The 71,861-nt window shown below is 45.1% G+C and overlaps 4 protein-coding genes across 4 annotated transcripts in view; 2 read left to right on the top strand and 2 right to left on the bottom strand.

The window, feature by feature from the left end:
• Positions 1–13,794: 13,794 nt before the first annotated feature.
• On the bottom strand, positions 13,795–20,399 carry LOC142197019 (ornithine decarboxylase-like). Its single transcript, XM_075267069.1, has 8 exons — positions 20,282–20,399; positions 18,988–19,161; positions 18,129–18,301; positions 17,675–17,809; positions 17,077–17,242; positions 15,576–15,723; positions 14,719–14,825; positions 13,795–14,052 (listed from the first exon to the last, which is right to left on the bottom strand). The coding sequence occupies exons 1-8, from the start codon at positions 20,369–20,371 to the stop codon at positions 13,795–13,797; spliced, it is 1,251 nt and encodes a 416-aa protein (XP_075123170.1). The 5' UTR covers positions 20,372–20,399.
• A 9,246-nt stretch (positions 20,400–29,645) lies between these two features.
• On the bottom strand, positions 29,646–36,479 carry LOC142189553 (ornithine decarboxylase 1-like). Its single transcript, XM_075262165.1, has 11 exons — positions 36,369–36,479; positions 36,130–36,148; positions 35,940–36,014; positions 33,425–33,570; positions 32,780–32,953; positions 32,281–32,453; positions 31,606–31,740; positions 31,273–31,435; positions 30,215–30,359; positions 29,999–30,099; positions 29,646–29,900 (listed from the first exon to the last, which is right to left on the bottom strand). The coding sequence occupies exons 1-11, from the start codon at positions 36,477–36,479 to the stop codon at positions 29,646–29,648; spliced, it is 1,497 nt and encodes a 498-aa protein (XP_075118266.1).
• Positions 36,480–38,109: 1,630 nt separating this feature from the next.
• On the top strand, positions 38,110–66,211 carry LMAN1 (lectin, mannose binding 1). Its single transcript, XM_075268754.1, has 13 exons — positions 38,110–38,332; positions 43,505–43,659; positions 45,809–45,916; positions 47,808–47,869; positions 48,419–48,518; positions 48,605–48,728; positions 48,825–48,883; positions 49,829–49,961; positions 50,557–50,747; positions 50,851–50,921; positions 60,023–60,167; positions 62,114–62,229; positions 63,256–66,211. Exons 1-13 carry the CDS (start codon positions 38,125–38,127, stop codon positions 63,290–63,292), a joined length of 1,509 nt encoding a protein of 502 aa, XP_075124855.1. The 5' UTR covers positions 38,110–38,124; the 3' UTR covers positions 63,293–66,211.
• Positions 66,212–71,185: 4,974 nt separating this feature from the next.
• CPLX4 (complexin 4) overlaps positions 71,186–71,861 on the top strand; it is a 10,174-nt gene continuing 9,498 nt past the window's right edge. Inside the window, exon 1 of the mRNA XM_075268799.1 lies at positions 71,186–71,469. Coding sequence (XP_075124900.1) covers positions 71,303–71,469 — 167 coding nt within the window. The 5' untranslated portion in view covers positions 71,186–71,302. The remainder of the gene's footprint in view (positions 71,470–71,861) is intronic.

The following is a 71,861-nucleotide window of genomic DNA, read 5'->3' as shown; positions in this document are numbered from 1 at the left end:
ATGGACGTTAGGATGACATCCCATAGAGCACGGCTCATTAACGATTCACAATGAGAAGCAGCTAACCCTAAATAGACAATAGATTAATCCCTGACAATATCATTAGAGACAAGGGAGATAAACCAGTAGTGCGGGTATTTACTGAAGTTCCAAGAGGCCACATATTACTGCCCTGTTGGTTTTATGGTCCATTACTTCAGAAATCCCATTGACTACAGATCCAATTATCTGGTATCAGTCCGGATCTGTAAGGTTTTCTTATATATTGCAGCTAGAAATGAGCAAAAATGTTATTTCTAGGTCTTTTAGGGCTCGCATAATGTATTGGCGAGACCATCATGTAAACCATGTAACCAACACAGCAAAAAACAAAAATAGGACAATACCTATTCCTACGTGGGGTACGTTACTGTACTATAACTCTTGACGGTTGAGTCAGAAAGCACTTAAAAGTAACAAATACAGTAACTGGTTCACTTGTCTGGAATACTGTGACTTTGGTGGTGTTCCAGCGGGGAGGGAGCCTCCCTCTCCTCTCATATGTATGTATTCATAAACATGTGCAAGGGTTATAGGTAGGTGTGAAAAATGCTACAAAGGGAAATGCTTCAAAAAAATGTGAAGCAAATGAAGAAAAGAAATTCCATCAGTTTCATCAGTTCTTCTCAATACTTGAGGACAGTTTTTGGCAGAACTGGGCAGGAAGGTTGTTCCCGCCATATTGGATAATTAAGCACAGATCTTCTGTGGATGTAGGCTTGCTCCAATCCGTCTGTCTCTTCATGTCATCCTAGATAGACCGGATGGTGTTGCGAGCAGGGCTATATCTGTGGGGGCCATATTATCATTTCCAGGACTCCTCCTCCAAAGGGCAAAGGTCACACTAAATATTGATGGGATTTACACTTCTTTTTTGGGGAGCTTGACAACTCTGCTCCTCTCCTTCTCCACTAGAACCAAACTGGAGTCCTTTTTTTCCTTTTGTAGGTACCTCAGAGCTCCCTGGAGCCAATAGACCAGCTCCCCCTAATGGATTGGGGGAGTAACTGCCATACAATACTCTAATAAGAATTCACAGGACAGGCCTGGATCTTACTGTTATTTCTATGGGTAGTTGGACCTAGATGTAGTAGAGTATTTGATAAGTTTAGTAAGGGAACAGGTTAGAAAGGGTGTGGGGCATTCAGCAAAATAACATCCTGGCTCTTGACAAGTCCTGCAATATTTTCAATCCCAAAGGATACTGACTAGAGATGAGCGAACAGTAAAATGTTCGAGTTTCGATATTCGTTTTGAGTAGCCCCTCAATATTCGACTACTCGAATCGAATATTGAACCCTATTATAGTCTATGGGGGGAAAATGCTCATTTCAGGGGTAGGCAACGTTCGATCAAATTACACTTACCAAGTCCACGAGTGAGGGTCGGGCTCGATCCTCCGAGCAGTCTTCTCCATGCAGCGTCCCCGCGGCATCTTCCGGCTCTGAATTCAGTCTGCCAGGCATCGGGCCTGGCCAGAGCCGACTGCGCATGCCCGCACTACAAGCGGACATGCGCAGTCGGCTCTGCCCAGGCCCGATGCCTGGCAGAGTGAATTCAGAGCCGGAAGACGCCGCGGGGATGCTGCACGGAGAAGACTTCTAAAGGTAGGAGAAGAACGAGTGATTATGAAGATAATCTTGTTTCCCTTAGTCCCAACAGTGGCACAATGTGGGGTATTTCTGCCCCTGTGTGCTGGTAGGACAGGCGGATATTTAATTAGCCAATAAGATGCGTGGCAGGCCCTATAAGAGGGCACAAGAACCTCCCCTCTGCGTGTAAATACAAAAGTACCTCCAAAATATTTATATACAGCCTTTAGACATAAGATATGATTCCCAGGGTGGGAAATCTTGTGCCGCTGTTGGGACTAAGGGAAACAAGATTATCTTCATAATCACTCGTTCCCTATCGTCCTCAACAGCGGCACAATGTGGGGATATAGCAAGCAGGTCCCCAAGATGAGTGGGATTAACCCATAACCGAACTTAAAACGGTATGGGCAAAGGCAGTGGAGTCTGCCACCTGGTCCTTCAGGCGATAATGCCGGATGAAGGTAGATTCCGACGCCCAGGAGGCCGCTGCACATATTTGATCCACCGGCAAGGCACTTTTTTCTGCCCGAGAGGTGGACACTGCCCTGGTTGAGTGGGCATGAAGAAATGCTGGAGCCGACAAACCTTGGGTGGTATAGGCGATTTTAATAGTCTCGGTAACCCACCGGGATATTGTGGCTTTAGCGGCTTTGGCGCCCTTGTTTCTCCCAGTGTAGCTGACCAACAGGTTTTCAGTTCGCCTAAAAGGGCGAGTGCGCTGTAAGTAAATCTGTAGGCATCTGACCACATCCAGTTTGTGCCATCTTTCTTCTTCAGCAGAAGAAGGGAAAAAATACCAGAAGGGAGATTATCTGGTTTCTGTTTACAGCGGATGGAACCTTGGGACGAAAACCCGGGAGGAACCTAAGCTGCACATGGTCAGAAAAAAAGGTGGTATATGGCTCCTCAGCGGACAAGGCTTGCAGTTCACCAACCCGTTTGGCAGTTGTTACTGCCAATAGTAGCGCCATCTTGCCGGTTAGAGACTTGAGGGAGATTTCCTCCAAAGGTTCAAATGGATCAACACATAGAGCGTTTAGGACCGGAATAAGGTCCCATTGGTGGACAGGGGTGTTTACCACCGGTCTCAGCCTAGTTGCCCCTTTAATAAAAGTGCTCACTAAGGAATCTTGAGACAAACGCCTCCCCAGATAGGCGGACAGGGCCGCTACGTGTACTTTGAGTGTGGCCACAGCAAGACCTCTGTCTAGTCCGTCTTGAAGGAAGTCCAGGATCGCCTCCGTAGGGGGATCGGTGGAGTCCACTTGATGCTGCAGACACCAGGCATTAAAGATGTTACTTATTCGACGGTAGTTCTTGTTAGTCGAATCTGCTCTGGCGCTGGATAGGGTCTTCAAGACGGCTTGTGACAGTCCTCTAATTCTCAATAAGGACTGGTCAACCTCCAGGCTGTCAGGTTGAGTCTCCTCAGATCCTGGCATCTCAGCTCTCCTTGGGTTACCAGGTCTGGGAGAGGGGGAAGCCTCCAATATATGCCCTGACTCATTTGTATGAGCTGAGCAAACCAAGCCCTTTTTGGCCAGAACGGGATTATGGCTATTCCCGTGGCTTGGTCCTGTCTTATTTTTATCAATACCTTCGGTATGATTGGAATTGGAGGGAATATGTAAAACAGCCTGAACCTCCATGGGATGGACAGGGCATCCACTGCCAAGGGATTGTCCTCCTGGTACAGGGAGCAGAAGGTCCCTACCTTGGCGTTGAGTCGGGTAGCCATAAGATCGACCTCCGGGAGACCCCATCTCAGGACGATCTGTTGAAATATGTCTGGATTGAGAGACCATTCTCCTGATACGGTAATACCCCGACTCAGCTGATCCGCTACTATGTTCAGGGAGCCCTTTATGTGAACAGCGGATAACTGGACCAGATTCTTCTCCGCCCAGGTGAATATGAGATTCGTCTCTCTCAGCAAGGTTGGTGACCTGGTGCCCCCTTGTTTGTTTATATAAACAACTACCGTCGTATTGTCTGACTGGATCTTGACTGACTTGCCTTTCAATTCCGGGGCAAAGTGTACTAGGGCCAGGTACACTGCTCTGAGTTCCTTGAGATTGGATGACCCCAGCTCCGGACATCTCCATCGTCCTTGTACAGTTTTGTCTTGACAATGGGCTCCCCATCCCCACTGGGATGCATCTGTTGTCAACAGGGTCCACATTGTCGGGACCGTGGACCTTCCGTCTTTCAGGTGTATCCACCATCTGAGGGAAAGACGGGTAGCGGGAGAAAGGCAGATCTTCTTGTGCAATCCCCGTGGAGACCTGTTCCAGGTTCTCAACACTTCCATCTGTAGGGGACGCAAATGCCATAAAGCCCAAGGGACCGCCCTGGCCGAGGATGACATCAGGCCCAGAACTCTCATGGCGGTGCGGATGGTTACCTGCCGAGTGCGCAATAGGAATCGTGCACTGGCTTGGATTCTTTCTTTTCTTGGACTGGAGAGGAAGATCTGCATCGCTTCTGAATCCACTAGAAAGCCGAGGAATTTCCTTCGGGTGGATGGAACGACTTCGGACTTCTCCCAATTGATAATCCATCCTAATTCTTGTAGGAAGTTGGTGGCAAGGTTGAGCTGCTGGAGGAGAGCAGCAGGAGACTGAGCTTTCAGTAGCCAGTCATCTAGATAAGGGACGATGAAAAGACCCTGAAGTCTGAGGGTCGCAGCGACCGGAGCGATCACCTTGGTGAATACCAATGGGGCGGATGTGATGCCGAAAGGCAGAGCTGTGAATTGATAGTGCTCCCTGTGGCCTGCCATAGAGACGGCAATCCTGAGAAACTTCCTGTGGGAACGAGCAATAGGGACATGTAGGTAAGCGTCCTTCAAGTCGAGGGTAACCATCACCTGGTTGAAGAAAAACAGCCACGGAATCCACGGTCTCCATTCGAAATGACCTCTTTCTGATAAACTGGTTGAGGTACCTCAGGTCTATTATCATCCTCCAGCCCCCGGTGGCTTTGGGGACCAGAAAGACGGGGGAGTAAACTCCCAGACCGTGATCCAAGGCTGGTACCTTCTCCAGGGCACCCTTGGTAACATAATCGGTGACCGAGGCTTCCAGACTGGACTGCTGAGAAGGTGGAAGGATTCGGGTGGTGACGAACCGATCTGGAGGTGGAAGGTGAAAATCGATATGATACCCGTGCTGTATAATCTTCAACACCCATGGGTCTTGAATGTGGGTGAACCATGCTTTGAAAAAGGAGGAGAGACGTCCTCCCACAGGAAGAGGGGCCACAGGGAGCTGCCCCACGTCAAAACTCAGGCTACCTCTTGGTGTCCTCCTTGGAAGCGCCACGGCCGGCACCCCTAGGGCGGTATCTAGAATGCCGCTGCTGAGCTGGGCGTCTATAATTAGAGGAAGAACCTCTGCCTCTAGAGGGAGCATGTCTGCCCCTGGATGCTTGAGGTAGGGACTTTCCTCTACCTTCAGCTAAACCCTCCATAATGGCATCCAAACTTTGGCCAAACACTCTTCCCGGTTCAAAAGGGAGAGCACAGAGAGCTGCCTTAGATGCAAAATCTGCACGCCAAGGCTTTAGCCACAGGGGTCTACGGGCAGCGGTAGACAGCGCCATAGATTTGGCGGAGATCTTCAATTGATGGCGGGAAGCTTCCGCCAGATAATCTGCAGCCCTATGAACTCTCTTCATAGAGGTCAGAATTTCGTCTCTATCCACGCCCGCATCTATATCCCGCTCCAAGGCGGCTAAACGGTTGCGCAGAAAGTCGCCAACCGTGGAGGAGGCTATGGCCACAGAGGCTTGTGCAGAGGAAGCGGAGTAGATCTTTTTTAGAACGGAGTCCGCCCTACGATCCAGAGGGTCTTGAAGATTTGAACCATCTTCTAAGGGCACCAGGGTTCTGCGGGACAGCTTGGCTACGGCCAAATCCACCTTCGGGGGAGGCCCCCAGGAATCCCACTGGGCAGTGTCAACAGGAAACAGAGTCTTGAAAATCCTGGAGAGAGTGTGTCCCTTCTCTGGCTGTTTCCACTGCTGCGCCATAAGGTCGGACAGCGTGGCGTCCGCATGGAAGGCAATAAGTCCCCCAGAGGCAGACGTGGAGGCTTCCCCGTCAACATCTCGGCCCACTGTAGACCGGATAGACCTCAGCAGCCTGCCTGTTTGTTCATAGTGGAACACAGGTCTGCCGGAAATCACTGAGTCGTCCTCGGAGGAATCATCCTCTGCCACCCGCAGCTGTTCCAAAGGGGGCAGGGAGGAGGAACGGTGCTCAGGGCATGGTCTCTTGGTGAGCTGAGACAAGGTGAAATGGATTCCTTTGAGGGAATCATCCTGCAAAACAAAAGGAGAGTACAAGCAAGGGAAAAACTATTTACCCAAGCGATGCCCAAAACTCACCATCTCCTTGACCCAAGCCATCATATCTCTGGGGGAGGGCTCCTCAGGTGGAGGGCCTCTACACCCGCGACAACGGGCCCATTCGTAGCCTAAAAATAATAGGCAAGTTATAGGACCACAATATATCAAAGGGAACAACCCCTTAAGCCGCTACCTACCATCAGGGAGCGGTGTGTCGCAATTAAAACAGGAAAGGTGTTTCCTCTTGGCAGAGGATTTCCTCCTACCATCCCCAGGAGGGGTAGTAGAGGATGACATATCCTGCAATAAAGAGATAATAGACCATGCAATACTGTCACCATGCATCATACCATTGATTTTAAAAAAGGGTAGATCTTACCAGGTTCAGAAGACCGGATCAGTAAAGGTGACAGACCAGTAACCACCAAGGTTAACAAAAGCAATCAAGCTAGTACAACAAAGCAATCAAGCTAGTACTGCAATAGCACAGCCTTCCAAGTACTGCAGGAAGGTACTAGTGACACGGCCGGCCTGACCTTTAACCTGGCCGGCCGGAAATGGGAGGAGCCAACCGCTCCCATCACTACCCCAGACAGGGGTTAATCAGAGGAATTTATCTCCCCTCCCCAGCAATCCCCTGCCAGGGGAACACTCACCCCCTCCTCCGCTAGGGCTCTGAGTATAGCAGTGGAGCCTGGAGGAACATAGAGCCGGCCGCGGCCGCCACGCCGCGAACTTCCGGTCAAAACCGGAAGTGAGCGCAAGCAAAATGCGGCCACCGCGAATGCAGCCGTACACAGTAGTTCCGGCTGCCGCGCGGACCCGCCGTAACCATGGACGCAATGGCGTGGTGAAGGGACGGCCCTGAAGATCAGCGCTCACCGCAGCAAGGGTAAGAAGGAGGGGGGAGGGAGGGAGGGGGAGAGGAGAAGGAGGATTAGAGGATAAATGAGCCAACGCAGGCTAACCAGCACCCTCTTTCCCTAGGAAAGAGGGTGACTTTTGAACAAAAACATCAAGCTCAGCTGGCTGAGCCCTGTAAGAGGACACAAGTCCTCTCACCTGTCCTCTGTCCACACAGGACAGAAAAAAACACGCAGAGGGGAGGTTCTTGTGCCCTCTTATAGGGCCTGCCACGCATCTTATTGGCTAATTAAATATCCGCCTGTCCTACCAGCACACAGGGGCAGAAATACCCCACATTGTGCCGCTGTTGAGGACGATAGGGAACCAGCGTTGGTTGGCCGACTGTATAGCATTCGGCCAATCAATGCTGGTTCTGCATCGAACTTTTCCATTCGAATAGCGAGTGGTACTCGATCGAGTACGAGTATTTCGAATACCGTAGTATTCGATCGAATACCTACTCGATCGAATACTACTCGCTCATCTCTAATACTGACCTAACCTGTCAAGGTGACTCCTAGCGGTTCTCTCATAGTCACATGGGATTATGGCGATTCATTGCTGTCTGTCTTCCAGGGCAACCAGCAGAATTTTGAAAGTGTCTATGAAAATCAATAGAGAAAAAGTCTTAAAATAATTCAGAATCAACACAACAATGAAGGCAAAATATTTTTTCTATTCCCCAATTTTTTTTTTTTATTTTCCAAAATAATAATTAACAAAATATAATTCCTATAAAGGATTTTTTATAAGTCAATAATGGGAAATATCCCCAGTTATAATGACGTACATATTGCTTGTTTTAATAGGGTACAGTGTCCCCCCTCCCCCTATGGGCGTCAGACCTACACTCCAGACGTAATAGGATCCGACAATGAGGTGTTCAGTGCGAGGAAGTGATCATGTGTGAAATGAAATGATTCACAATAACACCTCCACGAACCCCCATTATCTCCCCATGGATATATCTGGCACACGGACAACAGCGCAGGTCGTGACTGACAGCGCCGACGACTGATGTATTCCCATGGATAAAACCAAGAAAGACTAGAACATTGGGATAAAATGGTTTCCCATCCTCCGGTATTGTCTGCTGCTTGTGACACATGAACGGTCACATTGAAAATTGTACAAAAGCAGATTTCTTGGGGGTGGGGTGGAGGTCGGGGGACAGAATGCAGCCTATGTAATAAGGATACCGCTATGATATGTGGATTATTCTGTACACTCTTACAGCGCTGTTTCCCAAACTGTGGGTCGTAGAGACCTACAGGAGTCAGAACAGGTGAGGATAGAGGACCACCAAGGGCACCATCACACCATCTGTCCATGATGGAGTCATGGGTCAGGGAGTGAGCGGTGAGTACGGCTCTTAGGTCCTAGGCCCCTCTCTACGTCAGCGCTGGCATTCCAATAGAATTGTATTATGGTCATATCTTGTTGTAAGATACATTGGTGTCTTATGTAATAATAGACTTTTATTAGGGTCATATTCAATGGTTGGTTCATATTGGGGGTTATAGTGTTCTATATATAAAGTCATATAGAATTTCAAAGTGATCATGTCTCCGGTTGGATATGTTGGGAGTTGTAGCGTTCTCCATATAGAGTAGACTAGAGTTCTCTAAACTAGTTGGAATCTGAATATTTCATCTGACACTGTGACATGCCATTGCTGATACTGTATATATGATCCCATGTAATTGTAGTCTACAAAGAGATGAATTAATATCCTTATCTTCAGTTCCCATCTACCCTTGTACCCTCAAGACGGCCACTTACATGAAAGGCTCCAGTGTCAACTTTCAGGATAATTATCCATAACCCAATCTCGGTAAAATGGCCGATCAAAGACATTTCTAGCAGAAGTTTGGATTCTCACCATGTTATGCTCCAGACAGGGAATACTGTAATTTGTGAAGCTTTCAGAAGAATACAATCCTATTGTAGGAGATTTACAGTCTGTGAACACGTTCTATAGAGAAGGCTTCCTGCGTAGTACAGGCTATCCCACAGCGAGGCAGAAAAGCTACACAAAGCCTCATGTAATAATAGAAGTTATAGGGGATTCCCATGAACAGAAACAGATTTATATCTGTAGACAATGAAAAGCTAAACATTGTTTCAAATATAAATAACTGTACATTTTTGCAGTTTTAATGATTTTCTCCGACCATCTTAGTTTTGACTTGATTGTTGGACATGACCATGAATGCAGGAACTTTCTATGGTTTGGGCCATGATTTCCTTATTGTGGACAGGTTATCAGGAGGACACTACATGTATGAGAAGATAACCTGACCACAATAAGGACATCATGGCTGGTTATCAGGAGGACACTACATGTATGAGAAGATAACCTGACCACAGTAAGGACAGTATGGCTGGTTATCAGGAGGACACTACATGTATGAGAAGATAACCTGACCACAGTAAGGACAGTATGGCTGGTTATCAGGAGGACATTACATGTATGAGAAGATAACCTGACCACAGTAAGGACAGTATGGCTGGTTATCAGGAGGACACTACATGTATGAGAAGATAACCTGACCACAATAAGGACATCATGGCTGGTTATCAGGAGCACACTACATGTATGAGAAGATAACCTGACCACAATAAGGACAGTATGGCTGGTTATCAGGAGGACACTACATGTATGAGAAGATAACCTGACCACAATAAGGACATCATGGCTGGTTATCAGGAGGACACTACATGTATGAGAAGATAACCCGACCACAATAAAGACATCATGGCTGGTTATCAGGAGCACACTACATGTATGAGAAGATAACCTGACCACAATAAGGACATCATGGCTGGTTATCAGGAGCACACTACATGTATGAGAAGATAACTCGGACACAATAAGGACATCATGGCTGGTTATCAGGAGCACACTACATGTATGAGAAGATAACCCGACCACAATAAGGACATCATGGCTGGTTATCAGGAGGACACTACATGTATGAGAAGATAACCTGACCACAATAAGGACATCATGGCTGGTTATCAGGAGGAACATTACATGTATGAGAAGATAACCTGACCACAATAAGGACATCATGGCTGGGTGTCTGACAAGTCCCAAATAATAGAAAGTTCTGGCATTCATGGTCGCATCCATTGGCAACCAATCAAGACAAAAGACATCACCACTTAGATAATCATAGGACATCTATAAAGCTCTATGTATATTTGCTGGCAGACACGTGGGCTGGGTGTATCTGGCCACAAGAGCAGAAGCTGTAACATGACATCCCACAGCCACAACGTCAGGGTGCAGGAAAACTAATTAGGACGATGGTGTTCATGCCTTATGGGAGTAATGATGAATTGTAGGGTCTGATATGGCTGCATGGAGTAAACCAGCCAGCATTGGAGAGGAGTTGGGCCTAGCAGTGAGCTGTAGATTTTGAGCTCCTGATATTAGAGACTGTAACTATCATGTTCTATTCCCAGTAGAGACTATGGCCAATCCACTCAATGCCCACTAAGAGACTATAACCATTGCGCCCATTAAATGACAATTACCAATAACCTTTGTGCCTACTCTACCCAAAAGCAGATTTTTTTTTTCCATTCCACAGATCAAGTCCTAAACCAACCAATAAAATCCTAATAGTCAGCATCTACACCCCGCAGCCTTGACTGTACAGGTAACCCGCGGACTATTGTTCTAGGACCCATTGTCGTAACTTTTCCCCCAAGTCATTAAGTAGTTAATTGGTGCCACAATAAACATTTCCTCAACTTTCCATTTCTTTAGCTCCAGCAGGTTTCGGAGTCACTGACCATTCCCAGTTCATTAACTGATTGACCTCGGCGTTAGCACCCCCTCAGCCGGGGTTGTCTTGGAAACAAAGCTTCCTGTGCGTAATCCAAGATTATCCGGGCCTTTATCCCGCATGTGACCCTTAATTACTTGCTAAATTAGAATGGTTTGCTGAAAATCACAAGAGGAGGTTAATGTGTTCTTCCAGATCTGGTCAAGCTAAGATGACACGGAGTTTGCTGGGAATTGAAATTACGTGATCCCTGAAGGCGTCTCTTTTCAGCGAGAAGACGGCGAGGACCAGTAGGAGACAGTAGGTCCTCGTGAAAGGCCTGTCACTTACTCTCTTGTGGCCATTATCCTTCTATTAACTAATCTCATCTACACCATTTACTCAGGTAAATAGAAGCAGTCAGTAATGAAGAGCGAATAAGAATCAATTGTGGAACCCGGGGAGGCGAATGGTGGTCATGGAGTCAAAGCAACTCCTTCCAAAACTGGTTGTGAGAAGACGTCTGGTCCCGGGAGGAAAAATAAGCAGCAAAAAACAACTATTGGGGATCTCCTTAGAATTCATTTTGGATCTGTATTAAATTTTTAGATCTACGGCCAGGATCAAATTGGGGTCTGCACTATGAACATTTTAGGTCTGGTTTCTAGTTTATTTTTCGGGTCAGAATACATTTTTTGGGTCCATTACGTACTGTTGGGGTATAACATCTGGCATCTGAATTAAAGGGTTTTTGGGGGATTTTTAGCCCCCTTCCCGCTCTACGCCATACTATTACATCACGTTCAGCGTATACTTAACACTTCTGTGCCCGCGACATTATTTCCAGCCGAGGGCACAGGTACTCCGACTCTGACCTATTAACACCCTGGATGCCGCGATCAATAACGATCATGGCATCCAGGCAGTCAGCGCCGCACCTCCCATGAGGCGACCTGAAGCGACCGCTTCAGGCGGCGCTATGCGAGGGCCCCGGGGAGGGCGGCATTTGTGCTTACCTAAGCCAGTCCAGGACAAACTGTCCTGGACTGGCTTAGCGTCACTGAGCGGTGGATTGGGGAGGCCGCTGGAGCAGTGCTGCTCCAGCAGCCTCCCCTCACGCTCAGGCAGAGAACAGGTCCTCTCCGTGCCTGCTAACGACACTCTGCCCTGCCCCCTTCGCTCCACCCCACCCCCTCCTCCCGGGGTGGGGGAGGCGGCTTTCTGTCGTCCGCCTCGGGCGGCGAAAAAGGCAGGTTCACCCCTGCAGGCGGTGAGGGGGCAAGATTGCCCACCCCCCCCACCAATCTCAGACCCCCTCCGATAAGATCACCAGGTCTGAGGGGTTGCCTTGGCACCCAGGAGGCCAAGCAACGGCCTCCTGACTGGCTGTGCACAGTTCCCATAGGGAACCTATGTGCGATGTTCTGCAATACCCATCGTTCGAGTTCCCTTGTGGGAAAGGGAAAAATTTAAAATTAAAAAAATAATAATAATTTTAAATAAAAAATAGACATATAATAAAATGTTAAAAACAACAACAACTTTATAACATATAATGTAAACAAAAAAACAAACAAAGATGTTAGGTATCCCCATGTGCATGTAAGTAGAGATGAGCGAGTAGTTAAATACTCGATATTCGTTTCGAGTAGCCCCTCAATATTCAATTACTCGAATCGAGTATCGAACCCTATTATAGTCTATGGGGGAAAAATGCTCGTTTCAGGGGTAGGCAACGTTCGATCAAATTGAACTTACCAAGTCCACGAGTGAGGGTCGGGCTGGATCCTCCGAGAAGTCTTCTCCGTGCAGCGTCCCCGCGGCGTCTTCCGACTCTGAATTCACTCTGCCAGGCATCGGGCCTGGGCAGAGCCGACTGCGCATGCCCGCACTACAAGAAAATGGCCGCTTACAGTCAAAGCGGCCATTTTCTTCTAGAGCGGGCATGCGCAGTCGGCTCTGCCCAGGCCCGATGCCTGGCAGAGTGAATTCAGAGCCGGAAGATGCCACGAGGACGTTGCACGGAGAAGTCTTCTAAAAGTAGGAGAAGAACCAGCCTTGATTGACCGACTGTATAGCATTCTGCCAATCAACGCTGGTTCTGCATCAAATTTTTCCATTCGAATAGCGAGTGGTACTCGATCGAGTACGAGTATTTCGAATACCGTAGTATTTGATCGAATACCTACGTATTTGATCGAATACGACTCGCTCATCTCTACATGTAAGTCCCCATTATTCAAAAATAGCATTATTTATCCTGTACGGTGAACGCAACACCAATATATAGTTCAAAATTTAGGAAAAAAATTGAGGTGTGAAGGTTTTAATTAAATGGGTTATACCATAGGATAGGGGATAAATATGTGATCCTGGGGGATCTGACCACAGAGACGGGGGGGGGGGGGGGGGGTTATACCTTTAACCCTGACCCAGGCAAGAACCAAGACAAAGATAAAAATAAGATGTGATGGGGGAAAGGAAAGGATAAAGGAATGGTCACCCAAAGGGGTCTGAAACTTCTTGAGAAGGGACAAATTGGGAAAATAAGGATGCAATGAAATTGACGGCCCTAGAATTATTTGCCCTTTATATTTTTAATATACTGCATATATCTATCCTGGAAAATTATTTGTCCAATTTTTTGATTCTGACCGTTGTATAGTGGTTCAGTGACCAAGGACAACATCTACATGGAGTTTGTATGTTCTCCATGTGCTTGCATGGGTTTCCCCCAACACACCAAAAATATACTGAGGGTTAAATAGGTGTCCTATGAAACTGATCCTAATGGGTTTTGACTGCGGTTCCCTACATGGAGCTTTAACCTACAAATGGTTCCCGTGATCCTTAGATGTTTTAACATGGTGTCCTCCAGAATTTCCAGCACTTTGCATAGTCTGTAAATCCTATGGGGTCCAGAGGGTGAGTGATGGGCCCACAGAGATGCACATGTCCGTACTTCGATTTACAATTGCAGATCAGACGTACGGTCCTGTGAAGGAAAATTAAGTATAGAAAGGGGGATGGAGACAATAAACAGTATATGTAACCAGGGAGAGATTTTGGTTTTATCAGAACTTGACGTCCATTTTGATTCTACTAGTCATGTAACAATAGTAATCGTATCAGTCTGTTGGGTAATGACTATTGTGTCTCTGGATTTTCTTGAATTTGTCTCTACTCATTGTATAGTAGACGGTTGGTGGAAGGAATCCATTGAATGTGGATGGCTTTGATATGCTGTAGGCTCCCATGTTCTGGAAGATAATCCAGTCCCCCATTTCCAGTTCTGGAAGACTGACCTCTTCCAAAATAAGGTCACGGTCTGTGCAGCAGGGTCCCCAAAGTCTACTGGAGAAGTATTTTTGTGAATGGTGGTAGTCCTATTAGCAGAAACAAAATATATATAGGTAAATATACTGTATATGTTTCAGTGTAGTATAAAATTCTATGCTATATATCTAACTAATATAAATATGAGGCTATGGAAACATTGAGGACCTCTCTTTATCTTATTTTATTGCATGTGTTTTGGACTAAAACATATTTTTTATACTTAGTTTTTATTATAAGTTCTATACCATTTTCACTCTGCAGCCTACATGTATTCCAATACATTGCAGGCTGCAGAATGCCGTTCAGTGATAAATCCATCAGTCAGATTCTCTAATGGTTTGATCTCAGCTGCTCCTCTGATCTCCTGAATGCTGATCTTTGATTTGGTATAATTCAGGGAATTCGGGATCACAGGAGCCAGACGGCCCGACTGATGGATTTTACGGTGAACGGCATCCTGCAGCCTGCTGTGTATTGGAATACATGTAGGCTGCAGAGTGAAAATGGTATAGAATTTTTAATAGAAAGTAACACATACAGGTTGTAGAACAAACACGTTGCAAAATTAAAAAAAAAAAAAATACTATTGGAAAAAAAAAACATTTACAAAATGTATTCTTACCCCAAAATACATGCAATAAAGTAAAACAAACTGTTCCCCTGTTCATGCTTTGATTCTAGATATCTACCATTATTGGATTAGAGGTTTTTACCTTCAGTAGCTTCGGTTTTACATATTTCAATTCATAGGGCCAAAATGTTCCAAATATTCCATCGTTCAGATAATAAGAAATTTTCCTGTCCTGTTTCCCAAGTATGTCTGTAAGAGGGATAAAATGTGCAGACCGCTATTAGCATGATCTCCTTAAAGGGGTTGTCCCATAGCTAGGATCCTATCTATACTGCTAGTTTATGTGGATTTAGGACTTTTCCTAAATACATTGCTTTATCAAAACTGCTTTGTTTGGCCGCTATCTTAATTTATTTACTTCATTGTTTACACTGCGTTTCTATGACCACGGCCCCGGACCATGGGCTTATCTACTCAGTCTCTCAATGATTAGCTGCCTGCTCTCAGGGGGGAAAGAGGGGCTGAGTGCTGGAAGCAGCTCTGAGCTGCTTATGTCTGACAAGTAGCGGAGCTCCTCAGATAGGGGAGGGGGGAGGTGAGAGCTCTGAGATTTTTGAACTCTTTTTCTCCTGCTCTTCCAATTATCAGCTGGTTTAATTGAATTTAGCTGATAAGGGCTGAGATAAGGAGTCAGTACCTCTGTATGTAATGCGAGCTGACTCAAATCCAGCTCTGTTACATCAGATTCTACATCAGCTTCATACTGTGGTAATGCATTTACAACCAATCCCTCATTACTGACTGCAAACATGGCAGATAGCAGAGCAAGTGAAACCCCGCCCATCAATGCGCCGAGAAAACCAGGAAGTGAAGAGAGCACAGAGCCTACAGGTTGGTGAACAAGAGTTATGGGAATACCCCTTTAACCTACGTAGATAGCTATGCTTCAATATCGTACATAAAACACCCACCGTATTTGTAAGAAATGGATGTACTGACCTGTTACATTCTCGTCTTTCTTGCCGATGATATTGAGAGCAGCTGTAAAAGCCGAGGCTACAAAATATCTTCCAGGCTCTGAGATTATTTCCACTCCTTCCTTGCTGGGGAAATACTGATCCAAAGCTTCATTAATTGCAATAGCGAACTAAAAGGAAAGGAGGAGATCCGGTATTTTATGAGAGATCCTGATGTTAGAATATCCATGTAAGGCCCTGTTCACATTTGTTTTGGAACTTACATTGTAGATTCTGTCACATTTGCCAGAAAAATAGCGCAGCACACAGCACAATTTTTTCAGCAGAATTTAGGACAGTGAATTAATGGGATCCATCCGGCACAATTGTTGTCCTTCCTATGAATTCTAAGTTCTATGGAAATTTGGAGCATGTAAATTCCAACCATTTGTTTTGGGTTTGAGAGCTTCAATGCCTAGTATGCAGGGTCCTGAGAAAAGATGTCAATTATTGGAGATAGGTCCTATGGTCAGGTGCCTTATGGCTGAGAGCAATATGTGTAGACCTATTATTGCTTATTGGGGTTGAGTTGTTATGGACACTTATTCCCTATCCGATAACGGAACTGCAAATGCTTTCAAAAAGATCTGACCAATCCCTCTAAAATCATCAGGTTCCATTTGTTTGTGGAAATATATCAGTTTGGCATCTAGCCCAATTGGTAATAGAGATGGGCAAACCTCTCAGGATTCATATCATTTTGGTTTCTTAGGGCTTCTAGCAACCTATCTATAAAACATAGAGTATAACACTGTCAGGGCTCCTAGGAACCTATCTATAATACATAGTGTATAACACTGTCAGGGCTCCTAGGAACCTATCTATAAAACAGTGTATGACACTGTCAGGACTCCTAGGAACCTATCTATAAAACATAATGTAGAACACTGTCACGGCTCCTAGGAACCTATCTATAAAACATAGTGTATAACATTGTCAGGGCTCCTAGGAACCTATCTATAAAACATAGTGTATAACACTGTCAGGGCTCCTAGGAACCTATCTATAAAACATAGTGTATGACACTGTCAGGGCTCCTAGGAACCTATCTATAAAACATAGTGTATAACACTGTCAGGGCTCCTAGGAACCTATCTATAAAACATAGTGTATGACACTGTCAGGGCTCCTAGGAACCTATCTATAAAACATAGTGTATAACACTGTCAGGGCTCCTAGGAACCTATCTATAAAACATAGTGTACAATACTGTCAGGGCTCCTAGGAACCTATCTATAATACATAGTGTATAACACTGTCAGGGCTCCTAGGAAACTATCTAACCAATTTATAGCTATCTAAGACAAAAACAGCTGAAGTTATGTCAAAGTGAAAGTGACAATATTATATTTCGGGGTCTCCCATTTTAGTACATCCTAGACAAGTCTCCATTTGTTTGGGTTCATAAAAAAACAATTTGAAATATTTGGGTTGAACCCCGCTTGGTACAAATCATTTCACCCATTTCTACTTAGTAAGCTTACCTCTTCAAATCCAGGTTGGAAGTCGTCGTCTCCAGGAAAACCTCCTCCAATATCTAAGAGTCTCATCAAATAACCAAACTTCCTTCCAAGGTCAAATACGAGTCTGGCATCAGCAATGGCCTGGCTAAAAGCTTGTGGCCTCTTAGATAATGACCCAACATGAAAGCTGGAGCAAAAGTTGGATATAAAAGTTATGTAGAAGACAAAGCTAAACAAATTATTATTATTATGATCAGTAAAATTTCTACTTAGTTTTAGTAGCTTCCTATTTTTGTAACGTCTGACCCCTGCCGATCAGATGATTGAAAGGGCTGTGGTACTCAGGCTAAGGATCGTTTGTCAATATAAAAGTCCTGAATAACCACTTTAACATGGAGTTATTAAGTGATAAACTTTGGAAAACCTCTAGAAGTTCAGAAAACACATTCTATTGGGCCAAGGATTGGGCATATTGGACTGCAACATGCCTGATCTTTCATTGCCTCTCACCTTAACCAATTGTGGTGGATACCAGTATTTAGAGATATTTATGCAAAAGTTTATTTCATATTATATAACGTATTCATCCCAGAAATTTTCTAAAAATATAAGTATTTACCTGACTCCAATTACTGATAAATTCAGGATCTTTGCCAGCTTTAGGAGATCTTCGCACTTATGTAATGGGGCTCCAAATTTCTTGCTGAGGGAACTGACCGATCCAATGTCACTAGCAACAATTCGGAGGATCAACCTGTGTTGGAAATCAGTCAAACCCTTTAAAGTGCCTTCTTTCACATTGGTAAATACATTTTGATCAGATGGTGGTGACATAACACCCTAAGAACTAAAGGATTGGGCATGTTCGAAACCAACAGCCCAATCCTTGTCTTCTGACGTCTGTCTTCGGGAGTCAGGAGGGCCTCCATGGTTGGCAAATCTTGCCAAAATTGATGGGTTCAGTTGACATTAGCCTATTGTGTATGGACAGCTTTACTAAACATCAGTAACTGGCAACTACAACATGGTCCAAGGTAGGTCTTACTATAACGTCTAGGTTGTGGTCTACTTACTCGGCCTCTGGGTAGTTCTCAGCCAATTTGAACAGTTCGCTCTCACAGTCAAAGGTCATCTTCGATACTCGATGCTTGGCGGCATGTCGAATAAAACATGGTTGCTTACAAGTGTTTGCATAGACTATATAATCTGCTGGCACTCCTAAACTCAGCACCAGGTCCATCTCTACCTGAAGATTAAAAAAAAATTGGCACATAGATACTTTGTAACCTCGATTAACACAAATGTTACTTTTTATCCAGGTAAATGACATGGCTTCACAACTGTTATGAATTTATGTTCATATACTATATTAAACTGCTCTTGCCAGTAGGACTCTCTCGGCTAATTGGAAGTTGCTGATAAAGCCAGGTCTGTTATCCCTCTATTTAAACCCACAGATAACATTGAGTCCATTGTATACAAGCATCTGCATATTATCTGATCTGCTCCAGTGCTGAGACACTGACATGGGAAAACCCCTTTAATCCAAATTGGCAGTTTACCAATTTTAAACATTATTTATTGAACATTTTTTTACATTGTTTTTCAGTTCCACCTGGAGACTTGACCAGTAAAACTCTTGATTGTATCTAATATACTGTGTTTCTTCTGTATTGCAGTATATTATGCCTGTCAGTGTAATATTGATAGGCATCCTTTAATAGGTATACTAAGATGGCAGACCTGGGGGTCATTGCTAGGCCCTCAGCTGCCATAGAATACCATTGGCCCTTTACAATCAGGTTGCCGGAAGAAGTAAGGGACAGTCGTGTCTAACCAATGAGGGCGGCCAATAGGGGGATATATTGAAGACCATAAAGATTAATGGACCTATTTCATGTTGATATTGGCCTAGAACCATGAGAAGGTTACCTTGCTGGCACAGTCAAATCCAGTACCGAGGATTGCGAGTGTCTGAAGAACCTCTTTACTGTCATTGCATTTCACAGCATAAAATGGCCTGACCCGGGGAAGTTCCCTTAGGAAACGATAGTACTTGTCCACCACATCACCTAGGTCGGCAACATAGAAGGCGTTCTGGTCACCCTGTTGAAACATTGTGTTACAATTGTTGTTACATTGTGTAAACACCAAGTCATAAACTAAAGTAGTTTTCCTGGAGTTACATCTGGATGACCTATCCTTACGACCGCCGCGATCAAATACTGATGACTAGTGGTCAGCAATTCCCTGAACTCAGATCTAAAATTTAAAACTGTGTGCCGGGAAATCGTCCCCTGTCCAGTTTCACCGGGGCTTAAGACGGTAACCCGGCAGAATGACAAAGACAGGGAGGACACGGGTGCAAATGTGAACGCCCCCTAATAAAATCTATACAATCTTACCATATAGTGGGAGGAATGGAGTAGAATGTGTAAGAGAAATGGAAGAACTACAGCTGGTAGAGGAGAAGAAATAGAAGCCACATGGGGTTTAAAAGGATGAATTGGAGCCAAGGAGCCGTGAAACCGGAAGTGATGAAAACAGAAGTGAGATCTAGAGATGAGCGAGTAGTACTCGGTCGAGTAGGTATTTGATCGAATATTACGGTATTCGAAATACTCATACTCGATTGAGTACCACTCGCTATTCGAATGTAAAAGTTCGATGCAGAACCAGCATTGATTGGCCGAATGCTATACAGTCGGCCAATCAATGCTGGTTCTTCTCCTACCTTTAGAAGTCTTCTCCGTGCAGCTTCCCCGCGGCGTCTTCCGGCTCTTCCAGCCCTTCATTCACTCTGCCAGGCATCGGGCCTGGGCAGAGCCGACTGTGCATGCCCGCTTGTAGTGCGGGCATGCGCAGTCGGCTCTGTCCAGGCCCGTTGCCTGGCAGAGTGAATTGAGAGCCGGAAGATGCCGCGGGGACGCTGCACGGAGAAGACTGCTCGGAGGATCCAGCCCGACCCTCACTCGTGGACTTGGTAAGTATAATTTGATCGAACGTTGCCTACCCCTGAAACGAGCATTTTCCCCCCATAGACTATAATAGGGTTCGATATTCGATTCGAGTAGTCGAATATTAAGGGGCTACCCGAAACGAATATCGAACCTCGAACATTTTACTGTTCGCTCATCTCTAGTGAGATCCTCTCTGAGCACCATAACCCGGACACAGCGGGTGTCACATCATTAATGTCTTTGGAGTATACATGTCTGTAACTCACCTGCCCAAAACCATCTTTTGCCTTTTCCTTGAGGAACTCCAGAGCAGACGCACCCTCTTCCAAAATAGTCACATCACTGAGATGATCCATTCTATCACTCCAAGTAGTGTCCCCTTTTTCAGTCTCTTTCCCACCTATCGGCCGCTTTTTGCCTGTTTCACAAAAAGTTAATATAGAGATGAAGTTCTTCTAAGGAAACTGTGTCTCAAAGGTTACCTTTAGCCTTAGGCTGGGGCTACACCAAGACTCAAGTCTCTAGCAGGTTGCACAACTAAACAATCTTTGTGACTTCTCTTGAAACTCTCCGTCTTACAGTTTTACCGAGTAGACACGGCATCAAAGTTGCATGGGGCACCAGATTTGGATTTTTGGCATCAATCATTAGATGCGATGTAGCAACCGGCATGGGATGTGTTCCCTGTATCCAGGCATTAGTAGAAGATCTAATTGAACTGAGGTTCCTTGGGTCCACCAGATCTAATGATCCTGAGGTCCACCTTCCAACAACCCCTAGTAAATAGATCATGGTACCTTTCTGCTGGGCCATTATTGTGTTAGATCCTGGGCTCACTGGAGGATCCTGTGGTAGTCTAGTGGACTACTCCAACACCGAGAGCCTTGATCTACGGAATGGGGATGCAGCAACAGGAATGAAGGTCACCAGGTAAATATACGTCCCAAGCTCTACAGATTCTTACATTACAGTCTCAGGGTGGAGGGTCCCTTAAAAGCACCGCTCCAGATTTTTTTTAATCTTTACTTCTAGTACAGGAGATAGTTATGTCTAATCAATGGAGATTTTACTTACTCGTCTACTTCTTTCTGTAAAGCAGCCACCAAACGGGTTCTTGGCTGGTCATGTAACCTGTGACATCGCCCAGTCTAGGTTTTTATAGACTTATCTCAAAATGTGACTTCCGGCAGGAATGTGAATCGACAGGTCCGCAATCACATGATCATCCGGAGATCCTGTTTGGTGGCTGTATTACAGAAAGAAGCGGCCGGGTGAGTAAACTCACGACTCATTAGACAACAATATGCCGGGGGCTGGGCAAAATTTTTACTTTTTTAAATAGGCCAGGGGAGGTGAAAAAAAATAAAAAATTCTCGCCCCCAGTGCTCCGGTCTTCTTCCTGCACAGCCCAGTGCTGCTGCTCAGTTGTCGTCTTGAAGTGAAATTCCTCGCTGGCTGTAGATCCCGTGTCCCTTACACTGAAGATGCTGCGGTCAAATGCGGCAGGGACTTCACCGGAAGATGCCAAAGGACTTGCAGGACCAGACCACGCTGGGAGGTACTGGAGCAGCAGGGACAGGCGAGTATGATATTTTTTTTCCCTTCGTGTCCTATAACAACACTCTCACAGTCTTCTTTTGGGTAGTGTACCTCTTGGTGAGATATCACTTACAGCTAGACACACTTCTACAATACACTCAAAGACAATTTGCCCGGTTATGAGGCTTTGAGAAGGGGCGCATCATTGGACTGAGAAGCAGGAGGATCTTTTTGACAAACTGCCTGGCATCTACCCTATTTCCCCCGAAAATAAGACAGTGTCTTATATTAAATTATCTTCCGAAATATATGACCTGTCTTATTTTCGGGGGATGTCACAGCAGCTGGAGCAGGGGACAATCGGCAGTCAAGGTGCTTCCTTAGCGGAGAGCCGGAAAGACTGCCGGTTGTAGGTGGTCCAGGAGGTGAAGGGGGGTGTGTCTTATTTTCGGGGAAACAGGGTAGACTGTTCTGTTAGGAGGTGATGAGGGCAGGGCTTATGTGAGGACACGCACACACACTGAGCAGGGTCTGGACACCCAGACTACCAGTAGGGAGGATTATTTTTTGCCAGCTCCCACACTTGTCTACCATCCACACCTAGGTGGCGCCATCATTATACATCATGTGTTTAACAGAAAGCTTTAGGCCAGGACAATACCCAATTCTTGGTGCAGGATTTTTACGTACATGAGTGTATAGGTATACACATCCAGAGGAGGAACGTCTGCTTTAGCAGCCATAGCGAGATTTGACTTGCGAGGTCTGTCCGGCTTCTATATTCGGACCGAACAGGTCCACAACGGAACTGTTATTATACTTTAGGGTCTTTTCAGATACCAAAATATAATGAGTGGAGGCCCAGGGATAGTAACTGATATAACAAATAGTGTTACTCACCTCTCCTGGGATGTGGTGCGGCTCTTTGGACCTCCTGAATAACATCAGAGACCTGCAATTGGGCCCAAGTGGTCATGTGGGTCACACCAGCGTAATGGCATAATGATGGCGATGTAACCCACGTGACCACTGACGGACCTGTCAGATAGGTCATCAATATGAAACACTTATCTGTGGAATGTTAAAAACTTAGTTTAAGCCCTAAAACCCTGGTTGGGTCCCACACTTCTGTAATATGGAGCTGAAAGAACTTTCTATCCCCCCATATATTGTCCCATGGGACCACCTGCATAGTACAGGATGAGTTTGAAGATGCCACAACTTCAGATGGCAGCACAGTATTGGCATATAGCAGGCTACAGGCAGCATATAAGGGATCCTTATAACACAGGTCTGTAGTATATGTGTGCACAGGCCATAAATCTGGACAACCCAATGTGGGCCGATATGTCAAAACACTAGATATCTGAAAGGGGCAAGTCATTTACAAAGCACCACATCTGTATCAGTTTGAGCAGACAAGTATTTCCAGATCAAACCTGCATCCCGAGGCGAGCTTACGCATGTTTCTGTAATTCTGTAAGGGAGTTGGATATATAAGACAAAAACTGGCACCATGCCCGACAGAGGTGGAATGCTGGTTTTAACCATTTATAAGGACACAATCATTTTGGCCATTTATTATTTTTTTCACCACAACAAGCATAACAGTTTTATTTTTGTGCTATGTAGCCATACAAGGACTTGTTTTTTGCAGGATAAGTACCTGAAATACAACCCACCCATGCCCCCAAAAAAGTGGGTGCTATGGTGGAAAATCATGTAAAGAAAGCAAGAACACAATGCTTTGAAAGTCTCATCTAACCATATTTTATTTAAAATAGAACATATAGAACAAATTAAATAAGATCACATCAGAGAAGATGAGTGAATACTATTGGAAACTCCAGTTTCGAATGCCTCACTCCCATAGGAATGAATGGGAGAAGGCGAACTACAAAGGGTTAAGCGCCGCTCCCATTCATTGCTATGGAGCGAGGTATTCGAAACTGGAGTTTCGAATACTATTCGCTTATCTCTAGAGAAGATGAAAGTTACATAATAGAACATAGAAGACATCCGTTTATTATTCTGTATATTCTACTGGGAGGCTGGAAAAAAATCTCAATGCGGTAGAACTGGAGAAAAAGTGCGTTTGTGAGACTTTCTTATTGGATTCGTTTTTACGGCATTCACTCTATAGCCAAAATGACATGTCACTGGTATTCTAGGTCTGGAACTGGGTCTGATACAATTAGCCCCACTTTCAGGAGGAGTTCAGCCTCCAAATCATAACAGCAGAGGTCATCTGGGTCCTAGTTGTTGCAGCCTCTGGTCTGGCACAGATGACCTCACCGCCGGGTCAGAGAGGAGCGGCCAGATGTGTATATAGTCTACAGGCGGTGCAGAATCAGCTAAGCAGAAAATTAAGCATGAGAAAAATTATGCAATTGTAGAGTCAAATATGTCCATTCTAGCTTCAAATTGCATTTGTTGGGGAGAAATACTTACCATTGGCCAGTTCTGATTCTGATATACAATTTGCATCTTTTTTGGAGGTGGTTAGCATATGTACCTCTGGTTTAGAGACTGAGGGGTAGTTGTATGTAATCAGCTTGTGCTTGCTCGTTTTCTGACACATGCGCTATAACCATCTTCTCCATATGCATTGGGATGGCTTTGCTTCATTGAGCATGTGTGAGTTTCCCTAAATTGGGTTTCTCTCCTATATTTAGCAATGCTCTGCCATATGAGGCAGTGTGTGAGTGCGCATGCGCAGTCTGTGGTCTTCCATGCCACATTTCAGCTGCAAGTGAATTTATAGCCCTGTTGAATTAGGTTTGAGCTTCTGATATCTTTCTCCTATAAATATATGGGTATTGCACACATGTAACACAACCCCCTGACAAAGCTTGCAAAACTTTTCTGTATAATTGTATATTTCTTACACTCCTCTTGAGAAAATAGATATCTCCTTGTATGTGGATCTCATCAGCACAGTGTATAGAGAACTGACTTGGTAGAAGTCAGTTCTCTCTATGCTGTGCTGATGAGATCCAACCAGACTGAAACAGCCGTCCGTAGCTGAGAAACAGACTTGGTAAAAATCCCACATTATGAAGTAAAGGCTTCTGGGAAAGTCGGGCATGATGTTCAGGGTGCTTCCTATAGAGGGAAACATAACAGAGGCACTGTCTCCCTATTTACATCTTTGGAGACAGATTTGCATATTCCTCCCATGAGTCTGTCCATTCAAGGTACTGTTGTGGGCTCATGTCATCACATGCAAACATGTGAAACATGTGTCAAACATACTGTTTGACTAGGTTTATAGTTTTTCTCTTACTATCTCAGCCATATTATGGGGATAACGTCTATCCTTAGGGAGAGACCACCTTCTCAGGTGTGTGGAGACTTATAGCCATAGTTGCTCCACTGCAAAGGAACATGGGAAGAATATGCAAATCTGTCTCCCAAGATGTAAACAGGGAGACAGTGCCTCTGTTATGCTGCCCTCTATAGCAAGCAACCCTGAACAACATGCCCGACTTCCCAGAAGCCTTTGCTGCATGATGCGAGGTTATAACCAAATCAGTTTCTAAGCTATGGACGGCACCGTTTCTGTCTCTTTGGACGTCATCAGCGCAGCGTAGAGAGAACTGATTTGGTTGCTATAGAGGGCAGCATAACAGAGGCACTGTCTCCCTGTTTACATCTTGGGAGACAGATTTGCATATTCTTCCCATATCTCAGCCATAGTCTTCCTGCAGACCTCTCCTCCATCTCTACCGCCAGTACACTCTATCCATATCAGTCCCTCTCTTCTTCCGTCTCCCATGTACAGCTCTCACACACTTTTCAGTCTCTTTAATCATCCCTTTACTTCTTTTACCAGTGAAACCAAACATAAGCGCCCACATAAATCACTGAACCATCTTCTGTCTCTGTCCATGTTACTCCTCCTTGCAGCTGGGGACATCACTCCTAACCCCGGCCCTCCTTCCTTCACTAACTCTTCCTCCTGCACACATAGAAGGCCTACAAACCTCATCAATATTTGCACACCTCTCCCCTGTCTCTTTTAACTGCTCTCTCTGGAACGCCCGCTCAGTGTGTAACACACTAGAATACATTAATGACTTATTCCTTAGTAAATCCCTCGGCCTGCTCGCCCTTACTGAAACTTGGATCCAGCAGTCAGATACGGCCTCCTCTGCTGCTCTGTCTCATGGTAGCCTACAATTTTCACATACCTCTAGGCCTGACAACAGGCAGGTTGGTGGGGTAGGCTTACTCCTGTCACCACAGTGCATTTTTCAGTCCATTCCACCAGTACCTTCACTTACATTCTCCTCATTTGAAGTCCATGCTATCAGACTTTTTCACCCACTCTCCTTATAGGTAGCTGTGATCTACCGTCCACCTGACTCACCCTACCAATTTTTGGATCACTTTGCTTCTTGGCTTCCCCACTTTTTATCCAGTGACATTCCTACCCTCATCATGGGTGACTTTAACATCCCTATTGACACCCTTCACTCCCCAGCTGCCTCACAGTTTCTCTCACTAACTTCTTCTCTTGGTCTTTCACAATGTCCTTCTTCTGCCACACATGTAGGTGGAAACACGATTGATCTTGTCTTCCATCGACTCCTCACAGTTTCTAAATTTACTAACTCTGCTCTGCCCCTCTCTGATCATAACCTTGTCTCTCACCATCAGTGCCCTCTCCCCTTCACAAGATACACCTACCCAACACACATACAGGAACTTGTGTGCTATCGACACCCAGCACCTCTCAGATACTCTACAGTCCTCTCTGTCCCCTATCTCCTTAATCTCCTGTCCCAATCTGGCCACCAGTCACTATAATGAAACCCTTAAAAATGTATTGGATGAGGTGGCTCCCCCCTCCACTCGTAAAGTCCCACATAGGAGGCAGCAACCCTGGCACACACCACACTTCAGCGGTGCTCTAGGTGTGCCGAACGTCTCTGGAGAAAATCACGTTCACCTGCAGATTTCCTCCACTTCAAATTTATGCTTAAAACATATAGTTCTGCCCTTTACCTCGCCAAACAAGACTATTTCACTGCCCTCATCTCTTCTCTCTCCAGCAACCCTAAAAGGCTTTTTGAAACTTTTCACTCCTTACTCACACCCAAGGTGCAGAAGCCATTCACAGACCTTAGTGCCGATGACCTTGCCACTTATTTCCATGATAAAATTGATAAGATCCGTCAGGAAATTACTGCCCAAGCCCCAGGTGGCATTGATCCCACCACCTACCATAGCAATGATCCCCTCACCAACCACACTTCAGACTGTCCAGTCTCATCTTTTGAACCTGTTACAGAAGAGGAAGTCTCCCAGCTACTTTCTTCATCTCCCCCTACAACCTGCAGTAGTGACCCCTTCCCCTCACACCTTCTCCAATCTGTCGCCTGCTGTCACGACTTACCTTACTAAAATATTTAACCTCTCTCTCTCTTCTGGAATATTCCCATCCTCCTTCAAGCATGCTGTTATAACTCCGCTATTGAAAAAACCCTCCCTGGACCCATCCTGTGCTGCTAACTATCGACCCGTCTCTAACCTCCCCTTCATCTCTAAACTCTTGGAACGCCTGGTCTATTCTCGTTTAATCCGCTCTCTGCTTGACCCCTTACAATCTGGTTTCCGTGCTCCGCACTCTACTGAAACAGCTTTCACAAAAGTCTCCAATGATCTCCTAATGGCTAAATCCAATGGTGACTTCTCTCATTCTTCTGGACCTCTCTGCAGCTTTTGACCATCAACTTCTCCTCACTATGCTCTGCTCAGTTGGCCTCAATGACACTGTGCTCTCCTGGTTCTCCTCTTATCTCTCAGACCGCACTTTCAGTGTATCATTTGCAGGCTCTGTTTCTTCCCCTCTTTCCCTTGCTGTTGGGGTTCCTCAGGGCTCGGTCCTAGGCCCCCTGCTCTTTTCTCTCTACACAGCCCCCATTGGACAAACCATTGCCAGATTTGGCTTCAGGTACCATCTTTATGCGGATGACACCCAATTATACACATTTTCCTGTGACATCACCCCTGCACGCATACAGAACACCAGCAACTGTCTCTGCTGTCTCTAATATGTCCTCACTCTGAAACTAAATCTCTTTAAGACTGAACTACTACTGTTTGCACCATCTAATAGATCTGTCCCCGATATATCCATTGTAGTCTCAGGCCTTACTATAACTCCTAGGCAGCAGGCCCGCTGCCTCGAGGTTATGTTTGACGCAGACCTTTCCTTCACCCCTCATATTGAATCACTCGCACGTTCATGTCACCTCAAAAACATCTCCAGAATACGTCCTTTCCACACCAGAGATACACTAAAGACACTTATTGTCTCTCTGATTCATTCTCGCCTTGACTACTGTAACTCCTTACTAATCGGTCTTCCCCTCACTAAACTCTCCCCTCTACAATCTATTCTGAATGCAGCGGCCAGGCTCATCTATCAGGCTAGACGCTACAGCGATGCCTCGGGTTTGCGCCAGTCGCTACCTATTCATTATAGAAAATATAAAGTTATCCCCCTCCTCCACAAAGCTCTTCATAATGCTGCACCTCCCTACATAATCCCTCCCTCATCTCTGTCTACCGCCCAACCCGTGCTCTCCGCTCACTCAATGACCTAACACTTGCATCCTCTATTATCAGAACCTCCCACGCTCGTATACAAGACTTCTCCCGAGCTGCACCACTTCTCTGGAATGCTCTACCCCGGACAATCAGATTAACTCCCAATTTCTACAGTTTCAAGTGCAAACTAAAGACACATCTTTTCAGACAGGCCTATCACAATTCTTAACGTAAACCCTTAACCCTCCTCTGTCCCCGCTCCCACATGATATGTCATCTCAGGATAACTTTATAGGTCCAAGCTCCATCCACATGTTAAAGGACACGACTGTCGACGGCTCATAAAGGCTTATGTTTATGTAATGACAGTCACCTCTACTACAAGAGGGTCTGGCCTCTGCATAAGCAATATCGCCCCTGCTACCTCTTGTGTCACCCCCTCTACCTCATAGATTGTAAGTTCTTGCGAGCAGGGCCCTTAGTCCCATTGTGTGAAATGACGTTCTTTGTCATGTATCTGAACCCTACAAATTGTACAGCGCTGCAGAATATGTTGGCGCTATATAAATAAAAAAATTATAGGGGGTGCAGGTCAGGCATGTTTACATGCTGCTGCACCCCCATCCCCCCACTTATGAAAGCTTTTCACTGGGCCTAGAGTATTAAGATGGTCAGCAAGCAATGCAAGGTAGTCTTTGTATGATAACCAGAATCAGCTATATCAATTTTACCATTTGGACTCAAATTTATTAAAAAGAAAAAAAGTTTAAAATTAAGATTCATGTCAGGGTATAACACTATGAATACATGAAGGCTTCAAGTTTAAAAGTCTACAAGGAATGTTTTGTTTTCAAATGTAATATTTAAAGAGATTAGAAATCCATCTGTGACAATAGCAAGTCCAGGGAATAGAACAGTCAAAAACATAGAAAGCAAGTCCAAGATATGCAAAAAGCAGGATCTGTACAGAAATTCAATTTTAGAGTAGAATGCCCATAGATGTATTCTCTAGCCGATATGAAAGGCAGATGTAAATCGTAGTAGAGGTAACCTTAAAATGTGGCTGTATGTGCAAGTTATATGCTCTTTTGGTCCTCAGTTGGTGACCACTTGCTGCCACTGACAGCGCCTTGTGTGGACAGTAAGTCAGACTCCCAGAGAAGTCATCATAGGAGTAGATGACTTCCTGCCCACGATGGTTTATTAGTTGGGGTCTGGATTGCTGGTCACATGACACAGTAGAGGACCAAGAGAGCATATAACTCACAAATAGCACCACCATTAGGAAAGCTCCCTTTACTACAATGTACAGCAAGTGCCTTTCTAAACAAGCCACTAATAGTGTAAAGGCACCAAAGTGTTATAGATGAACCAAAAAAATTTCAGTTTTTACAATATGAACTCAGCCCAAGAAGCAGGTGGTTCTGTCCTTTATGCAGTGTATGGGAATATCCAGGATGTATTTTGGGTTCATTAGTTAGTGACCATTTTGATGGCACTAGTCAAGTAACAGTAATATCTGTTGGACAATGACTATTCTTTGGCCAAACTTTGCATTTTACGAATTCTCTCGAATTGTTTTTGACTCATTGTATAGTAGACGGTTGGTGGAAGGAATCCATTGAATGTGGATGGCTTCGATATGCTGTAGGCTCCCATGTTCAGGAAGATTATCCAGTCCCCTATTTCCAGATCGGGAAGACTGACCTCTTCCAAAATAAGGTCTTGGTCTACGCAGCAGGGTCCCCAAAGTCTACTGGGAAAGAGTTTTTGTGAATGGTGGAAGTCCTATAAGAAAAAAAATCCAAGATACACGTAGTCAATTAAGAATGTCCAAGCCCATATTTGGTTCTAGATACATCATTGTTAGTTATAAGAGGTCTTACCTTCAGAAGCTTCAGCTTTGTAGGTCTTGGTTCAAAAGGCCAAAATGTTCCAAATAATCCATCATTCAGATAATAGGAGAGTTTCCTGTCCAGTTTCCCATCTAGGCCAGTACATAAGAGCAGTGATCAGAATGGATGTCCTTGTACTATGTAGGGTGTATGATTCAACATAGTACATGAGTCAGTCTATACCTCATCGTATCTTGATCTACTGACCTGCCACAAACTCCTCTTTTTTGCCGATGACATTAAGAGCTGCTGTAAAAGCCGAGGTTACAAAATATCTCCCAGGCTCTGAGATAATCTTCACTCCTTCAGCGTCGGGAAAATACCGATCCAAAGCATCATTAATGGTAGCAAACTAAAAAGAGGAGATCTGGGATTTAATGACAGACCTGTGAACATGTGTAAGGCTCAGAAACCCAGTTAGATATTTGTTGGACACCATTGGTGTTTAGTGTATATCCCAAGTTACATGGAAAACTGGAATATGAACTCCAACCACCTTTTTGGCAACTTCTGGGACCTTGTTGATTCACCCAGGCCTATCAACTGGACTTGGGGGGTAAAGGCTCCAGAAAGTTCATTAGATCTTGAGGTCTTCAGTCCAGGTGAATTACACCTTAGGGCAAGGTGTATAGACCAGAGTTGTTTGACCAAGAAGGCCTACGTTTAGTAGGAAAAGTGGAGTAAATTAATGCCAGAGGAAGTGCCTTAGCACCCCACCACCTCCAGCTCCTTGTATCCTTCAACTGGTGACTCCACTGCAGTTGGAGTTTCTCTAGCTCCCATACCATCCCTCCTGGAGCAGACAGACCAGTTTTGTTCAGGAACGAAAAGCTAGAGAAGTTCCAATACTGGTAGAAACTGAAGGTAGTGAGAACATTAGGATTGATACTGCAAACAGAACTGCCCTAGTCTTCCTAAACATTGGAGTCACAAGTCTCTACTAGGGATTGGAGACTTTAGAACAAGATTTGATCTTAAGTTTACAGAAGTTTTGGGTTCACCTGAACATGAAATATGATTAAGTTTTGGGGTCTCAGATAATAGCACTTTTGGCTCCATTCGAACAAGCTGGGTATAAAATGAGCTTGAGGGCCAAACCTCAAATATTTTTCAGAATGAATCTGGTAAAATTTGACCATCTAGACCTTATGCTTTGGATAACTGGTTGATACTCCTAAAATTGTTGTGTTACACCCATTTAGTGTTTTTTTTATTGGATTCTTATACCACATACACAGCATTGTTGGACCATCTGGTTGGCTTACCTCTTCAAATACTGGTGTGAAGTAGTCTCCAGGAAAACCTCCACCGATGTCTAAGAGTCTCATCGCATGACCAAGTTCCCTTCCAAGGTCAAATACGTGTCTGGCATCAGCAATGGCCTGGCTAAAAGTTTGTGGCCTCCTGGATAGTGTTCCAACATGGAAACTGCAGCAGAAGTTGGATATAGAAGTTACATAGACAATTACAGATCAGCAAGACTTATTTTTCTTCTGTAGACCTCAACTTCTGGCCTTCAGTAGACTGGATTGTTACTGAAGGAGTAGATGTGTATGGCATTTATAATGGGAGTCCTAATAGGGTACATAGAATATTACCTGACTCCAATTACTGATAAATTCAGGATGTTTGCCAGCTTCAGGAGAGCTTCACACTTTTGTAAAGGGGCACCAAATTTCTTGCTGGGGACATTCGATGATCCAGAGTCATTAGCAACAATTCTGAGGATCAGCCTGCATTGGAGGTTATAGGAAAAACCAAATATATATTAGTCTTAGTCTAATATACCAAGTTAACTCTTTGTAAGTGTCTGAGCTGAACATTTACATATGTTGAAGGAGTTTTCCCATGAAAGCAAGTCTCCAGTCAATAGGATAGAGGATAAGTTTTAGATTAGTGGTGGTCTGGCCATTGCCAGTTTTGGTGGTTGGGGAGCACATGCAATGGTCCCAGTGACCCCTTTGCCCCCTGTAGAACCCCATGAGTAGCAGTGACCAGGTCTAATATGGATAGACTTAGACATTTTCTCCCAATATGACCATTTTCATTAGTACAGTATCAAATGCCCAAAAGCCCACTCCTTATAGTCCCATCTGTCCTGAGGGAGTCAGGAGACCCATCTAGTGGTCAGCTCAACCTGCTAAATTTGATGGGATTGTCCATTAGTCTAATATGACCACGTTAAGTAGACATCAGTAAACGGTCCTCCTGTGCTGGCCGCTGAACCATGGTGTAAGGAAAGCCCTATAACATCTAGGCTGTGGACCACTTACTCGGCCTCTGGGTATTCTTCTGCCATTTTGAACAGCTCACTCTCACAGTCATAGGTCATTTTGGTTATTCCACACTTGGCCGCATGACGAACGAAAGACGGTTGCTTGCAAGTGTTCCCGTAGACAATATCATCTGCTGGTACTCCTAAACTCAGCACCAGGTCCATCTCTGCCTGAAGACAAAGTAAAGTGAGTGACAACTCCAGCCATAGATGAAAATACGTTTGTGAATGAGGGTGTAGGTAGCAGAGATGGTGCGCCATAGGTGGTTTTGCCCCTACATAATGTACTGCTCCCTACACTGTATATTACAGGGACAGGCAAGTTTCTTTGCATGTCTTGAGGGGTTTGTTTAATTCTGGACAACCTCTTTAATTGCCATATAGGTGGTGATGGGACCATGATCACAGAGCTCAGTTGTCCCAACATGCCACCCATAGGTCTATGAAGGAGTTTCAGGGAAACAGAATGATGTCCTAGGGACCAGGATTCAAATTACCTTGCTGGCACAGTCAAATCCACTACCAAGGATTGCAAGTAGCTGAAGAACCTCTTTACTGTCATTGCATTTCACAGCATAGAAGGGTTTGACCCGGGGCAATTCCCTGAGGAAGCGATTGTACTTGTCCACCACATCACCTAGGTCAGCAACATAGAAGGCGTTCTGCTCACCCTGTTGAAAAACCAGATCGGTCATTACTGAGGTAGACAATGACATTGCATGGTATGAATTTATCTAAATGAGGACAATCTTGCACATGGTCCATGTTTTGGGCCTAGTGTAGAGAGTGGGCATTTTGCAAGCTGGAGAGGTTCATCAACCTCAAGATGGGAACAGACATGTGCCTTTGGGTCAACCTCAAGGTCTCATTTTGGACGCTAGGTCCCAGGAGTTACATGTTCAGGACTAGAGGATAGATCAGATGTTAGAACAGTCAGCAAGCACTGCAGCAATATATGGGGTGTATTTGGTGATCTTATGTCCAAGACATCTCACCCCAACCAGAAATTGATTGTCTCTTCAGGTCCCAAGACATACAGTCTTCAGTTCCTTTCCCATGTCGTTCAGACCACCATGGCCAACAACAAGTCTAAGCATTGACAAGTGGAGGGCAGGAATTTGGAGCGCACATCAGCAACTTACTAGTCCAAAGCTTTCATATGCCTTCTCCTTGAGGAAGTCCATGGCAGACGATCCTTCTTCTAGAACGGTGACATTATTGAGTGGAGTGTTTGTCAAATCCCTATCATCACCTTCAGGGTTTTCTACCGCTACAAGCGGCTCTTCACCTGGAACAAAATCAAAGATCTAGAAGTTAAGATCTCCAACTTATCCTTTAATGTAAAAAAGGAAATTTTCATTGGAGAAGGAGTGTCGGGAGGATGGAGTTGAGATTTTTTGCCACATGCAGTAGGATGGGGCAAGCCTGTGACTTATACTGTCCTTAGAAGTGCCAACCAGAAGGAAAAGGGGAAATAGATTTAGGGAATGGGGACAGTGCAAGGAACAGAGCACTAGATAGTAGGGTAGCTAAAGTCTTGTGGGCCCCAGTGAACCTTGTCATTCAGCCCTTCCCTACATTGTATCCTTGATAGCAACATTATGGGTGCCATTTAGCATCTTATATACTTGAAAGGGCTACAGCTTTAGTACCCACAACTGCAGTTATACAGTGAGTGAGCAGTGCAGCCTGGGCATGTAAACATTCATTGGAGCTGATCTGCAGGGTGCTAACAGTCTAAGATCAGAGGGAGTTCAACACCAAGGGCCCCTGCTGATCAGCTGTTTGAAGATACTGTGGTGCTTTCGTAAGCTATAAGACAGATACTGTAACAAAACCCTGCACAAGTCTCAACTTTTCATGGAAAAAAAAACAGAGGTATACACATCTTATTACACTTACCCTGCATGTCCAGTATCGGAGGCATCTTTCAAGATTAGTCTGTAGTTGGAGGAGATTTGAGAAAAATAAACTTATACTTTGAATATATTACACCCATGTATACGCAGTTGTGTGCTGTTAATTATCTTTATGCTTGCTTAACCCCTTCCACTCTGCACTGTACTATTACATCACACAAGTGTATAGTTAACGCTCAGCACTATAACGGCACAGGCAAAAGGAAAAGTCTTGCTCAGCATTAACATACAAACTGTTCTTAGAGGGTATAGGATAACAAATGGCCCGTTTCAATTTGCAACACTCCGATAAGTGGTCATTCCCAATCATTGACTTGCATAGAGAGCCCATAAATCCTTCCCATGCTGCACCACCTGTTACATCATGCCAAGCTGGAAGTTAGTGTTCTGGGTCCTAGTAGTGCAGCTGACAAAAGCAGTGCTACATCCAGGGAGGGGGCAGACCCATCTTTCATACACCCCCACCCCTGTTTTTTTTTTTTTTTTTAGGCACATTAGGTTCCCTTTTTTTAATCCCCAAGCAGACCCAAAAAACAGAAACCCCAATTCAGGCAGGGAAATAAGGCCCATACACAGGATATTTTTACGCTGAACAGGGCTCAGTCATTTGTAATAAACCTAGTCAGAACCCACCTAGTGTCATAAGAGGGAGAAAAAAAGAAATATAAGTTACCCACTCACCCTTCTAAAATATATAGATGACTTCAGAAGAATGATACAAAACCAGCAGGTGCCAGCCAAGAGAACCCAAAGGTGGATGCCCAACTCTATATCACCATCTAAAAACATATAACAAACAAGGCAAAGGGATAGATCCTTATATACTAACCCTAAGTATATACACCTGCTGACTGATCACACGGCTGTAACTGCAAACATTAACCCCAACAGCGCTGGATCCAAAGCTGGAAAAACTATTGGACTCAGTGGGGCAAGAAACGCCCCTAAAGGCCTTTTCATCGAGTTTGTGAAGGAAAAAATGTTTTAATTTTCATGACAATGAAGTTGCAATGCAGAATATAACAGGGATTTTGGGAAAGTGTAGAAACCGCCCTACTGTACTGTACTGTCATTAGTCTGATATCGATTTTCCTGTTGACTCCCCTAAGGTGTCAGTATTTTGCAGGTGTAGATAGTTAAATACAAATTTTTAAGTGTTTAAAAAAAAAAACAATCACAGGTGCACGTTGCAGGGAAATCGTTGCAGCATGGCATTGTGCGATATTGCATTGCATTAAAGTTATGCGATTTTAACATGATTTTTAAACAAACAATACCCGTCGCTGTGTGGCCTCAGCCTTACCCTTCGTTCACATCTACGCTCAGTATTCCATTCAGGGAGTCCGGATGGGGACCCCCAGAAAGGAATACTGAACACAACTGCAAGCGGTGTGCAGTGAAAGCACATGGACCCCATAGACTATAATGGGGTCCGTGCGCTGCCCGCACGAATCATGCAGATAGGAAAGTAGATTGTGAAGTACTTTCCTATCCACATGATCCCTGCGGAGATCTGGCAGCAATCACATGGACCCCATTATAGTCTATGGGGTCCGTGTGCTTTCACTGCACACCGCTTGCAGTTGCAGTCGGTATTCCGTTCGGGGGGATCCTTATGCGGACTCCCCCGGACAGAATGCAAATGCTGATGTGAACAAGGCCTAACTCACACCAGAAAACCAGTGTGAATTATACCTATGGTCTGACTGGCGTAGATTCCACTACTGGTGCATGGTACCTCCCGTGGTGTGCCAGAAGTCGGAGTGTCTTAATAATTCAGATTTATCTTCAGCCGGTGGGGAGATGGAAAAGCCTAGTGAAGGAAACTCCAGATTTAATAAACGGGCAGAAAAAGGGAATGTGTGAACATGGCTAGACTAGAGGATGCTAATCTGTCCTGCACTGTATATGAGACAGCAGGCACCCACCCAACTCTCCTGGTAGGACCTGCCGGGTAAAAAGGGGTGATCTCACAGATTTTATATGCGACTTGGGCACTTTATGTGTCGGTTATGCCGAAAAGAGGCCGTGACCAGCACATTTAGTGCCCAAAGGGAGCAGGATGATACACAAAAAAGGGCAAAGAGATGTTCTTAAGTGGCATGGATTGCTTTGCCTCATTTTCCCAGAATACCGATATAAATCTTGGCAAGTATTACATTCCAACCATCCCGGATTCAGTGGGAGAGTCCTGGATTCCTGATGCTGTCCCACTGTCCTGGTCAATGGGAGGTAAGCCCAGAGGACACAGATCTGTTGACTTGCAATGGTTTACCATTCAGGACCAAAGATGGAAGAGAAGAATGGCAGGGAACAGGTCAAGGTGAGTGTGAGCTTTGTTTTATGATTGTTTGATACTGTAGGACACCAGTACATAATACTATGGGGGCATCTGGAAGGAGATATTAAACAGTGGGGGCAACTGGAGGGGGCATTATACTGTAGGGGCAACTGGAGGAGAACATTATAACGTTGGGGCAGCTGTAGGAGAACATTATAACGTTGGGGCATACCATGTCAGGGTGACTGTAGGGGCATTATACTGTGTGGGGGAACAAAGAGAAATGGATGGAAAATGGGAAGAGTCAGAGTATAAGTGTGTGGGATAAATTCACCATTGCATGCCCCATTCTGTCCCTCTTTCAGTCCTTTGAAAGTTGGAAGGTATATCTGCATAGAGAGGTTGGCCGTCACCCCTGTATATAAAACACCGCTCTTAATAAATCTCCCAGTATGTCTTTATATTAGACTAGCCTCTGCCCGTGACTTCGTCTGTGTGTTCTTGGCGTTGCTGATCCGCCTATATTCAGCAAATTGCTGCCGTCGGTGGTTTGCCAGCTCTGGCATTTCAGCAGCTCTTAAAGTGTCCTGCTGCTGAACTTGTTCCTCACGCAATGCCTGTGATTGTTCTGGCATCTCAGTAGCTCGCTGGGACGCCATATAATGAGTGTGTTGTTGGCATTGATGATCCAGAGTTTTGGCAGCTGTTAAGCTGGTTTGCCGCTGAACTCATTCCTCGCGCTGTGCCTGTGATTGTTCCAGTATCTCAGCAGCTCGCTGGGAAGCCATATAATGAGCGTGTTGTTGGCGCCCATGATCCCCCTTCAGCTCCGCTTGAGGAGAACTCCGTGACTTCTGTCTACGTTCATAGAATTTTGCAACAAATTAGATTTTCTTTTTCCCGGCATGTTTAAAACTACAAACTACCAATTTGGATTAAAGGTGATTTCCCATCCAGTGTGTCAGCACTGCCTGGAGCAGATCAGATAATATGCAAATACATGTACAGAATCCCTGAGGGTTAGCCGAGTGTTTACACAGAGAAATAACAGACCTGGGACCTGAGATAAACTGCTACACAGGCAGTGTAACATAGTATGTGAACATAAATTCATAACAGTAGTGAAGCCATGTCCTTTACCGGGATATGAATTGAGATTACAATCTATCTATGTGCACATTTCATTCTAATCCGTTCTGCCCTTTTTGTGTGACTGAGGAACAAACATCCAAACTTTCCCATTTAGAATATTAGTAGAATATTAGTAGGCTATTTATGCTGACAGACTCCCTTTCATGGATAGACACAACAGGCCAAGTCTAATAAGTGTCACTACTTCTTTATCTTGTTTTGTCTTCTTTTTATACTTTACACTAAAAGGCTGACAACAGAGAACAACAGCGTGTACTGTCCCTTTAAGACGCTCCTGCCTCCAATGTAGTGAGCGCACAGTCGTCTTTGAAATTGTATAGCGACCTCTAGGTGTGGAGGACCACACTACACCTCGCGGCGTGGCGTCACCATGAGAGCGGCCAGACAACGCTCTTGACTCCGCCCACCGGTCCAGACGCCGGCCAATCGGAAAGCGCCCTGTTGGCTCTGCTGCTTCTCCCCGGCCGCAGCTACGTCAGCATTATCCAAGATGGCGATGTCCATTCAGCGACAGCATCTCCGGGCTCTCACCGGGCTCTGCTCGTTACTAATCCTCTCATGGCTGAGCCGTGCCGGGGCTGAGGGGGAGCAGGCGGGACAGACGGCTCCTCATCGCCGGTTCGAGTATAAGTACAGCTTCAAGGGTCCCTACCTGGTGCAGGCGGATGGTACAGTCCCATTCTGGGTCCACACTGGCAGTAAGTATCAGCAGGGATGCCCTAGGGGGGCGAATATTTTGGTTCATTCTTCAGGTCACGTGGCAGGACTTGTTTTCCAACTCTCTCTCTCTCCACTTACAGCCTGTCAATGGTTAAAGTCTATAGTAAGTGTATGCAGTTCTATCCGGATCTGGGAAAGCTGGGTGACAACCCAACACTGCTCATTAGACACATTGTCACCCAGCTTTCCTAAGTCTGGAACAGTAATTCTACATAGTAATGCAGCAATACATCAGCTAAGCCTGTGTCAGTGTATTAGCTTGTCATTCAGTAGCCTGGGAAAGTTGTGTTGCAGCTCAGCACTGCCATTATTGCTCATAGACAGATTGTCACCCAGCTTTCCTATAGTCTGGAACAGTAAATCTACATAGTAATGCTGCAATGCATAAGCTAAGCCTGTGTCAGTGTATTGGCTTGTCATTCAGTAGCCTGGGAAAGTTGTGTCACAGCTGAACACTGCTGTTATAGCTCATAGACAGATGTCACCCAGCTTTCCTACAGTATAGTTATGTAGCAGTACAGTCCCTACTTCTGCATTACTGTATAATCTTGTTATTCACGGGCCTGGGAAAGTTGGGTCACAGCTGTTATAGCTCATAGACAGATTGTCACTCAGCTTTCCTATGGTCTGTAACAATAAATAAACAATACATTCACTAAGCCTGTGTCAGTGTATTAGCTTGTCATTCAGTAGCCTGGGAAAGTTGTGTCACAGCTCAGCACTGCCATTATAGCTCATAGACACATTGTCACCCAGCTTTCCTATAGTCTGGAACAGTAAGTCTACATAGTAATGCAGCAATGCATAAGCTAAGCCTGTGTCAGTGTATTAGCTTGTCATTCAGTATCCTGGGAAAGTTGTGTCACAACTCAGCACTGCTATTATAGCTCATAGACACATTGTCACCCAGCTTTCCTACAGTCCAGTTATGTAGCAGTACAGTCCCTACTTCTGCATTACTGTATAATCTTGTTATTCATGGGCCTGGGAAAGTTGGGTCACAGCTGTTTTAGCTCATAGACAGATTGTCACCCAGCTTTCCTATGGTCTGTAACAATAAATAAACAATACATTCACTAAGCCTGTGTCAAACCTGTAATCTTGTTATTCTGGGCCTAGGAAAGTTGAGTCATAGCCAACACTGTTATTACAGGTCATAGATGGGTTGGCATCCAGCTTTCCTATAGTCCAAAGCAACAGGGGCATTCAGGGGCTGGAAAAAGTGAAGTCACAGTCCACCACTCCTGTTATAGCTCAGTGCTGGGCTGTCACCCAACTTTCCTAAAGTGTGGAACAACAAATCTTTATATCTATGCAGTGATACGTCATGTTGCTCCTGCATCTACATATAATCTAGCCATTTGGGGCCCAGGGAAAGCTGGGTGACTTCACCAATGTTATTACAGCTCGCGGATTGATATATTGGCAGAGCACAGATGACACGGCACCCTTCTTTCCTATGGTCCGGACACATAAAAATCAACATTGTAACGTAGCAATACGGCAACAGTACATATCCCTGCTCTTCAGAGGCCTGGGAAAGCTGTGTGAAAGCCAGAGTCAGTATTGACCACTCTTAGCTTGTTTCGGTCCCCGTGTTCTCGTCTAGATGTGATTATTTGATGGGCCGGTCCATATGGGATGTCTCTTCTCGGCCCATATAGGGTTCACGTCTCTGCTTTCACTATGATCTGGCCGAGAATTTCGGATTCTTAAAGGGGTAGTCCGCTGTAAAAGTGCTGCTAGGATGGGCCACTTGATTTGGGGCCAGTCTGATGTCTTTAGTAGCCGGACAGTAAGAACGTTCATAGACCTCAGTCAGATAGGGGTAGAGGCCATCTTAAATACTAATATGCACCCCACTGGTAGCCACAGGGGAGCCGGTACTGGCCATTGAAATTGGTGTGAACCCTAAAACTAGCCTGCAGTGTTTCATTCCCCTACAGGTTCTGCAACTTTCTGATATACTTAAAGGGGTTTAGGGGGTCGGGGGCTTTTCTGTTGGTATCTGACTACTTGGATCCCTAGTGATCATGAATATGGGGGTCACGAAGTCTCCTTTGGGATTGGAGCGGTGTTGTACATGTAACTGTGACGGAACCCAAAAATGGAACAAATCAATCGCAAATGGAACGAATTGGGCGCAAATCTGTTGAATGTTCCGGCACTAGAATGGAAATCTCCTCTAGGTAGGAGCTGGCGTAGATTTCCTTTCTAACTTATGGTCTATACTTAGGATAAGTCATCTGACACCTGGGACCTCTGCCGATCAGCTCTATGAAGAGGCCGCAGGCTTTTCCTTATGCCAATGACATCACATTCACCAGTCACATAGTACAGCTGGGGCTCAGTCCCATTCAAGTGAATAGGCTGAACTGCATTACCAAGCCCAGCCCCTATGATATGTACGGCGCTGTGCTTGGTATTCAGTGAAGAGGCTGTAATACTCACCTGAATGGTGTCGGGTGTCAGCCCCTACTATTAACATATTGATGACGATATGGACCTCTGTAGTCCATCCTATGATATTCCAGAAAGTTCTATAATTTGGTATCTACAATATTGGGCGGGGGAGGAATTCACAAGACAAAGAAAACTGGGCTCGTATAGTCACACACAGCAGATTTGTTGCAGACATTTCCCGTTCCTCTGAACAAGGTTTGTAGAATCCCATTCCGAATTTTCCATCATTGAAATGTCTGCGACAGCACCGCTGCAACTGAATTAAAGGGGTTGTCTGGGGAGTTAAATTTACTTTAATACATGCAGTGGATTCTTCACGCTGGGCCCCGGGGTTCTGTCCTGGTTCTGATCCCCCCCCCCCTGGGGGACATGATTGGAATTACCCCGTGTCTATCCACCCCTCCTGTAGTCAGCCTGCCCTCATAGCACAGGTGAGATCAGGAGCAAGTTGGGGTTCGGGCCTAGTTCCCATCACTTGACCCAGGGATCCGAACCTCCAGTTCCATCATTTAGAATCTGCCGGGTACATAAGGGCTAGTTTACACGGGGACACGGAGGTGGATTTTGACAGCGGAATCCACATCATACTCCTCCTCCATACAATGATAGTCTATGGAGACAGCTAGCAGAGAAAAAGAAGCGACATGACCTTTCTTCAGGTGTTTTCCACCTGAAGAAAGCAATAGAAATGAATGGGAGGCGAAAAACGCGTGTTTTTTTGCAAAAATAAGCAACTTTTTTTTTTTTTTTTTTTTTTTTGTAAAAAGACGCGTTTTTTTCAGTCCATTCACAAAAAAAGCTTCCCAATTAGGAAGTTTTTTTTTTTCCGGAGCCAAAATAAGCCACACGTTATTTACCTGTGAACTAACCCTAAAGGTAAATGTAGTTCCCCGGACTTCCCCTTTAACCTTTAGGAAAGTTCTCTGGTTGTATTTGGTTCCTTAGCGGACTTCCCCTGTACATGTGTATGTGCTCATCACATTTTGGTTGTGCGTTGCGCTCCGAGTATTCTGGTTGAGTGACACGTCATGTTTCAGGCCCCCTCGCTGGTATCTGATCAGCCGCCTTGTGCTGATGTGGCCTTGTAGCTGCTGCAGCTGTGACCATGTCCTAATATTTGTACTGTGTCAGTGGGTGAACTTTGTCAGCAGGAAGTGGCGATGGAAAGCTGCAGAGACAGATGTCGCCGTGTTATGTGCGATCTCCTCTATAGGGCAGGAGACCTCACAACCTGGGCAGGGGGACCCCAAATAATAGCAGCCAAACCCAGCCAGGACTATGGATTTCCTATCTGTAAGAACAAAATTCCAGCATTCACGGACAAGAAGATAATATAAAATCTTTCTCTTTATGGATGGCTATCATCCATAACGATATGCTGGATCTGCCGATACAGCACCTCTAGGACTATGAAATGAATTGTTTTATATGAAGAAATAAAGAGAAAGATTTTATATTATCTTCTTGTCCGTGAATGCTGGAATTTTGTTCTTACTATCTAAGTCTACACTGACCGAGGGAGTCCATCGGTATCCGTGCATCTCGGCTAGAGGTATTTGGAAATTATTCACAAGCTGTTGGGTGAGCTGGAGTTATTTTTCTATATTTTTGATTTCCTATCTGTACCTACCGTATAGGAATGCTCTGACCAGCTGTAGCCAAGCTATATCTTCTAACCTGCTGGGACTTGTAGTTCTGCAGCAGGATTGTAGTTTTGGAACAGCTGGACAGTCACAGGTTAAATACGGCTGACAATGAACCTTTATCATCTGCGTTCCAGTTATTGGCTCCACAAATTCATTTATCCCACATAACACTATGCTCAGTAGAATTTTTTTTTGTATAAGTTGCCCCTCTTATCCTTAAAGGGATCTCCTGAGCTGTTCTTACGAATCAGGTAAGTGGGGGTCCGATACCCAGCACCCCTGCCGGTCATCATTCAAGCAAGCAGTGCGGCCTGTTCGCTACCAACCAAGCACAGTGCCATACATTGTATAGTGGCTGTGTTTGGTATTGCAGCTCAGCCCTCACTTGAATGGGACTGAATTGTACACCGATCACGTGACCGATAAAGTGACATCATAGGCATGTGAAGCAGAAGCTGAGCCCCGGCCTATCCTAAGGTTAGGTCCGGTCCTCCATATTTGCCATCTTTGCCTAGTGACGTCTGTCCTTAGAGCTAGGCTGGCATATATAGTGTGAATCTAGGTGTGGATTTGATCAGCATTTATGGCTGTCGCTGACACGATTTTCCCGTACACATGACCACGGAGGTGTTTAGTCTTTTTTGTGCATAACCAAAGGCTACGTAAAGCTTTGCAATAATAAAAAATTCCTATAGTTTTTGTCTGCGACTCCTGTCCCAACCTGTGTTTCTCTGTGGTAACAGACTGCATACAAACCCTGTGTAGTCTGATCCTGTGGTGTTCAGGATCTGATCAATTGCTGACGATTGGAAATTTCTTATCAAGATCAATTATATAAATATTTGATGTGTTGGGGGGTTCATAGGCAGCCATTGCCTTTAATAATCCATACTAGTTCTAGTACCATAAACCCTCCACAGTATTCATTACAATGCCCCCCAGCAGTCCCTATATTAGAGATGTCAAATTTGCTTCCGCCACAAAATGATGTCTCATGAAATGACTTAGAAGTTGTCAGTCACCGTGTGACTTTCTTTTTAGATGCTATCCCCAGCGCGGACCAGATTCGGATAACGCCATCTCTGAAGAGCCAGAAAGGATCTGTCTGGACAAAGTCGGCCCCGAGCTTTGAGAACTGGGAAGTGGAAGTGACTTTCCGGGTAACAGGACGTGGGAGAATCGGTGCTGATGGCCTGGTATGTAATATGGCGTCATTGTCTTCACAGGGGTCTAGGAAGCTGAGATATGAGGAGCTGTAGATCTGTGCTAGCTGTTCTAGTTTCTGTTTGCACAGCAACCCCTGCTAGAAAAAAAAAGTCAAGTAGTGACTTTCCCTCCAGTAGTACATACTGGATATCCTATCCTATCCTACTAATATTATAAATGTGAAAGTTTGTGTGTTTGTTCCTCAATCACGCAAAACGGCTGAACGGATTTGAATGAAATTTGGCACATAGATAGATTGTAACCACTAACCCTCAGTGTGTAGACACCTTTGCATATTATCTGATCTGCCCAAAGCAGTGCTGACAAACATGGGCAAACACCTTTAATCCAAATTGCCAATTTTTAACATGCCTGGAAAAAGGGAATCTATTTTGTTGCAAACAACGACAGCTATGAAGGAAGCCAGAAGTCACAGAGTTCTTCTTCTCAAGTGCAGCTGAGGGGGATCATCGACGTCAACAACATGCTCATTATATGGCGTCCCAGCGAGGTGCTGAGATGCTGAAAGAATCCTAGGCACAGTGCAAGAAACAAGTTCAGCGGCAGTCCGGCTTGAGAGCTGCCAAAACGCCGGAGCATGCGGATCAGCAAGCCGACAACCCGCTCATTATATGGCGTCCCAGTGATCTGCTGAGATGCCAGAACAATCACGGGCACAGCGCCAGGAAAGAGTTCAGCAGCAGCCCAGCTTGACAGCTGCCGGAGCAGACGGATCATCAACACCAACAACACGCTCATTATATGATGTTGCAGCAAGGTGCTGAGATGCCAACAATCCCAGGCACAGTACAAGAAATAAGTTCAGCAGCAGGCCAGCTTGAGAGCTGCCAAAACCCGGCAGCATGTGGATCATCAACGCTAAGAACACGCTCATTATATGGCATCCCAGTGAGCTGCTGAGATGCCGGAACAATCACAGGCACGGCGTGAGGAACAAGTCCAGCAGCAGGACAGCTTAACAGCTGCCGAAATGCCGGAGCAGGCAAACCATCGACGGGAGCAATTTGCTAAATATAGGCGGAACATCGATGCCAACAACCTGCAGACGAAGTCACGGGCAGAGGCTAGTAAGTTATAAAGGGCCTGAAGCAGAAAGCTACGTATCCTGTATATCAGCCGTGCATCTTCACTGCAGCTGATTTTCCAATGACTTTGGCTCTTTATGGCTTTTGACCCTCCCCCCCCCCCCCCTCATAAATAGTTTAAGCCCAGACCACCCCTTTAATGCTGAGAAGTGTGTGATTTTCCCCCATCACCCTCTGCAGAGTTTGTTGTGAATTCTCTGATGTAAATACTTATATGACACTTGATTTAACCTCTGCAAACTATCCTGTGTATCTTTCTCTCTGTAGTCTGTTTGGCCTGCACGCCCTAGTAACTTGGATTCGTTCCTCCTCTCCACACTCTGATCTTTCCTGTATATTCTTCTTCTCCGTGCTGTTAAGGGGGGGCAAGCGGGGCAACACGGTGGCTCAGTGGTTAGCACTGCAGCCTTGCAGCACTGGAGTCCTGGGTTTGAATCCCACCAGGAACAACATCTGCAAGGAGTTTGTATGTTCTCCCCGTGTTTGCGTGGATTTCCTCCCGTTCTACAAAGACATACTGATCGGGGAAAAATAAGCACATTGTTATCCCTATATGGGGCTCCCAATCTACATTAAAAAAAAGTTACTGAGAGAAGGGAGGGGGAAAGTGTGAGATCTGACACAGCCAGAATCTGTGGGATCTATATCACAAGCAGCAGGATATCATGCTAGGTGAAGGAGTTGCACAGACTCTACAGCGGCAACATTGTTGCTGATCTTTAATGAAGACTGCTTAGAAAGTTTGCACGTAAAAACTGAACAAAGGCGTCCTCAACATTTAGCTTAGGGCTCCTGTACTCTCTAGCCATCACTTCACCCTTATTAATAGACTATGGGGCGACCTTCTTCTGTGGTATCCATGAATACTAATGGACTTATCCCAAACTGCTTGCTTTGTTGGGTTAACTTCCTTAACTTGTGCAAATAAGGTTATTTTCTAGGGGAACCTGAATGTAGATTAAGAATAGAGCATCAGTATCTGTCGCTTCATAGTTGTCGATCACCTCTCTGACATGTCCCCTTTCTCTCCCAGGCTATATGGTTCACATCCGGCCAGGGGCTTGAAGGCAATGTGTACGGAGCCGCCGATTCGTGGAACGGCGTTGGAATATTCTTTGACTCTTTTGACAACGATGGAAAGGTTAGTACTTCTTGCACTTTGTCTTGGTTTATCTGCACTTGTTCCAAAGTACACACTGCGCAGATCTGTTTACTTTATTAGTGAGCCTTGTATCGGGCTGAATCGCTGCCATTGTCCTCTGTGCAAGGAAATCTGAGAGGGCTTACTATAGTGTGACATTAGGCAATGCCTTTACATAGGATTAGTAAGTGATGACCATACTACAACCAGCCGGGCTGCTGTCCTCATATACCTGAACGTCCAGACTGCCATAGATCTCCCATACCCCTGACCTAATCTGCTCCAATATCTCAAGTGTTGACCCTTGTTTCTCAAGATTTCTGCAGTTCATCCCGGCATGCTGCATATCAACTTAGAAAACAATGTCTTCCTTGCCCTCATCCAGTCTGATGTAGATAGAAGTCGCTAAGTCACATCAGTCATTCTACCTGCTATGGAGCTGCCACTTGTCACAGGGTCTCCCAGGCTTCCTGGAAAAACACAGCCCCTGCTCTCCTGTACCCCTACCCTCTCTATGTAATAACAGGGTTCAATTTATTGTGACCTTAGAACAGAAAAGACCAATAGGTTAGGGATTATATACAGATAAACCCGGAAGCTTAGTATATAGCGTATAGACAATAGCAGCTTGTGAAGTGTTAATATCAATGTGCCAACCCCTCAGGGCATTGATCTAAAATAAATACTGGCGAGTTCTGCCACCTCCGCCCTTCATATAGACATTAGGTGCCAGGCTTTGCCCCACTCTAGCACAACCTGAAATCATCCAGGACTCGGCCTATGTGAGGAGGGACATGGACATGTACCAGCGTCCACTGAATATAATATGCAGAATGTCATCGTGAGAAAGCGGTTTCACCACTGCTGTAGGGTATGACATGTTCTTTATATAGTGTCTTTAGCAACACTTAGGAATTCCAATTTCCATTTGATGAGCAAGCCAGTAAATAATATAGTCAGTGGTGTATACCTGGTTATTAATATAATTAGTGCACGTTATACAGAGGCTCATCCTCCGCGGGAAGCTCATTTATCTTACACCTTATATGTACAGTATGTATTCTATATAGTGTTACGTAACATTGTAATTATGTTGTATTGCTTATAAAATACTGATACTGAGTTACATCCTGTATTATACTCCAGAGCTGCACTCACTATTCTGCTGGTACAGTCACTGTGTACATACATTACATTACCTATCCTGTACTGATCCTGAGTTACATCCTGTATTATACTCCAGAGCTTCACTCACTATTCTGCTGGTGCAGTCACTGTGTACATACATTACATTACTTATCCTGTACTGATCCTGAGTTACATCCTGTATTATACTCCAGAGCTGCGCTCACTATTCTTCTAGTACAGTCACTGTGTACATACATTACATTACTTATCCTGTACTGATCCTGAGTTACATCCTGTATTATACTCCAGAGCTGCACTCACTATTCTGCTGGTAAAGTCACTGTGTACATACATTACATTACTTATCCTGTACTGATCCTGAGTTACATCCTGTATTATACTCCAGAGCTGCGCTCACTATTCTGCTGGTAAAGTCACTGTGTACATACATTACATTACTTATCCTGTACTGATCCTGAGTTACATCCTGTATTATACTCCAGAGCTGCGCTCACTATTCTGCTGGTGCAGTCACTGTGTACATACATTACATTACTTATCCTGTACTGATCCTGAGTTATATCCTGTATTATACTCCAGAGCTGCGCTCACTATTCTGCTGGTGCAGTCACTGTGTACATACATTACATTACTTATCCTGTAATGATCCTGAGTTATATCCTGTATTATACTCCAGAGCTGCACTCACTATATTGGGGAAGATATCATTAATTTTATGTTGTTCTTTCTTTTCCCCTTGTAGAAAAATAATCCTGCGATCTTGGTTGTGGGCAATAATGGCAAGCTTGTATATGACCATCAGAAGTAAGTACAGGGTTTATTTTTTATTTTTTTTATTTTGATCGTTTTAGTGATGGAACAATGAATTGGAAATTTACAGTAAATCTCTAAAACACTCTGCGCTACGATTGGGCTGTGAGGGGTCATGGTGGGACTATTGAAGGATTATCTTATATGACTATGCAGAGCCCTGGCGGTTTCTTCTCCTGCGCCGAGTTTGTGACCATAGTGACTGTATGTAAACATTTGCACAATTTTTGGATACCTTGTTCCCGTTCTGACCTGTGTGTCGGCACTGATGGGAAACCTCCTACTCTGCATTCAGGGCTTGCATGCTGTAATATTCTTTCCATCACTCAATGACAGACTCCCCAACAAACTGATGGACTGTTACAATGTATCGGTGCAGGGAAACTCAATCTGTTCACACGTTATTCAGGTTTTTCAGTATTTTCCGTGCAAAACCACTACAGACTGCAGCCTTTTGACCCTAATGCAGTCGGTCAGCAAAGTTATTGTGAACAGATCCCAAAAATGAGGATTGCTCACTGCGATGCATTTGTTCCTTCCCAGTGACGGCACGACACAAGCGCTGGCCTCGTGCCAGAGAGACTTCCGTAACAAGCCGTACCCAGTGCGGGCCCGGATTACCTACTACAAGAAGACGCTGACAGTGAGTGACCCCCGTGCTCCCCGTATCAGGGTCTCGGTAGAATCTGCACATCTTTATCTTTTCCTTCTTCTGTATTGTTCACCTAGGTAATGATTAACAACGGCTTCACCCCCGACAAGGAGGACTATGAGTTCTGTGCTAAAGTGGAGAACATGATACTGCCCAAGGAAGGTTTCTTCGGGATATCTGCGGCCACCGGAGGCCTGGCAGGTGAGAGACTCTTATCGGTGTAATATAGTAGATGTCTGTGCAAGTATTGTGTACTTTAGAGCGTTGTAAACTCTGACCTACCTCCTTCTCTTACAGATGACCATGATGTGCTGTCTTTTCTCACCTTTCAACTGACCGAGCCAGGCAAAGAAACTGTAAGTTGTACTAAGTATCTACAGTATGATCATGTCTCCAGGGAACTGGTTAAAGGGGTTTTCCATCGCCTAATGTGGAGCTGCAGTTCCCTGGTACCACCACTATACAGTGGACCAGGCTGGAGCACCACTATAGGGATCAGACTATTCTGTGCAGCAGCTTCTAGTCCCTGGAGCCTGCGGGAACAATTGATTTATGCAGGGTCCGTGTGTCAGACCCCCACAGATCACATACTGATGACCTATCCTGTGAATGGGTCCCCAGTATGAAACATGCATTTGAGGGTGGAAGACCCTTTTAACCACTGCTGAGCCCTTAACATTGTGGATGTGATGCATGCCGTGTCTCTAAAGACTGGCTAAGGTTCCTCGGCGGCCATGATTACTTATACCATAGATGCTAATTCTTGAGCGTTCTGCCATCAGATGTCTATAATGGGGTCATTTCCTATTAAAGGGGTTGTCCGGGCCTGTGATATCACCTCCATTGGTCACATGGCTTGCTGCAGCTGAGTTGCGATATCAAGCACAGCTATTATACAATATCCAATCTATCCCTTATGTATCTGTATTTGATATCAGAGGTGTTTTCCATCTTCATGTATGAATGAGAAGACTCTTGTTTCCGACCACAGGCAGTGACCCTGTACGAGTATAGACAATGCTCTGTGAGCTCGGAAGTTTTCACTCCATTGTAACACAATATCAGAGAGATCCGTGATGTCTTTAGCTCACAGAGCGTTGTCTAGACAGGATACAGAGCTGATACAGTTCTCTCCAGTCTAGACAACGCTCTGTGAGCTGAACACACCAGCAGCAGCCTCACCAATCTCTCTGTTGGCTATGGCGATGTATTAGTTGTATTATGTTCTCTGTAGCTGGTACGATCGGTGCTCAGCGTGTCCACTGTTTCTAATATGGGAACGTAACTCTGTTTTCATTCAGCCCACTCAAGATGGAGACATTCCCAAGGAGGAGAAGGACAAGTACCAGGAGGAGTTTGACAACTTCCAACAAGAGCTGGAGAAGAGGAAAGATGAATACAATAAAGACCACCCAGAGCTGAAGGAACACCCAGGTATGTATACAGCAGCGCTCCCGTACGCCTCTCCTGGCACGGGGGGGTTATATTTGGCTCATGGACCAGTTCTAGTTTATTGGTGACTTTCATCAACTTTTATTAAAAATACAGGGGGCAACAGTAGCTCAGTCCCATTCAAGTGAATGGGGCTGAGCTTCAATACTAGGCTGCTTTATAATCAGCGAAAAGGCTGCAGTGCTCGCCCGAACACTGTGGGGTCTCGGGTGTTGGACCCCCCGCCAATGTGAAGGATAGGTCATCACTAGATTAGTCCACCAAAACCCCTTTATCAGGGGTCCCATCCTGAGGGTGCCTTATCAAGTATATTTGCAGAGTCAAATCAGCATATAGAGCCTAGACTACAATATGTAAATGTAAAATACGAAGCAATCCTATAGTAAATCAGGAAATCTTACTATATGTTGGTTATTTCCTTCTGTTTCTAAGAACAGCACCATACTTGTCCACAGGTTGTGTTTGGTACTGCAGCTTAGCTCAGTGCACTTGAATGAGGCTGAACCTGGGATTGAGCAGCCATGATTTTCACTTCCCGTTGACTTTGTATCACTAATGTGTATTTTTGGGGTTCTAGTGGATGACATGTTTGAGTCTGTCAATGATCGGGAGCTCAGGCAGATCTTCGAGGGGCAGAACCGTATTCACCTTGAAATCAAGCAACTCAACCGGCAACTGGACATGATCCTGGATGAACAGCGGCGATATGTGAACGCGGTTACTGAAGAAATAGCCAAGAGGGCAGTAAGCGAAGGAAACGTCCAGCAGGTACGGTGTGTCGTGTCCTGCAAATATAAGGGCAAAGTGTCAACCAGGTCGGGGCTGTTCTTTACTAAATCTCCTCTTTCTACTCTCCATATCCTTCCTCCAGGCTTCTCCGCAGGAACTCGAGGCTTTGCTCAGTGGTCAGAGGGAAGTTTTCAAGCATGTCAGTGAGATGAGGTAACTTTAGGGTTTTTTGTTTTTTAAATCAATGTGTTTAAGGTTCTATTAAAGGGATCCTATCGTCGGATACCCTTTTTTTCTGACTAACATGTGGGAATAGCCTTAAGAAAGGCTATTCTTCTCCTACCTTTAGATGTCTTCTCCACACCGCCGTTCGGTAGAATTCCAGATTTTCTTCAGTATGCAAATGAGTTCTCTCACAGCACTGGGGGCGGTCCTCAGCACTCAAACAGCACTGGGGGTGTCCCCAAAGCTACAATAGAACTCTCCAGCGCCGCCTCCATCTTCTTCTGGAACGCCCTATCCCTGTGTCGTCTTCCGTCCTGGGTTTCAACCTTCTAGGCCTCACGCAGAGCCGACTGCGCATGCCCGTGGCCACAAGATAATGGCCTCTCACACAGTAAGCCGATGTAAGCGGCCATTTTCTTGTGGCCACGGATATATGTGCAGTCGGCTCTGCCCGAGGCCTAGAAGAGTGAAAACCAGAACAGAAGAAGATACAGGGAGAGGGCGTTCCAGAAGAAGATGGAGGCGGCGCTGATGAGTTCTCTCGCAGCATTGGGGACGCCCCCAGTGCTGTTTGAGCGCTGAAGACCGCCCCCAGTGCTACGAGAGAACTCATTTGCATACCGAAGAAAACCCTGATTTCTACCGAACGGTGGCGCGGAGAAGACATCTAAAGGTAGGAGAAGAATAGCCAGAAAAAAAGGGTATCCAATGATAGGATCCCTTTAAATGTGTATAGAGAACATATATGTTGATGTTCCAACATGTGAGCCCTGATGATTTTGTAGTAAGATTTATTTAGCTAGTGCCCTGCACTCTGTGAACTTTGTTTTGTCTTTATGGTAATGTTACGTATTTGTGCAGTCAATACAAGGTAGACGAGTGGATAAAAAGAGGTGGCCAAGGCTCCATTGCTTGGTGTATTAGGGTTTGGTGGTTGCTGTGAGGCCCCGGTTCACATCTGCATTGGGGAGCCCACTTGGGAACCCCCCTCCCTTCCCCCCCGAACGGAAACCACACAGACCCACAGACTATAATGAGCAATGAATGGGTTAATGTATAGACTTATATGCCATAATAGGCGAGTATGGCTTGGTATATGCCCATAGTGATAGTGGCACCAGTTACGACCACTTTGCCCCCATTGGCGGCCGTTGTCACTATGTAGGTCAGCCGCACACTGAAGATTATCAGAGTTTTGTTTTCCAGCTTTTGCTTTAATATTCTTTCCCAATCTTTCTACCAAGTGAGTTTATTAGATTTACCGATGAGGGTCTCGGACGCGCCTCTTATTTAATATGCTGCGGACAGATTAGACCCGCGTTTCTGGGCATTTTTGGAGGAAATAACAGCTAAGCATGTAAGAGGATGCTCACGTATGTGCTGCTCATATTCAGGGAGTAATTTTCTTGCACAGATTGGTGGATTTCTTCTGGACACGGCGGTTTTTCGCTGCGTCGCTTAAGATTTAATAATAGCAGTTAATATCTAATATGCTTCGGAGGATTTGTGTATTACAGTAAATCCGGGCATGAAGCCTATTGCCTATTTCACCATGTTAATATCTTCTAAGCTTCACAAGCGTATTGCTTTCACAGTTCGCGTTACTTACTCGGCGTTCGCAAAATGTAAAGGGACCATTTTCTACTTTTTAAAGGGGTTCTCCACTTTTAACAACTCTTGTGTATTACCTTAAGTTCCCCAAATAAAAGCTGTAATCTATGGAGAAACTCGTCAGTAAGTACAAAGTTTCTCTGCAGTGCCTCCGCTGGCGGGATGAAGTATTACACAGTGTCCATTCAGATCAATGGGTTGTCTATGTCATTCAGGACAGGACCGGTCCTCCAGAGAGGGAGAGACTCTTTGGAATTGCTCTGAGAACTCTATTAAAGGGGTTGTTATACGACTGACCTAACCACAGCATAAGTCGTCAGTATGTGATCTGTCGTGGTCCAACACCGGGACCCTGCACAGATCAGCAGTACCGGAAGCTGCCAGGGGACCAGTAGCGTTTGTACCACAGACTGAGGTGCAAGTCTTGTACGAAAAAAAGACTTCTTTGCCCCCTGTTCGTGTTTTTGGACCTCCAGGTCTGTGGAGTTGGGGCCAGTTTTGAATAAAAGTTATCAAAAATCCTAACCTAGATCTGGTTTGGTGAGAGTGGTTTGAAACGCAACACACGACGTAACACAATCGTAATGCGACCATTGCCAAGAATCCAAACTTTTGGTTGGTAGTCGCACGTGTCTTCCAGATAGACTTTCATGTAAGTGGCGCAGACAACGTGCACCCTAACAATATGGCTCCACACAGCACCCCACACAGCAGCAAGCTTCATCATTTTTGGGCCTAGTCTAGGGTGCGCCTCTATCCAGGGCCTTAGGTTTTGGCAGCCGTGCCGCGCTCCTTGTAAAATTAACCCATAACAGTTTGCAGCTGTGCTTTGTATACAGTCACTCTGGATATGGGATACATCGCTGGGGCACTCCGGCATAGTCTGACCAACTTGAATGGGAAAGGGTTGCAATTACGCTAAGTTGACGTCTGCGCTTTTATTTCCGTTGTCCTGGTCCGTCAGAAAAACAGACCACAACGGATCCTGAAAACATCAGAGCCGAAGGACCCTATTGCTCTAGCACAGGGGTAGGCAAACTTCGGCACTCCGGCTGTTGTAAAACTACATCTCCCAGCATGCATTGCTGCTCTACTGTTCGTGGAACTCCCATGGAAGTGAATGGAGCATGCTGGGAGTTGTAGTTTCACAGCAGTTGGAGTGCTGAAGGTTGCTGACCCCTGTTCTTATGACGGATCTGCAGCAGCTAGTGCATATATATATATATATATTTATTAATTATTTTTTATTTTTTTATTACATTTTTACTAAATACGGTAAAAACAATACACATTTATTAAATAACACTTTTCATCTCAGATTTGGTCACAGATTTCTTTCTCCTTCCAGTCTTTGTCTCGGCGTACACGGCCCTTACAGATTTCCTCGTGTTTACCACCTTGTTATTACAACCTATAAGCGTCTCAGGACTAAATTCCGTTACTGGGGATATATTTTTTTTTTCTCCCTTTGTGTCTTTTGCCAGAAGTAGAAAAGGGATTAAAAAAAAAAATCCATCTGCTGATAAATATTCCAGTTTGAGACCTTAATCTGTAGCCTAACAGGACGGCTGAGCGATACAAGCATATTGATTAAGCGGCATGTCCGCTCGCGCTGATCCGATCACGTTACAGATCTGTGTAAGGGGCCGGCGAGCGAGACGCAGCCTGGATTTTTAATTTCTATAGTAACAGCAGAATGGCGGGGGAAGGGGGGGGAGCATGGCTCCTGTATTCCAGCACTAGAGGAGCACATATGGGAAATGAGTCCCTCTTATGTTCAATGTAATCTTGGACCTTAGCCCTAAATCTTTCCTTATCCTTAAGCCTCTTCATTTCTTGCACAACTGCATTAATTTCTTTTGGAAAGCTTTGCGTTTCTCGATGGGGCACAAAGGGAAGAAGTCGTTCCTGTCTCCAAGGCCTGCAGCGAAGCGCGAGGAAACAAAAATAACTACATACAGTCAATGGGGTTTTAAAAGACTCAGTAATGTGAATTTGTTTACAAGGGGATATAAACTTAACCCCCTGCGTGCCAGCTACATCCATTCATTCCCATGGGTGTGTGCTATTCGAAACTCGCTCATCTCTAACATATATACACACTCACCGGCCACTTTATTAGGTACACCTGTCCAACTGCTCGTTAACACTTAATTTCTAATCAGCCAATCACATGGCGGCAACTCAGTGCATTTAGGCATGTAGACATGGTCAAGACAATCTCCTGCAGTTCAAACCGAGCATCAGTATGGGGAAGAAAGGTGATTTGAGTGCCTTTGAACGTGGCATGGTTGTTGGTGCCAGAAGGGCTGGTCTGAGTATTTCAGAAACTGCTGATCTACTGGGATTTTCACGCACAACCATCTCTAGGGTTTACAGAGAATGGTCCAAAAAAGAAAAAACATCCAGTGAGCGGCAGTTCTGTGGGCAGAAATGCGTTGTTGATGCCAGAGGTCAGAGGAGAATGGCCAGACTGGTTCGAGCTGATAGAAAGGCAACAGTGACTCAAATAGCCACCCGTTACAACCAAGGTAGCCAGAAGAGCATCTCTGAACGCCGCACAGTACGTCGAACTTTGAGGCAGATGGGCTACAGCAGCAGAAGACCACACCGGGTGCCACTCCTTTCAGCTAAGAACAGGAAACTGAGGCTACAATTTGCACAAGCTCATCGAAATTGGACAATTGAAGATTGGAAAAACGTTGCCTGGTCTGATGAGTCTCGATTTCTGCTGCGAAATTCGGATGGTAGGGTCAGAATTTGGCGTCAACAACATGAAAGCATGGATCCATCCTGCCTTGTATCGGTAACGGTTCAGGCTGGTGGTGGTGGTGTCATGGTGTGGGGAATATTTTCTTGGCACTCTTTGGGCCCCTTGGTACCAATTGAGCATCGTTGCAACACCAAAGCCTACCTGAGTATTGTTGCTGACCATGTCCATCCCTTTATGACCACAATGTACCCAACATCTGATGGCTACTTTCAGCAGGATAATGCAATGCCATGTCATAAAGCTGGAATCATCTCAGACTGGTTTCTTGAACATGACAATGAGTTCACTGTACTCCAATGGCCTCCACAGTCACCAGATCTCAATCCAATAGAGGAGCATCTTTGGGATGTGGTGGAACTGGAGATTCGCATCATGGATGTGCAGCCGACAAATCTGCGGCAACTGTGTGATGCCATCATGTCAATATGGACCAAAATCTCTGAGGAATGCTTCCAGCACCTTGTTGAATCTATGCCACGAAGAATTGAGGCAGTTATGATGGCAAAAGGGGGTCCAACCCGTTAATAGCATGGTGTACCTAATAAAGTGGCTGGTGAGTGTGTGTATATATATATATAACACACGCACACTATGTGATCAAAAGTATCCGGACACCTGGCTGAAAATGACTTGAAGTTTGTGGCGCCCTCCATTGGTAATGCTGGATACAATATGGCGTTGGCCCACCCTTAGCCTTGATGGCGGCTTCCACTCTCGCAGCCATACGTTCAGTCAGGTGCTGGAAGGTTTCTTGGGAAATGGCAGCCCATTCTTCACGGAGTGCTGCACTGAGGAGAGGTATCCATGTAGGTCGGTGAGACCTGGCACCAAGTCGGCGTTCCAAAACATCCCAAAGGTGTTCTATAGGATTCAGGTCAGGACTGTGTGCAGGCCAGTCCAATACAGAGATGTTATTGTGGTGTAACCACTCCGCCACAGGCTGCGCAGTATGAACAGGTGCTCCATCGTGTTGTAAGATGCAATCGCCATCCCCGAATTGCTCTTCAACAGTGGGAAGCAAGAAGGTGTTTAATACATCAATGTAGGCCTGTGCTGTGATCGTACCACGCAAAACAACAAGGGGTGCAAGCCGCCTCCATGGAAAACACCACCACACCATAACACCACCGCCTCCGAATTTTACTGTTAGCACTACACACGCTGGCAGATGACCTTCACCGGGCATTCGCCATACCCACACCCTGCCATCGGATCGCCACATTGTGTACCGTAATTCGTCACTCCACACAACGTTTTTTCACTGTTCAATCGTCCAGTGTTTACGCTCCTTACACCAAGCGAGGCGTTGTTTGGCATTGACCTGATGTGTGGCACCCAATCACCTGACCACGTTCGAAGCCCGTGAGTTCCGCAGCGCCCCATTCTGCTCTCTCACCATGTCTAATGTCTACTGAGGTCGCTGATATGGAGTACCTGGCAGTAGGGGGCAGCACAATGCACCTAATAGGAAAAACGGATGTTATTGGGGGTGTCTGGATACTTAGTGTATATATACACTGAGTGTTGGGGCCCACTGGGGAGCATTATATTTCCTGGGAAGTATAATGTATATACACAGGGAATTTAATATATCTCCCTATATTATAAAAATGAATTTCTGTCCGTCTGTGCTCTAATGCGAACCAAACGACTGGACCGATCTTCACCAAATTTGGTACAGAGATACTTCAGGTATCCGGGAAGGTTTAAGACGAGACTCCAACTCGCTCGGACGTACCGTTGCTGAGATACAGCATTCCAAACACAATGCCCCCCCTTAGCCAATACAAACCTGCAAGACTTTCACTCATATTCCAACTGCAATACACACGGTCAGTCCACATGCACAATACAGCACTGATAGCCAAACTGAGATACACGCATCAGGATTAGATACACAGATCAGCACACAGTACCACATGTTAGAGGATTAGATACACGGGTCTGCACACAGTCCCACAGACCAGAGGATTAAATACGCACTTCTGCACACAGTTCCACACACTGAAGGATTAGATAAGTGCATCTGCACACGGTTCCACATGCCGAAGGATTAGATACAGGCGTCTACACACAGTTCCACACTCCAGAGGATTAGATACGCACGTCTGCACAGAGTACCACATGCCGTAGGATTAGCTACACATGTCTACACACAGTTCCACACTCCAGAGGATTAGATACGCGCGTCTACACACAGTACCACATGCCATAGGATTACATACACGCGTCTGCACACAGTACCACACAGGGGAGGATTAGATACACGTGTCTTCACACAGTTGTACACGCCATAGGATTAGATACACGCGTCTTCACACAGTACCACATGCCGTAGGATTAGATACGCGCCTCTTCACACAATACCACACAGGGGAGGATTAGATACACGTGTCTTCACACAGTTGTACACGCCATAGGATTAGATACACGCGTCTGCACACAGTACCATATGCCGTAGGATTAGATACGCGCCTCTTCACACTACCACACAGGGGACGATTAGATACACGTGTCTTCACACAGTTGTACAAGCCATAGGATTAGATACACGCGTCTGCACACAGTACCACATGCCGTAGAATTAGATACACAGATCAGCACACAGTACCACATGCCGTAGAATTAGATACACGGGTCTGCACACAGTCCCACACACCAGAGGATTAAATACGCACTTCTGCACACAGTTCCACACACTGAAGGATTTGATACGTGTGTCTGCACACGGTTCCACATGCCGAAGGATTAGATACAGGCGTCTACACACAGTTCCACACTCCAGAGGATTAGATACGCGCATCTGCACATATTTGTACATGCCATAGGATTAGATACACACGTCTGCACAGAGTACCACAGGCCTTAGGATTAGATACACGCGTCTACACACAGTTCCACACTCCAGAGGATTAGATACGCGCGTCTGCACACAGTTGTACACGCCGAAGGATTAGATACGCGCCTCTTCACACAATACCACACAGGGGAGGATTAGATACGTGTGTGTGCACACAGTACCACACTTTGGAGGATTAGATACATGCCTCTGCAAACAGTACCACAAGTCAGAGAATTAGATACGCGTCTCCGCACACAGTACCACACAGGGGAGGATTAGATACACGCGTCTGCACACAGTACCACACGGGGGAGGATTAGATACGCGCGTCTGCACACAGTACCACACGGGGAGGATTAGATACGCGCGTCTGCACACAGTACCACACGGGGGAGGATTAGATACGCGCATCTACACACACTACCACATGCCATAGGATTAGATACGCGCGTCTGCACACAGTACCACATGCTGGGGGATTGGATACACGCGTCTACACACAGTTCCACACGCCGTAGGATTAGATACGCGCCTCTTCACACAATACCACACAGGGGAGGATTAGATACACGTGTCTTCACACAGTTGTACACGCCATAGGATTAGATACACACGTCTGCACACAGTACCACATGCCGTAGGATTAGATACTCGCATCTAAACACAGTACTACATGGGGAAGGATTAGATACAGCTTTACTCCAGGTATCCATAACAACTGATCACAGGTTTTTCACTGACATTCAAAATGAGATACACATAATCACATGACGCTTATGGACATACACACAAACCACATACAAAATACACCAGTGCAAAATTGGACAATTCTTATGGGGCCACTACACAAACATAAAATGTAATATACCCGTGCGAAGCCGGGTCCTCCCTCTAGTGTGTATATATATATATATATGTATATATATATATACACTTGGTTGTGGCACTGGGGAGTATTATTTATATATTTACTGTGTAGAGGACACTGAGGAATATTATATATATATATATATATATATATATATATATATATATATTGTATGTTGGATGGGCACTGAGGAGTATGACATAGTGTAGTGTTGGTGCCTGATGTAATATTTAGACTCTGTAGTGTCAAGGGGGCGGTGTCAGGCAGGGGGTGTGGTTCAGAGCTCCAATCAGAGGCAGCCAGTGTCAGATCTCAGAATCCCACCCCTTGTCTGCTCCTACCTGACTCCGCCCTCCCAACAGTAAAGAGCCTAAATAGTAAATCAGGCACCAAAACTGACAGCATTGACTGCTCAGGAATGGTGGGGGGGAATGAAAAAAATTCCACCTGTGCCATAGTCAGTAGAGCAGCAGGTATTAGATGATGCAAGACCTGGAGATAGTGAAAGATCCTCTGTAATAAATGGTATGGTACTAAAGAGAATCTTTTTAATGGGAGAGAACTTGCAGTACCATTCCCGACCACTGCACAGTGGATGGAGTATTTCTGTTTTTCGTGGCTTCCTCAATCTGATCAGAAGGGGTTTTGGAAGTTTAGAAGATCAACATCCCTGGTCTGATATTATTGAGATATCTTCAGGACTGGTCATCAATATAAAAGTCCCAGAAATCCCAAGTTCTTCCCTATGGATGGGGTATGTCCTGCGCTTCCATAGAGGATGAATGGAGCAGTATGACACAGGCTCAGTGCCACACCATCCAGACGTGAGAATCTGAGCCTCATCCTCTGACCGTCAGGGGTCCCAGTGATTGACCACCTCCCATCGTGATGCTATTCCTTATCCTATCAATAGGGAAGGTGACTTTATAACCTGTTTCAGCCCCTTTAAAACACAATAAGCGGAATGTTTTTATTTGTTTTTTATCTTCTTTAAGGAACTCTATGAGTGAAGCTTTAAGACAGGTCTCTGGAAACGCCGGGGGCGCTGCCGTCTACGAGAACACACAGCACTTCAATGACATCAAAGAACATCTGCATCTGGTGAAGAGGGACATCGAGACCATAGTGCAGAGGAACCTGGTAACGTTATGTCGCCTTATGTCCTTACCACAGACTGAGTCCTCCGCCGAAAACACATTTCACATGGTCACTGTACAGCAGGTAGCTCTGCATTAACCCCTTACCGCCCAGCGCGTAAGTAATAGACGTGCATAAGCATATAGTGAATGCCTAGCACCCTAATAGTACGTTTACGAAAACCCGCCAGACACCGCTACCATGTCATTATTAATACAAATTGCGCACGGTCAGAGCAAAATGCAAAAAATTATGACAACAATGTGCAATTTTTATATTTTTTTCAACATGGATCTCCTAAAAAAAAATGCATAAAAGCTAACCAAAATATTATATGCTGGCAAGGGTTAACGTTCAAACTACCCGGTGTCGTTATAGGGTTAATATCACATACTGGATACTTTCATTACAGAGGTTTACAGTTCCCCTTTCTATTCTGAAGTCGGTGCTAAATTTGGTTACATAGAGATCTCTTACCTTCCTGTCTAGGCAACCACCATATACGTGCGTAGCCACAGTAGAGTCCTCACTGCACCTGGGCCACGTCCATATTGTACAGTATGTTTACAGCACCGGGTGGGGAGTACATTCAACCCCATGCAGTAATGAGGGGGTGCATATGTAACCAAAAGTATAATATGTGCCAGCTGTGTGCTGCAGTATATAAAGACTTTTGCTTTCAGAAATGATCTGCATGTAGACTTTGAACATGTATGCACTAAAGTTTTTATTTAAAAATTCCTATCCTGTACTGATGTAGAGTCTGTGTAACTCCTCGACATAGCTGGTTGTAAATTTTATCACTGATCCTGAGTTACATCCTGTATTATACTCTCCAGAGCTGCACTCACTATTCTGCTGGTGCAGTCACTGTGTACATACATTACATTACTTATCCTGTACTGATCCTGAGTTACATCCTGTATTATACTCTCCAGAGCTGCGCTCACTATTCTGCTGGTGCAGTCACTGTGTACATACATTACATTACTTATCCTGTACTGATCCTGAGTTACATCCTGTATTATACTCCAGAGCTGCACTCACTATTCTGCTGGTACAGCCACTGTGTACATACATTACATTACTTATCCTGTACTGATCCTGAGTTACATCCTGTATTATACTCTAGAGCTGCGCTCACTATTCTGCTGGTACAGTCACTGTGTACATACATTACATTACTTATCCTGTACTGATCCTGAGTTATATCCTGTATTATACCCCAGAGCTGCGCTCACTATTCTGCTGGTATAGTCACTGTGTACATACATTACATTACTTATCTTGTACTGATCCTGAGTTACATCCTGTATTATACTCCAGAGCTGCGCTCACTATTCTGCTGGTACAGTCACTGTGTACATACATTACATTACTTATCCTGTACGGATCCTGAGTTATATCCTGTATTATACCCCAGAGCTGCGCTCACTATTCTGCTGGTACAGTCACTGTGTACATACATTACATTACTGATCCTGTACTGATCCTGAGTTACAACCTGTATTATACTCCAGAGCTGCACTCACTATTCTGCTGGTACAGAAACTGTGTACATACATTACATTACTTATCCTGTACTGATCCTGAGTTACATCCTGTCTTATACTCCAGAGCTGCGCTCACTATTCTGCTGGTACAGTCACTGTGTACATACATTACATTACTTATCCTGTACTGATCCTGAGTTATATCCTGTATTATACTCCAGAGCTGCACTCACTATTCTGCTGGTACAGTCACTGTGCACATACATTACATTACTTATCCTGTACTGATCCTGAGTTACATCCTGTATTATACTCCAGAGCTGCGCTCACTATTCTGCTGGTACAGTCACTGTGCACATACATTACATTACTTATCCTGTATTATACTCCAGAGCTGCGCTCACTATATCTCATGTTATTACTGTTTTCTATCTTCATTTCCTTCTTCTTTTTTAGCCCCATGAAAAACAGAAGTGCCCTGAGATTCCAGCTCCTTCGTGTCTGTCCACGGCACACTTCTTTATCTTTGTGGCGGTGCAGAGCATATTGTTCATCGGTTACATCATGTACAAGTGAGTGCCGCACATTCCTGTAGAGGGGTCAGGAGGAGATGGGGCGAGCCGGCCATTGTCTTATGTCACATTACTTAGATGACACACGTCTTGCTCTATATTGTATGTTTCTGTGAGTCTCCAGCGCATTACATGGTTGACCTTGAAGGTCCATGGTATTTTTGTGAATTTTTAGTATTGTACTGTCGCTATTGCATTATAATCTGGGCTGTCAGTCATGGTTTAACCCCTTACTTACCTAACTTACTACTGCACCTTGCAGGAATCTGAGTCCTCACCGTGTCAGCTGAACAGAGTTGGGAGTAGTCTGTATTATGGCTGATTTATGATTACTAAAAAATAAATTTAAAAAATCCCTCCTTGCCCTGTGTGACAATACACAGTATGTGCGCTCCGTCCAATGCCTGTCATTGTTAAATCCCGGAGAACAAAGGGTCCTGTGTCACCTCTCAGGATTTGGAGGATTTGGAGTATAATAGTCTTTGGGGTCTCATCTTCCTCTTAGCTGCTGGCAGATGGACATGGCAACTCCGCTGTCTGTTCACTCACAGTTTCGGCTACCTGGAGGATGCTACAACAGCTGATCTGTGCGGGGTCTTGATGTTGGACCCACACAGATCATACTGGTAGCCCAATTTGGTGCTAAGTCTTCCTTATGAATACTCTAGTCCAGAAAAACCCGGTTTTCAATTACTGCTGTCTTTACTCCTTATCTAAGTAATTTTTGTCTTGTATTCCATAGACAAGCAGTATCCGTTTACAATGAAGTCTATGGAGAGGGGAGGGAGGAGGAGCAGATAGATAGATAGATAGATAGTTTTCTGTCTTCCTGTAGACAGTATCTATCTCTCTATAGTGCAGAGCTCTCCCCACTCCCCTCTCCATAGACTTCTGTTGTTCAGATTTGATCTATGGTAAATAAGTGAAGAAACGGACACTGTGTTGTAAAGTTTATCTTCACCCGACGTGGATTTCTTAAAAAATGTAAAGCTGCGGCCTATATTAACCATTTCCTCTCCTTCGCAGAACTCAACAAGAAGCAGCGGCCAAGAAGTTCTTTTGATGAGTGGGGTCACGTCGTATGCGAGCACCGATCTCTGCCCGGCGGATGTTGTACATGAGGGACTTCTTAGCATTGCTCGCCTAGATTAAATTATTGAATTTTGGGGAAATACGAGCGAAAGAGAGAACTTCTGTTTAATGAAGAACGGCCATAGATGTGGAGGAAAAAAGAAATATATTTTTTTTTTAATCTATTTTTGGTTTTTTGGTTTTTTTAAATCCATCTGTAAGAGAAGTCGCCATCTTGTATCCGGTTATGTCAACATTTTGGTCTTTTTTTTTATTTTGTGTTTGACCCTTTATGACTCAGGGCAAAACATCCCCACCCCCACCCCGAATCCAGCCTAAATGTGCTCATTGGATGTTAATTTCTTATACCTTTTTTTAAAAAATTAATTTTTGGAAAAATATTAAGAAAGCCACTTGAACTTTATAAGGGGGTCTGTTTTTTTGTTTTTGTCAATAAAGTTGTTTAGTCATGAAATAATAAAAAAAACAACTTTATTTTAATCAGCTGTTACCAGTTGCCATGGTTACGTCCAGGGACTAGTATTTATTTGTAAACCATAGATACTTGCCAACAGTTCTGATTTTTCTGGAACAATCCCATAAATCAGACCGTAAAAGGGACGCGGCTTATGTGATGTCAGGCAAAAGTAGTCTGCTAATAAATATATGGTAAAATTAGAGCCTGGTCACGCCACAAAAAGCGGCTTGGCCTGCCCCCAATATGGGTGTGGTCTCTAGGGAAAGGGGTGTGGTCTCTAGGGAAAGGGTGTGGTCTCTAGGGAAAGGGTGTGGTCTCTAGGGAAAGGGTGTCTTCTCCTCCAGGGAAAGGGTGTCTTCTCCTCCAGGGAAAGGGTGTCTTCTCCTCCAGGGAAAGGGTGTCTTCTCCTCCAGGGAAAGGGTGTCTTCTTCTCCAGGGAAAGGGTGTGGCCACCCTGACCTGATGCGTTTTCCCTCCATGACCACTGCCAGAAAATTTTGAGTATTCATTTGTTACTCATGTAGAAATGTGTTTACCATGTTGACATCAAGCTGGACGTAGCCATGACAACTGGAACGCAAACATTAATTTTTTTTTTTTTTTTTCATGACTCAACAGCTTTATTTTTTCATGTTGAACCCCTTAAAGGGTGATCCCGTCGCGCACCTTTATGGCAAAGCTCCAGACCCATCCGATGTGCCATATATATGTAAGGTGGGAATACCCCTTTAAGTCCAGTATTAGAGAAGTAAAAGTGTTAGCAGTGTCCAGATCTTCCCCAGTCGTGCCAATAACCAGAAGGGTTTGATGTGTTGACCATGTGTGACCATTTCCCTCAATATTTTTTTTTATGTTTTTTTATCCGTCCTGTATGAATGCGGCCCTGCTCAAGTGCTGTCTAAGGCGGAGGCCCCACAATGCAGATACGCAACTTCTTTTGTTGCGGTTTTTTGAGCCAAAGCCAAGAATGGTTAAAGAGGGAATGGAGAATATCTAGGAAGTTCTTATACTTCTCCCTTCTGCTCCATCCACTCCTCAAAAAACCGCAACAAAAGAAGCTGCGTTTCCGCACCGTGGGGCCTCAGCCTTATACGGGTTTTAGGGTTCGGCACCCGGACCTTTGACTGTCATGTCCGTCGCTGCCATGACTAGTCAAATGTGAACTAACCCCATTGTCTCTCCGATTTTTGGCAGGTGTTCAGTTCTTGACTTGAATTTTGCATTTTGCAGGACTATCCTTGTGCCATCAGTGGGAGCCCAACAGACCAACTGCACAGTGCCATACATATAAGTGGCCGTGTTTGGTATTGCAGCTCCTTCGCTTCAACGGGACTGAGCTGCTGAAGTACCATGTGATCATAGGTGGCATAGGGATCGGTCCCTGATGTCGGACTGATCACATATTGATAATGTATCCTAAGGATAGGCTATCAATATAGAAGACCTGGACACTCCCTTTAAATGTGAATGTCCGCCATAGATACCAATTCTACTCCCCTTCTTTACACCGAAATATGTCTGGAAAAATCTTCAAAACGGTCAGAAATCTCTTTCCCTGATTCATAGCTCCGAATCCCCTGCATAGATAGAGGTATCTGTAGCCACCACTAGGGGTGTTAACACATTGCTCTCAATAATACGGCAGTATGCAGTTAGCTCCCCCTAGTGGTGGCTGCAGAAATCTATCATTTAACTACGCAGAGGATTTGGAGCTTTGATAAGGACAAAAACTGGACTTTAGCCTCAAATTTTGCAGATGTACCATTGCTGACATTGTCATCTGTCACTGACCTGTGTAGCACACGTGTGATGTAGTATATCCATGCTGCTGGAATTCCTCCCCCTGATCCTCGGTGGGGGGTCCAAACACCCAGAATGCCTATAAACATCGGGTACATGCCTGACCTTTGGGTGCTGGTTCAGTCTCATTTTTTGCTGCCTTAAATTGTACATTTCATCTCCATTAAAGTGTTTAGCATCACTGTAAAAATGTACAGCAACTCCCCGTATTCATGGGGGGGGGGGGGCCTCACCGATTCCACGGATCGGGGTCTCCACCATTTATATATAACACCCATGCCAGAGTTCAGCATTTTGGGATAAAAACATTGCTTTCTTAGAATAGCGCCCCACCTGCGGTAGGCTGTGTGCGGTATTGCACCTTTGCTTCATTAAATTGGACTAAACTGCACTACCTGACACAACCTAAAGACAGGCGTGGTGCCGTTCTTGAAAGATAGCTGCTGTCTGTTTTAATTTTGGACAATTCCTTTAAGAAACCAAATCGATATCGCAATAGATTGTGTGTCATCTCAATTTCTGGGTGCAAATATCCATCGTTTGCATCCATGTTGTAAGATAAAGTTATCTGAACTCTTCTTTGTTTTTTTTTTGGCTTTTTTTTTTGTATCAGAAGTCGGCATAACCTGGGTAGCGGGTCCGGGGATCCAATGGGGCTGTCTGTAGAGGGCGACCTCTGTCTATATGGCAGTGGCATTGTGGGGTATGTAGATATCAGAGCTGCTGCCACCCCCCACCCATCCATTAAATCTACTGCAGACAGTGACTACCGGACTGGTGAACATCCCTTTAAGAAAATATAAAGTGGCAGACCCCTTTAAGAGCCAAGGGATTTGCAATACAATACAATACACTGCACTAACATCCTGTTATTACAGGTGTCGTACATGTAATACACCCTGTAATAAATGCAATGGGGGGAGATTTGCAAAATATGCCAAAATGTGATACATTGCACCAAAAAACTGCAGTGCCTGCCGCGTGCCAGATTAACGTTGCGTTTAAAGGGATCCTATCATTAAAATGCAATTTTTTTCTGGGTTCCATGTCGAAATAGCCTTAAGAAAGACTATTCTTCTCCTACCTTTAGATGTCTTCAGTATAAATCCCTGTTTTCTTTGGTATGCAAATTAGTTCTCCTGCAGCACTGGAGGCGGGCCCCAGCACTCAAACAGAAACGGGGGCGTCCCCAATACTGTGAGAGATATCCAGGGACGTCTCAATCTTCTGTAACGTCCTCTCTGCGTGTCTTCTTCCGGAGCTGAGTTCAAACTTCTAGGCCTTGGACAGCCGACTGCGCATGCCCACCAGCCACAAGAAAATGGCCGCTTACAATACTGTGTAAGCGGCCATTTTCTTGTGTCTGGCGGGCATGCGCAGTCAGCTTTGCCCGAGGCCTAGAAGTTTGACCACCAGCGCCAGAAGAAGGCACGCAGAGAGGGTATTCCCAAAAAAGATAGAGGCGTCACTGGAGAGTTCTCGTAGCATTGGGCACACCCCCAGTGCTGCGAAAGAACTCTTTTGCATACCGTTGAAAACTGGGATTTCTACAGAACGGCGGCGCAGAGAAGATATCTAAAGGTAGGAGAAGAATAGCCTTTCTTAATGCTATTCCGATGTAGGCAGAAAAAAATAGCATTTTAATGATAAGATCCCTTTAACGCTGAAGCCACACATTGCAGATTTTGCTACCTGTCCGTTCCCAGCCCTTTGGAATCCACTCTTGGCTTTGGCAACCAAAACCGTGGTAAAATCTGCAACAAAAACAACGCAACGTGCAACACTTTTTCGTGTCTTGTATGGCGGGATGTGCGGGGTTTACCGTAGTGCTGGCTCCCCTCTGGTCCAATATAATCTCTCCCGTTGTGTTCCCACTTGCTTGTACTCTAACTCTACCAGTATTATGGACGGTGCGTCTAAACCGAGGTCAGTTCTGTAAATTGGGCAAAAATGTTTTTGAATTTTTTGAATTTTATTTTTAAGAAAAAAATGGAATAAATACATGAAATGACGTTTGTTACTGTGTTCTATATGGATTAGTCCAACCTATACAATGGCGCCAACGTAGGGTCCACCGTGTAGAAGAGCCCATTGTATAATGGGTCTGTTAGGACCATCGGAGGGCCATGTTGGACTCTTAACAAAGCCGGAGATCTTGGATGAGAATTCACTTGTAGCAGGTTTGTTGCAGACTTTAAGGGCCTGAGTGTCAGACCCCTAAGTCCTTGAAACCCCCATTTAACATTTAACATGTTGTTTTCCACTGACGTGACTATATGAGCTTATTCAGGGACACGCCCTGTTGACAAAGTGAATGGTAACCTAGAGAAATCTATTTCTGCAGAGGAATGGCACAATATTAAGAAAATACACCGCTATTTACTGAAATCGGGACAATGATTCTTGTCCATATGGGGACACTGATACCGATTCCGTAGAGTCGCGTGCACCGAGATTACGCGGGCCGTCCCCGAGTGACAACAATCCATTTGTTTGCCTCCGCTTGTGTTGATTTCATAAGGAGAGTTAATTTCTCTGAAATGATCGCTGGTAATCCGGGATTACGGAATATCCGCAACTTTCTGGGAACAGCCCGTCATTTAATTAGAAAGCAACTAATGCAAATGACGGAATTAGGGAGGCTCCGCCCCTTCTAGCGAGGCTAAATATAGCTCTTGTAGAGATCTGTGATTAAGCTGATTGTGCCGAGGCCCTGACCAGTCCGCACGTGAATGGTTACTTACAGCCCCCATGCCTGGATTGTTTGGACATGTGGTTTATATGGCCCCTTAACCACTTCATGTCCAGGAAGCTTTTCATAAGTTTTCATGGTGACCCTGAATAGGGTTGAGCGATCGGGATCGAGGAAAGATCGGATCCCGATTGGCAATCGAGCAAATTTCATGATCGGCTGGAAAATTATCGAAAGATTGGCTCAACTCTACCGTATATACACTCACCGGCCACTTTATTAGGTACACCTGTCCAACTGCTTGTTAACACTTAATTTCTAATCAGCCAATCACATGGCGGCAACTCAGTGCATTTAGTCATGTAGACATGGTCAAGACAATCTCCTGCAGTTCAAACCGAGCATCAGTATGGGGAAGAAAGGTGATTTGAGTGCCTTTGAACGTGGCATGGTTGTTGGTGCCAGAAGGGCTGGTCTGAGTATTTCAGAAACTGCTGATCTACTGGGATTTTCACGCACAACCATCTCTAGGGTTTACAGAGAATGGTCCGAAAAAGAAAAAACATCCAGTGAGCGGCAGTTCTGTGGGCGGAAATGCGTTGTTGTTGCCAGAGGTCAGAGGAGAATGGCCAGACTGGTTCGAGCTGATAGAAAGGCAACAGTGACTCAAATAGCCACCCGTTACAACCAAGGTAGCCAGAAGAGCATCTCTGAACGCCGCACAGTACGTCGAACTTTGAGGCAGATGGGCTACAGCAGCAGAAGACCACACCGGGTGCCACTCCTTTCAGCTAAGAACAGGAAACTGAGGCTACAATTTGCACAAGCTCATCGAAATTGGACAATTGAAGATTGGAAAAACGTTGCCTGGTCTGATGAGTCTCGATTTCTGCTGCGACATTCGGATGGTAGGGTCAGAATTTGGCGTCAACAACATGAAAGCATGGATCCATCCTGCCTTGTATCAACGGTTCAGGCTGGTGGTGTCATGGTGTGGGGAATATTTTCTTGGCACTCTTTGGGCCCCTTGGTACCAATTGAGCATCGTTGCAACGCCAAAGCCTACCTGAGTATTGTTGCTGACCATGTCCATCCCTTTATGACCACAATGTACCCAACATCTGATGGCTACTTTCAGCAGGATAATGCAATGCCATGTCATAAAGCTGGAATCATCTCAGACTGGTTTCTTGAACATGACAATGAGTTCACTGTACTCCAATGGCCTCCACAGTCACCAGATCTCAATCCAATAGAGGAGCATCTTTGGGATGTGGTGGAACGGGAGATTCGCATCATGGATGTGCAGCCGACAAATCTGCGGCAACTGTGTGATGCCATCATGTCAATATGGACCAAAATCTCTGAGGAATGCTTCCAGCACCTTGTTGTATCTATGCCACGAAGAATTGAGGCAGTTCTGAAGGCAAAAGGGGGTCCAACCCGTTACTAGCATGGTGTACCTAATAAAGTGGCCGGTGAGTGTATAATATACAATTGGGGTTGAGCGATCGGGACAGATCGGATCCCCATAGACAATCGAGCAAATTTCACGATCGGGATCAGCTGGAAAATGATCGGAAATCGGATTTTAAAATCGATCCTGAAATCTCAAGATCGGCTGAACCCTAGTCCTGAACTATGAGGGCAGAAACCCCTTCGCATCACAGGACAACCCAGGTTGAGGTTGCCCATGAATGGTCATCAGGGCTGTCCGGTGATATTGCCCACGGTCACGAAACGTGACAGAATCGGTACATGGGATTACCATTTATTGCTTGGCTACCCATATAGTACATATGGGCGACCTAAAGGAAAGGTTACATGTCGCGGCTGTGATCTGATTGCGTTCCGCCACGTTTTTCTTAAGGTTAGGGTGACTCGTCGATTTTGGCACAAATTGGTCTCCTCATTGGGAGCTGCGGTCAAAGTTGTCCATCGAATGGTTTATTGGCGTCTGTCCACACCCACGCAGGACATTTTTGGCCATGGGCTGGCCATTAATTTAAGGGGGGGGGGGCAGTAAGCAGGAGCGGGGATGGGTGAGTCAATATTGGCCGTTAATTACTGAACGAATCCCATAGGTAACAGTCTGAAGTCACTCCATTTTGGCATATAGAGGGTTCCCCATAAAGGGCGCAACATGCCATATCGGTAAAAAGGGCGTCCTACTGTGTGAGGTCCTGAGTCATTCCTAGTTACGCCCCTAGAGGTCGGGGTATGTATACCACTTATGTAAATAGGGGCCTCCAGGTTCTGGGGAAAAAGGGCTCGTAAGAAGCTGAAAATTGGATGGACCCCGGAGCATACAAATGTACCCAATGGACAACCCAATCCAACATGGCTGACATAGAAGAACAGATCTGGGCAGGGTTGGTAGTGGGGGCCCGTCATGGTGGGCATCCTGTTATATGTCCTTCCCTATAAACCAACCCTGCTTGCCCATGGCCATATACAGTACCAGCAATAAAATTCGACATATTTGTCCCTTATTGTCGGGGTTATCATCATGTCCTACAAAAAACCCACCATACTGCAGACCCGTGTACAATTCCATGTAAGAAACCGCTATAGGGAATTTTAACAACTCAGTAGAGGACGAGTCAAGGATGTTTTATTTTTTGTGATTTTTTTTTTTTTTTTTTTTTTTTTTTTGCAATGAAAATTAAAAATTTTCAAAAATTCAAATAAAAAAAAATTTGAATTTCTATTCTGTAAATTGATGTATATTTTTGTATCTTCCGTTTCCTTCTCCTATATCATACACTTTGATTGGAAATTAGCTTAAGGTATTATTATGGAAAGTAGGCAGCTGCATCTAATGATTTTTGAAGTAATCTGAACCATCTGCCTCGGTCCGGAGCGGTTCACCCGCTAATCCAGATTATGGCTGACAAACCATTTTTGGCATATAGTTCCCGGTAACAGTGTGCCCTTGACCAGCTGCTACTGCTGCACACAGCTCCCCTGCCTGACGCTATACACACGATTCCTCTTCTAACCGGGCGTTGTATGCTCGGACGGGCAGCGACATGGCGTTCTTAATCAAGAGCATGGTGGGCAGCCAGATGAAGAGTTTTGGCTTTGGAGACTCCGGCGAGGAGAAGAAAGAAACTGGAGACGCGTCGGACCCGGCTGCCGCTCAAGGGATGACCAGGGAAGAGTATGAGGAATATCAGAGGCAACTGGTGGAAGAGAAGTGAGTAGGAACCGTCTACGTAGACAAGGGTCATGGTTGTCCGGTGTAGCTGAGCTCGGCCATGTTAGAATTTCTTGTAAATTTCGAAACGTCAGCTCTGCTACATCGGAACAATTATTGTAGTTCCTTTTGGACGTGCTGCAAGTCTATGTTATCTGGATGGTTGGAAAGGATCGCAAAAATTTACAAAAATTTGCTATTCGGGTTACATGCAGAGCTGAGTTTGTCACTTGGTGATATCCTGATGTGTTCCGTAGGTAAACGTGCCAAATAATCGTGACGTGACGTGTATATTTTAGTAGCAAGTGTATTCCCCTGCGTAATACCAATTCTGTAGCAGCTTTACTTTTAACTCTGTGTTGTGTCGTTCCTCTGTTATTCCTCCTAGCAAT

The sequence above is a fragment of the Leptodactylus fuscus genome, chromosome 1 (assembly GCF_031893055.1).
Source record: "Leptodactylus fuscus isolate aLepFus1 chromosome 1, aLepFus1.hap2, whole genome shotgun sequence".
NCBI classification, from domain to species: Eukaryota; Metazoa; Chordata; class Amphibia; order Anura; family Leptodactylidae; genus Leptodactylus; species Leptodactylus fuscus.
Note: the sequence above shows the minus strand (reverse complement) of the source record. Positions and strands in the feature narration are given on the sequence as shown.

What these genes read in the sequence shown, in the direction of transcription:
- LMAN1 (XM_075268754.1), top strand. Translation starts at nt 38,125, where the DNA reads ATGGCGATGTCCATTCAGCGACAGCATCTCCGGGCTCTCACCGGGCTC. An exon ending in GAATCGGTGCTGATGGCCTG is followed by an intron (nt 43,660 to 45,808) that starts GTATGTAATATG and finishes TTTCTCTCCCAG; the next exon opens with GCTATATGGTTCACATCCGG. An exon ending in GGCCACCGGAGGCCTGGCAG is followed by an intron (nt 48,729 to 48,824) that starts GTGAGAGACTCT and finishes CTTCTCTTACAG; the next exon opens with ATGACCATGATGTGCTGTCT.
- LOC142189553 (XM_075262165.1), bottom strand. Translation starts at nt 36,479, where the DNA reads ATGGTAAACCATTGCAAGTCAACAGATCTGTGTCCTCTGGGCTTACCT. An exon ending in AAAAGAGGAGTTTGTGGCAG is followed by an intron (nt 30,100 to 30,214) that starts GTCAGTAGATCA and finishes GTACTGGCCTAG; the next exon opens with ATGGGAAACTGGACAGGAAA. An exon ending in CAAAGCTGAAGCTTCTGAAG is followed by an intron (nt 29,901 to 29,998) that starts GTAAGACCTCTT and finishes TTTTTCTTATAG; the next exon opens with GACTTCCACCATTCACAAAA.
- LOC142197019 (XM_075267069.1), bottom strand. Translation starts at nt 20,371, where the DNA reads ATGGATCATCTCAGTGATGTGACTATTTTGGAAGAGGGTGCGTCTGCT. An exon ending in TTATCAGTAATTGGAGTCAG is followed by an intron (nt 17,243 to 17,674) that starts GTAAATACTTAT and finishes CTTTTGCTCCAG; the next exon opens with CTTTCATGTTGGGTCATTAT. An exon ending in TCCAACCTGGATTTGAAGAG is followed by an intron (nt 15,724 to 17,076) that starts GTAAGCTTACTA and finishes CTTTCCTTTTAG; the next exon opens with TTCGCTATTGCAATTAATGA.